The 72,089-nt window shown below is 37.6% G+C and overlaps 1 protein-coding gene across 1 annotated transcript; it reads left to right on the top strand.

Moving 5' to 3' along the window:
• The first annotated feature begins 41,588 nt into the window (after positions 1-41,588).
• On the top strand, positions 41,589-43,223 carry TCIM (transcriptional and immune response regulator). The gene has a single exon (XM_019742039.2). The coding sequence runs from the start codon at positions 41,969-41,971 to the stop codon at positions 42,287-42,289; it is 321 nt and encodes a 106-aa protein (XP_019597598.1). The 5' UTR covers positions 41,589-41,968; the 3' UTR covers positions 42,290-43,223.
• The last annotated feature ends 28,866 nt before the right edge of the window (positions 43,224-72,089 follow it).

The following is a 72,089-nucleotide window of genomic DNA, read 5'->3' as shown; positions in this document are numbered from 1 at the left end:
AAAAATGCCATTGGAATCTTGATAGGTATTGCATTGCATCTATAGATGGCTTTTGGTAGCTGGACATTTTAACAATAGTAATTATTCCAATCCATGAGCACAGGATACCTTCCATTTATTTGTATCTTTTTTTTATTTCTTTCATCAATGTCAAGTTACTTTTCTCTCCTCCCACCCCCACTTTCTATACTGTATTCCTTGGAAAGAAGTCACACTGTGAAGCCCACTCTTAAGGGTAGGGGAGTTATATGATACAGTTCCTTAAGAGCAGAGTATCTATATAAATTATTTGGAATTCTTTTGCATGGAAAATTTCTCTATTCTTTTGATTTATTTATTTATTTATTCAATCGTTTATTTATATAAGTGTGAATTCATGGAAAGTTATTTTATATTTGGAAGTACAATTCAATACTACTTTATTTTGTTGCTCAAATTGTTCTAGCTTTGACTATTGGGACTCCTATGTCCCCTCAATATACCCCCATTAGTGTGGGTATTTTTATTTTTTGAGCTGTCCCTTACTTTCTGGGAATACAAGATGATCCTGGGTCATCTTGTATATTTCCTGTCACAACCCAAGAATCGGCCAATTCTCCAAACAGCCCTGGTTTCTCTTACTGGAGATTTGATATTAGAAACCAAGATCTGGCTGCTAGATGTTCTTGTGGCTGTCATGGTGTTCACATAAACACTTAAAATCTGAGTTTCATCTGGAATGTCTATGCTAATCTATTAAAAATTAAAACTTCTTTAACAAGTACTTTTCAGAAGTCTACCAACTCTGGAAGTGAAATACTATGAGCACTTTATTAACCTCAATTTCTAAAATTATTGAAATAGCATGAAAATCTAGTCTAGTCTTAGGAATGAATGAGAATAAGAGGGAATTTGAGGTAGTAGTATGGGAAATATGGGAATTACTGTTTTGTGTCAACAAGCTGACTTCCTTCCTCTATTATAAGGTTAAAAAAAAAAAAAAAGAAAAGAAAAGAAAGGGAACCAAACTACTCTGTATAATGGAATTTGCTTTCTGAACTGTTTCTGGATGGTTTCTTCATCCTAAGGCCAATATGATGCAAAGTTAGGGAGTAAACGGAGTATATCACTGGTATCCTGTCACCACCTTCTCCATTTAATTCCTCTGCATTTATTCTTTTATTCAATAAATATTATTTGAGCACCTGCTATGAGAACAAATAAAAAATTATGGTGTTCTGGTTACCACTGCTGCACAAGAAGTTACCCCAAAACTTAGTGGTATAAAACAATAGCTGTTTAGTTGTGCTCACTATTTTGTGGATTTATTATTGAGGAAGAACTCAGCTGAAGCAGATGCTGTGAATGCTAAGAGCATTGACAGGCTAGAACCAACCATTTCTTTCTGCTTGAGAAAAAAGCTGATGGGCACTGGAAACCATGAAGGAGTGCCTTCTTCCTTCCTCCATTCTGTCTCCCATTGTCAGATGCTAATCAGAAGCAAGATAAGGGAGACTCTAGCCCCAGCATCACATACCAGAGGACAGAGTATGGGCTTGGAAAGGTGAGTTAATAATTAGCACAGTAAACTTTGTGAGTTGCTGAAGACTTTTTTAAATACCAAAACTTGATTTCTATCCATTTTAAATAAAAATGTCCACTCTCCTTCACAAAAGATTTTGAATTTATTTTTTCTTGGTGTCTTAGGATCTTTTTGTTGTTTATAATATACTGTTTCCTTAGGACCTATGTGCTGTATAAGATTCCCCGCCCCTCCCCCAAGATCACATGTTTGGTATTCTTTGAGATATTACTAATTTACTTAATTTTTCTTTCTACTCTCTGTCAAATAGGTTTGAATGATTTATATAATTGCTGAAACTAAGGCTTGCCTATTTCTATGTTCTAATTTCCATATTTTAAACTGATACCAAAAATAACCATAAGTGAGCTTGAATAAATACTGGAAGCATTTGTCTACAAGTCAAGTGAGTAAATCTCATTGTAGTCATCAGTGGTTACTTGGAGGCGTTGCTTCCAAGTTCTGGGGTTGTAAGCCTGTTGGACAACTGATTTCTGTTTTGATATAGTGTTGGTATGGAAAATGTTTCTGGTTTTTCTCTTTTTTTGTTTCCTTCTATTGCTTTTTTTTTTTTTTTTAAGTTAGGCTTTAACTTTGAAGGCAACTGCTTTTGTAGTATATCTTTGAGTTATGACTTTAGCTGGGTATTTAGAAGAGCCACAATGAAACTTTTATCTTCTTATTTACCTAGTCTCCAGCTATCTCCAAGCAACGAATGATTCCAGAGATGACATGAGAAATTTATTGAGCAAAAGTATCTTGGAGAGTAAGTCTCAGTGCCTAAGGTCTGTCCAGTTGTAACTGCCTTTTTTGCTATCTAGGGCTACAGAGTAGCTTAAAAATATATTATCCATAACTTGTGGATCACTCAAAAGCTCATAATGTGAACCTCAAAATGTAACTAATTCACTTTATTTTTATCAAATAAAATGCCTTAACTTAGCAGAGGCAACTTAAACACAAAGAAAATCATTTTTTCTTTGATGAATGGCAGGTTTGATATTCATTATCAGTCAAAACTTTATCCTCCCTACTAAGGAAGGACCTTCTATTTCTGATTGTTTTAGTACGTTTGAGGATGGGTTTCTTAACACAGAAATATGTCTGAACCTTCCTTTGTAATTGTTTTTAGAGTACATATCTTCCTCCATATGGATTTCATTGCCCTGAGAAATTGTCTCAACATCTGATTGAAGAGTACTGTATTTAAACTCATAACATCCTATAGTTGGACTAGAAGGGATACAGAATAGAACTCTAGGGACAAAGGAAACTACAGCAGTATTCAGAGATTAGAAGGAGAATCATAAGACAATGATACCACAAAGTCAAGGGAACACTGTCAAGTAAAAGTGAAATTTCCATTGAAAGATCAGAGAAGATGAGACTGAACATTAGTAGCTGGTATCCCTTTTATTTGAATCTAGACAAATAAAATATAACAGCTCAGTTTAAACTTAGGTGTGTCTAATTCCACAACCTGTTGTTTTTCTACCCTACCATGCTACTTGCTTTGAAAAACAAACATACAAACAAACTCGAGGTGCTAAAAAGATAAGTTGAATACCTACATAGAAATATATGCATTAATTAAATATATATTGGTTCCATGGTTGCTTAGATCCAGCACTGTTCTAGATACTGGGTGTAGAGAGGCAAATAGAGTAGATATGATGTCTGCCCTCTGTGGAGCTTCGTAGTCTTGTGAAGTTACTAGAAATTAATCAAATAGTTACCGTATGTTTAACAAATGTTATGAAGGAAAAATAAGATGGGGTTCTAAAAGCATATAATCAGGAGGACCCAATTTTGAATTTCAACGAGTGGCATTCTGAGATCTCCAGATGGTAGAAGTGAATGAGATGGCATGGGCTGAGGTGGGCTACATAGGTGATCAGAGGAGAATCATTGCAGAGTGCTAACAAGCTAGGCTTGTCCAGGAGAGGTCAGCGTAGGCCAGAATATGCAACAAAAAAGAAAAGGTCTTTGTTTCAAGGATTAGGAGAAGGCTTTACAAGGTATTAATTTTATATTTAATTCCCAGACTGTCTTTCTGACCCGTGCTTTCCTGAGGCCCTTACCAGTGAACAACACTGCTTCAAACAGGAGAATCAACATTATGGCTTCACGTGGTAGCAAGGTGCAAACATCGGTGGCTTTTTCCTTCCTCTTCACTAAACCAATTTAGGGCTCATTGGATTTACCTTTGTAACATGAGCATCAAAATAGCCATGATTTGGCACAAGTCCTTGAGTTAGTTGCTGTGAGAACATTACTGGTATAATTAAACCATATGGACCCAAGCATAGCAATGCAGAGCTAGTGTAGAGAGGAAAGTAAAAGATGTGAAAATTGAAGAAACAGTGAGCTTCCTTTGGTTTTAAGATGCCGCAAACCCACATGGGAGCACAAATTTGTCTTTGGAGAAAGTAGTGTCAGTCTTACCCCCACAAAAAATAGGGTGACAGTCACAAACCTAAAATTTCTTGTTTAGTCAGGAAACTCATCAAATCTGTTTGCCACATCAGTCTTTGCCTGGGGCCCAATAGTGCCGATCTCCTGAGTTAATATCCTAAAGCACACTTAGTGGGAGTGGAGGTTGGGAGTTTCTTTGATAGGCACTGTTTGGATTGCGATCCTAGCGTGCACTGATTTAGCTCCATTCTCTTTATAATTTCCTGGACCCACCTAGATTCAGTCACTCCCAAAATATTATCTGAGAAACTCCCATGTTTGTTCATATTTGTTTTTCTTCCTTATTTGGAGCAAGTTGCTATGCAAGACTATATGTATAGTCATGGCTCCATCTCCTCTAGTTCTTCAGATCACGCCGTTTAGCTTGGTCCTCTTACTCATGGTATAATCTTAAATTTCCAGTTGCTTGTGGGATACACAGCTGAATAACCATCTATTATAAGTTGAATTGTGTCCCCCTCTAAATTTATATGCCGTGTTTTCCAGAAAATAAGACCTAGCCAGACCATCAGCTCCTAATGCATCTTTTGGAGTAAAAATTAATATAATATAATATAATAAATTAATAATATTATATATTATAATATAAAAATTTTAATATAATATAAGACCGGGTCTTATAATATAATATAATGTAATATAATATAATACCCGGTCTTATATTAATTTTTGCTCCAAAAGACACATTAGAGCTGATTCTCTGGCTAGGTCTTATTTTCGGGGAAACACGGTGTTAAAGTCCTAACACCAAGTACCTTCAGAATGTAACTGCATTTGGAGATAGCACATTTAAAGTGGTGATTAAGGTAAAATAAAGCCATATGGGTGGATCTTAATGTGATATGACTGGTGTCCTTAGGATATAGATACACACAAATGGAAGACCCTGTGAAGACATAGGGAGAAGAAGACCATCTGCTACAAGCCAAGGAGAGAGGCCCCAGAAGAAAAGAATTCTGCCAAAACCTTGATCTCGACTTTCTAGTCTCCACACTGTGGGGAAATAGATTTCTGTTGTTAAAGCCACCAAGTCTGCAGTTCTTCCTTATGGGAGCCCGAGCAAACTAATACACCATTCTTGCCTCAACGTTAGTATATCACCTTCCTCTGAAAGTGATTCCTCTTTCCCAAAAATGTAGATCTCAAGTTTATTCACATATTCAGCATTCACTGAGACCTTATTAGGTGACAGGCACTGGAGGTACTAAGATGAATTTGTCATAGTTCCTGCCCTCACAGTTTTCACATTCCATTATACCCCATGCCAGCTCATTTCTGTCACTGACTCTTACCTTATTGCTACCTTCTTGGCCACAAACTTTGGAGTCATTTTCCATTTCTTCATCTTTTAACGTTCACTTCTGGTCATAGAGTTACAAGGAATCTTTCGTGGTAACATTTTTGGCATATATTCTGACAGCCAAGTCATCCCAGAAGTACTGGGCATGGTCTCCTAATGGGCTTCTCCTTCTCCAGTTCTTTGCTCTCACTCATCTCCTATCCATTCTCTGTGCCAGTTCTCTGAAAACACAACTTTCATCCTGTTATATCTCATAGGAAAAGTCTGCACTTTTCCTAAACGTGAGTAGTCTGGGTCACCTGAGTAGATTTTATACTTGATATTTCTATGTAGGTGGGGTGTCACCTCTAAATGAGCATCTCAGGCCTTTTCCATTCATGAATATTATATCTTTCCAAAAAGTTCTTATACTCTCTACTTAAGCAAGCAAAGAGTATTCTAATTTTGATTTGGGTAAATGTTTCAACTCTGAATTGATTTGACAACTGAATTTCTTTTCCACAAGCTCTCTAAAGCTGTGTATACATACATGACCAATCCAGATCCCAGAAACAATTTAAATCAGTAATAGGTGTGTGAATCTACCACTTTATGCTTCACCGATTTGAACTTCTCCTATATCTTAAACTTATATTTAAATTAATTTAATTCTAATTTAATTATCTCCTTTGAGAAGCACTATAGTGGAGTAGATCTGGATCTGGACCTCTCGAGTTCAAAAACTGGTACTCACACCTACTAAGATGGCTTACTTGGGCAAGTTATAACCTGACTGAGCCCCAGTTTCTAACTGTAAAGGTACCCATCTTTTAGGATTGTTATGATGATTCAATGAGTTAATAAATATAGGTTGCATAGACCAATGCTGCTATTCTTCTAAAGAGAATGAGAACTGAATTAAGAAGTCCCCCCTATTTCACCTGCCCTCTCAAGTTATGCTCTAGCATCCATAAGTGTCATTTCCCCTCTCCAGCACTCCTATTTCTTTCAACTCTCACCCTTCACCAACCTCTCAAATAACATCGCACTGAATAAAGGAGGCTTGACACACCTGAACAAACAAATTCAGGGTGATGTAAGAATTGTGGAGAAGATTGTAAAGAAAACTTCAGAGGTTTGGTGTGGAGTTTGTGGTTTTGCATGCGAATGGGTAGAATTCTAAAACTAAACCCATGCTAAAAATGAAGGCCAAACTGGTGCTTGGTATAGATGAGGGAAATTACAAGAATGCAGTGCCTCCTGCTTTCAGGAAATACCAGACCTATTTCAGATCAGCATGGAAGATTTCCAGAGGCCAGAATAAAAAACCAATGAAACAATCTTTTCCATTAGACAAAATTCCTTATTTCTGACCTAGTCTATGTGCCACAGGCTACAGTGTCAGTCACTATGTCTCTCCCCTAATTGCCAGAGGGCTTTATATAGAACTAATCTCTAACAGAACCAAAAAGAGAAAGGCTCAATGAAAATCACTCTTCTGTGTTATCCTTCAGGTTTTCTCATTGTTTCCTCTCATTTTTCTATTCATTGGTCATTTTTCTACTTTTGGTCTCTATTTTCTTACCTTTAAAATGGGAAATCCAGAGTCAGTGATCTCTAAAATGCTGTCAATGTATTATAATCTATGTTACTATGTGCTTGACACTGTGTAAGGAGTTATGAAGAATATGAAAAGTCTTTCCTTAGTCTAGGGATGTTCAGTCTAGGTTGGTAAGACAATAAAAAAAATAAAAAACTGTATATTTTATAATGATACAGTGTATTTTGCCATTAATGGTAAACAACATGAAAGAAAATACAGATGTGGTAGAGAGGAGAGAATCACCCAGGCATTGGACAGTCAGAGAGTTTACTGGTCCTGAACTTTAAAAACCAGAAGCAAAGGAGAAGCAGAGTCAACGGAACATCCTAGGAGGGAGGGCTGGTTGAGACATTGTGTGGAGCTTCGCATGCCTGAGGGATAATGGGAGGGTAGACTTGCCAGCTGGTGTTCAGATTTCAGATAGAAGGGTAGTGGAAACAGTTCCAGGAGGAATATTGAGACCACATTATGAAGGGTTTGAACACCATGCTGGTCGTATGTGCTCTACCCTAAGGTTAATGCCTCTCAAAGTTTTCCACAGAACTATCCCTAAGGTTGATAATAATATTTCAATGCTCCTATTCTTGTTTGACTGTAAAGGAGAAAGTTTTGATGATTTTTGGACAATTTATACAGATAATTTTTTTAATTAAAGTTTATTAGGGTGACAATTGTTAGTAAAGTTACATAGATTTCAGATGTACAATTCTGTATCATCTATAAATCCCATTGTGTGTTTACCACCCAGAGTCAGTTCTCCTTCCATCACCATATATTTGATCTCCTTTACCCTCATCTACCACCCCATCTCCCCTAACCCTCCGGTAACCACTAAACTATTGTCTTATACAGATAAGTTTAAAAATAAAATATTGTATATCAATGTCACATTCTACTCCATAATATCTATTTTCACTTGATTTTAATAATTCTAACTTTGTTACCAAAATTTCTAGAAAATCCAATTTGTAGGCATATCTTTTATCTTAGATCTTTAAGTACCTCATACTTACAAATAAACCTTGAGGTAAGGATATGCCAACTAAAAAGCACCAGCCACACACTATGGAAAACCATTCTAAATATTTTGAAGAGAAGAGACTTGCACACTGTTTCAGGATATGGCATAATTTTAAAAAGAAACAAGAACTGCAGGCAAATGTTAACCCTTTTAGTCCTAGGGAACCCTTCTTTTCCTAAACTCTTCCTTACAACCTGAGAACTTTACAGGACAGAGAAGATAAAGGTCATAGCCATCATTGTTAAACACTGATAGTATTTACCTCTTCAAAGCATTTGCACACACATCAGTTCTTTTCTATTTCAGCATATTCTTCCAAGAATGGCTCAGAGACCAATAACGGTCTACAAAGTGTTGACCTCTGGGAAAGTGTATGCATTTTGCTGCTTGTTTGAGGATACTATTTCTTTTATTAAAAAGTCAAAAGTTTTCTTGAGAAAGTTTCTACTTTGGGAGATACTAGATTCCCAAGTACATATCTTCACTCTGCAATAATACAACCCTTCTTTCTTGGTGGGATAATACTACTTTCCATGTAATTTATTTGTATGAACATGGCTAGGAACATTGTAATCAAGATTCTGTGCATGCATACAGGCTGTGTCTGATTCCTAGAAGCTGGGTAGGGATGCTTTCCTGGAATGACAGCAGTTCTGGAGGCTGTTGTGAGAAATGCACCATCGAAACACAGTGTCTGTGTTGGCCCTGACACCCATGGTTGTGTTGACAACCTCAATTTACATGTGCTTTGATATCTAGTATAGCCTATCTTTTCATGATTTTTAACTGCAAATATAATGGAATGTTGGAATGTACATTTTTTGTTCCTATTGCTATGTCTTCTTATTTATCCAATGACTCCCTCGCAAACCAGAAAATTTTATGGGCTGAAATTCTGGATATGTGATATGTGGTGGTGGTGGGGTGTTAGTACCATTTGAGACCCATGAAATCTGAATTGGAAAGTTATAAATAGATATTAAAAAAGTTACAATTTAAATACGCACTCTGAAAGACTTCCCTGACTCCAAATATCCCCCTCTGCCTACCTGCCAAGAATATGCCAATATTATCGTGTTCAGAAGTCCCTTATTAAAACATAAATACCTTTGGGAAGGGGAAGGATTTAAGGAGTTGGTGGTGGTGAGGTTAAAGCCCAATTCAATATTAGCTCCACTTTGGAATCTTAGAAACTTATTGGAAAGCGATGCCTATAAGAAGTCATCTCACTCAAATTTTCACCTTAAAGTAATTTGTGTTGTAATTGCTGAAAATTATTCATCTGACTTCTGTACAAACATAGTAAAGAACTAGTAATTCACTACTTAATGAAAAAATTCCTTTCATTATTACATCATAATAATGGTATTTGTTTTAACAAGTATTGGGCTATACAACTTTTAGTACACATTTACATCTATATTATTTCATGTATTTAATTTGGTTCTTTCAAGACATACTTCTGAGTACTGAACCACAATCTGCCTGCATACCACTTGCATCCTTTCATCTCATCTCTGCCCAGAGCAGCACATAAAATGTGGATTCCATGAAAGCTGATCATATTAAAAATCACTCACTCAAGGCCTCTGGCGTAGGAAGAGAAAGCATCAGGGGAAGAGAATTGCTGACCTACTGACAAACAGTAAGTGCTAAGAGAAAAGAAAATGTATATTTAACATTGCTTTTTGAAATTTGAATAGAAAAAAATATATAGTAACTTAGGTAACCACCACTGGAAGATGAGTTAAGAAAATGCAGTGTATGTATATTGTGTGATATGATGCAACTATTAAAAATGATAATTTAGTGGTACATTTTGACTAGGAAAGATATTCATGGCATATTGAGTGAAAGATATTATAGGCTACTTGGAAAGAGATCCAAAATGGAGGAGTAAACACTGTGTCTGCATCTTTCCATGAACACATTGCAATTACAACTAAATTATACAACAATCAACCTGGAGAACCATCAGCAGTCTAGCTGAACAGACGTCCTATAACTAAAAATATGAAGAAGCCACGTTGAGACCAATAGAAGGAACAGACACACAGAACAGTCCCCAAACCTTCGTGTGGCAGTTAAAAATTAGGAGGGATAGCTCAGCTGCGGAGTTCCCCACCCCACCCCTCCCAGGAGCAGCTCAGGACACCAGCCTCACACCAGGCTCCGCATCCCAGAATACTGGTGCCAGGAAGAGGAGCCCCCACAACATCTGGCTGTGAAAAACAGAGGGGATTCCGACAATCCATTTGGGATGGAAGGCTGCGGGAAATCCAGACATCCTCTTAAATGGCGCACACACAGACTCACTTGCTTTCAGGCACTCACCTTGGGCTCCAATGGAGGGTCAGTAACTTGGGGTGTGTTAGAGACACACAAGCATCAGACTGAGGTGTGTGGCTTCGATGTGAGGGCTAGAGGACAGTCATCATTTTCCCTATGAAGGGTGCTTCTCCCATGCAGCCAGCAGCAAATGCCATCTTTCCTGTGTTAAGCCCTCCCACACAGGGCCAAATCTGAATGTGATTGGTCTGGTGAGTTCCACTGGGACCCTGTACAACCCAATGCTGGAGGCACTTTTTCCATGAACAGCCAGCCCCACACTCACTGCACTCTTTCTTGGAAAACTAGTAGAGTCTGGCAGGCCCTACGCAGGTGGCAACTGGCCTTAATGTACTCTGAGACTTTTGCTGAGTAGCAACAGGCTTAGCACTGGCACCAAACCAGAATTTATATTAACCTGGTGACCACAACTCTTCCCACTCTAGTGACCCTCCCTGAGACCCTGCCTCACCCAACATGCATACCACATGAGGTTCTATCAGCAGCTGAATCTTAAGGGAGCTGGCAGGTGGTAGCAGGCCTCAGCATGTCTTGACTTTTTGCAGAGCTACCTCAGGCCAAGTACTGGTGGTAGATGTCCTCAGTTTGCAGTATGGCCTCTCCCATATGCCTCTAGCTTTAGCACAAGAAGGAAACAACTGCAGATTTCTTTGTAGCTCCTATCAGATACTCCCCAATAAGTCACAGACAGTGAATGATCTGGGCCTCCACCACAGCCCCTCCCAAGAAGCCCTACAACCAAAACACATGGAGGTTGGCTTCAGATCATAGAAGAGGACCGCCCAATTAGCCCCACAAGCAGCACACACAAAGGGCGATCTCAACAAGCACCAGAGCCTGCTGGGGCTAATCTCACCCAGTAGACTAAGCCCCCCACACCGCAGCCCATAAGCTGTGGAAGTGGCCAAACCCCACAGCCAATCAGACTGAGGGGCAATCCCACTCGCTGTCATGTCAATATAAATCAAGGCTGAACTATAATAGGAGGGCACACACAACCTGCACAAGAAACACTTCTGGAGCATCTGGCACAAGTGACCAGGGAGACTGTGTCAGGGCCTCACAGAGCACCTACTTCCTAAGTGCTCTGTGGCCAAGACTGGGAGACATAGCAGATCACTAATACATAGAAACAAACACAGAGAGGCAACCAGAGATGAGGAAATAAAGAAATGCATCGCAGATGAAAGAATAGGACAAAACTCCAGAAAAAGAACTAAACAAAATAGTATCAGATGGGTCCTAGATTTGTTGGAGTGATAGATGGGAGTGGGTTGGGAAGCAGAGTGAAAAAGGTGAAGGGATTAAGAAATACAAATTGGCAGTTACAAAACAGTCATGAGGATATAAAGTAAAGCAAAGGGAATATAGTCAATGATACGGTAATAACTATGTATAGTGCTAGGTGGGTGCTAAAGTAGTCAGCAGGACCACTTCCTAAATTATTCAAATGTCTAACCATATGCTGTACACCTGAAATTAATATAAAATAGTATTGCACGTCAACTGTAACTGAAAAATTTTAAATGGGAGGGGGGGAGGTGAAGGGCAATAAGTGGTGCAAATTTCCAGGTATAAAATAAATAAGTCATGGTAATGTAATGTACAGCATAGGGAATATAGTCAATAATATTGTGATAGCATAGTATGGTGTCAGATAGTTGCTGGACTTATCATGGTGACCACTTCTTTAGGTGTATAAATGTTGAATAACTATGGTGTAACCCTGAAACTAATATAATATTGTACGTTAGCTATATTTTTAAGTCTTTTAAAAAAATAAAACCTTCCAAAGGGATGGAGGAGTAAATAAGTAAATAAATAAAATATAATTATATATAATCATATACATAATTCCATTTTGTGAATTATAAGCATATATATTTATAAATTTGCATGAAGAGATAGGCAATAGATGGTTAATATTAGTTATGTTTGGATGGTGGGATCTGAAATATTTTCTTATATTTTTCTTCTTTATATTTTTCAATATAAAAACTTCCCCTAAAATTTTATCATTTTCCCCAAAAGCAAGAGTTGCTTTCAAAGTAAAATAAGAATAAGTGGTTGATTAATGCACAGTTGGTATTTAGTACATTTATTGAATTGAATCTTTAAAGTGAAAAATGAAACATTGCCTAAGTCCTTTAAAATTAGAGAGATTTTGTGTGTGTGTGTGTGTGTGTGTGTGTGTGTGTAAGAAGAGATACAATAAAGTATATTCAGGGTGGTCTGAAAGAAGCAATGGAAACAAATTAAGAAAAATGCCAAAGCTGAATATTAAAAATATTTCCAATGAGAGATACACTGGATGGCGGAACTGAACCACAAAGGAAGTAGCAGGAGTCTATTCCTTGAGTCATGTTGAAAAAAACCTAAAGAGCAACAAAAGATGCCCACTATTTTATTTGTCTTTTCCAGTTTCTAAAAGTTGACCTTTCAAGGACCTATGTCCAGTTCTTCTTTTCATTATGAGAAAATTAAGAAAGGTTAAAATTATATGTCAGATTTCTCCTGGTGGCTTAAGCTTTAAGGTAAAAGAAACATCTCAAAGTTGAAGGGTGACCACTCCATGACTCATCTGTCCACGGCCCAGGCTTTTCTCTCAGGGGAACATGTTCTTTGCAAAATACTAGCCTGGGGCCTTTGCAGCTGGCTGAGCCCCAGGCCCGTAGGTACATCATGGAAAATGAGGGCCTGTGTTAGTGAAATGTGGGCTGTATTTAAACAGTATGTTATGGCCTCCTGCCTGTGTGTAGGTTTTGATAAGGTCACAACACATCTGGTTTTAGTCTATCCTCACAGTGTGAGCAGGAAATAGTAGGCTCTGAAGTTGCTGGTTTCTAACCAGTTAGAAGGAGGTTGTGAGGCTGTCTTTTACAATGAAATTGACTACAAAGAGTAATTTAGCACTTCTTCTTTCTCTCTGTTATTAATGTGAGCTGATTTTTGAAACTTGTCAGTTTAAGACATGAACATAAAACAGAATTCAAGTGACAGCACTGGAGCCATTATCAAGCAGGCTCATCAGTCCACCTTACAAGGCTGTATATCAACATGTACAGCCTCTCCACCGCAGCTTCAACAGTTTTTTCCATGCCCCCCCTACCAAAACCCTAAGTCCTAACATAAACCCTTTCAGCTGACCCTGCTATTTCTGTATCTTCAATCTACTTCATACCTTCTTGCTTCTTCTTGTCCACGCTCACTTCTTACTGTGATCTATAGTCGGCACCTTCGTGTAGATATCGTCCACTCTACTCCCAACTGCTACGTTCTGACTTTCACCCTAACCACTCCGTGGAATTCAACTGCTCCATCCACGGTAACGTCTCAAATTTCATGTCCTTGACATAGGTGAAAAGTTTGACTCTAGTATCGATCTACTTCCTAAAACTCTTCTATTTCTGTTTCCATAGCATTGCACTGTTCTGTTTCTCCTCCTTCTCTTCTTATTCCTTCACTCAGCTTTCATGGCACTTTTTTTTTCTTTCACTAAAAATCTTCCTTGCGGGCGGGCCCGGTGGCTCAGGTGGTTAGAGCTCCGTGCTCCTAACTCCGAAGGCTGCTGGTTGGATTCCCACATGGGCCAGTGGGCTCTCAACCACAAGGTTGTCAGTTCAATTCCTTGACTCCCGCAAGGGATGGTGGGCAGCGCCCCCTGCAACTAACAACGGCAACTGGACCTGGAGCTGAGCTGCGCCCTCCACAACTAAGACTGAAAGAACAACAACTTGAAGCTGAACAGAACCCTCCACAACTAAGATTGAAAGGACAACAACTTGACTTGGAGAAAAGTCCTGGAAGTGCACACTGTTCCCCAATAAAGTCCTGTTCCCCTTACAAAAAAAAAAAAAAAATCTTCCTTGCTTCCTCTGCTATTATTTCTCAGTCTAAGTCCCTTGGAGAATTAGCCACCATCACTATTTTTAAATAGTTCACTACCATACCATTCACACTACCTACTGAATACTTCTAATTGGATGTCCCATGGTCATCATAAACGCCACATGCCCCAGTCAAACTGGTCTTCCTCACCAAAATCTAAATGCAAATGATAAACACACCCCCAGTGGTCTTGATCTGTCCACTACCTTCTCAACCTTGGATGCTGGAAGTTTTGCAATTATTCCTTATTCTTCTGTCTCCTTATATGTACATATTCCCATCAAAATCTTCCTCTTTTATTTTGTTGAACTTCTGAATTACCTTTCAAGCTTATCTCCCTATCCATTCCTCCTCCTAACTACACAGGCCTTTATTGTTGCTGTTGTAGGTTACTCTAAATGTGTCCTCTCTACACACAATTCAATTGGTACACTGCTATCAGACTAACTCTCTGAAGCACTACATGTATTGGATTATTCTATTTCTCAAGAACATATTAATGATTTACTATTGATAAGTGAAAAAGTTAATTTTTTTAGCATTAAAGAATGCTAAATGATAGTTTTTAAAGCTTCCAAAATCCAATTCTGTCCAATTGTTCCCACCTTTTAACCCACCACAAAAATCAACTGAAAGTATCTACTATGTGTCTCTTGTTCTAGCCATCTTGGTTGGTTTTCTATATCCTCTTTTGTCTCTAAGACTCCAAAGCGTCTGTCTAAGCAACTTCTGTGGGAGAATGGGACTGAGTCCAAGCAGAGAGTACCTCTTCGATGATTTTTTTCAAGGACTTTAAGTGGCTTTAAACTCAATAACCATAGTGAGAAAGAATTTTACTTTTGAACTATGGAAAAGAATTCTAAGTAGGAAATAAAGTGCTTTCATCTTACTTTTTGCCTGAAGAGTTTATGTATAAATCACTGCAGAAATTTCACATGAATAAAGCATCTGAATTCCTCACATCTGAATTCACATTGACTTTAAAATGAAACTAACAGTAGTAAATGTGAGTTGTTGGAGAAAAAAAAAAATCCAATTCAAAGGGGTTTAATAATAATGTCTTTACTCATTCATATTCTCAGTAGGGAATGAGTATAATAAACATTTTTCTGTTTTTATCCTTGAAACTATTCTCCGTTGCTAGGTCAATATCAAGGGGACTTTATGCACATATGTACCGGGGGTCTTTCTGTTTAGAAACCAAATTTTATCCTGCTTAGGTTTTTATAAGCATTCTACATTATTGTGATAACTGAGGGAAAACTGGAAATTTTCTTAGCTTTGGAAAGCCAGACAGATAAAAATACAGTAAATATTTTAAAGCCGGACATTTTAAGATTATTTCAAAAGTTGGCAATGGTTTTGATTTTGCATTCATTGAACACTAAAATTTCCTGTAAATGATTAAAAACTCTTTTTAGAAGATAATAATTACTTATAAAAACACTCCTGGCTCACAAATTGATCTGAGATATCAAGAAAGGATGTTTTGCAAAGCAAGGCACCATAGTCCAGGTAACCTTTCACAACTTTTTTCCTGGTTAAATGGTTTTATAAAATATTGCCAACTAACATATACCACTTTCCCACACACCTGAGAATATCTGAAATAAAGGACAAAAATGTCTACCTCACAATCCTAGAATGAAGATTAGATAGCAGAAAATAGTACATAAAACATTTAAACATTATACTGACAGAAATCATGAGTGATGTTCTTCACCATACCCTTATTCACACTTCCTCCTCCCCATGTATTTAATTATGAAATACATAAACATACAGGAGTGTATGAAATATATATGTACAGTTACAAGAATAAATAACAAAGTGAACACCTATAAATCACCACCAAACCAAGACATTAAGCACTGCCAGAACCTAGAAGTAGCCTACGTGACCTTCTCATTCTTTGTTCTTTTCCTCAGCTGGAATGAGATACTGTAGATTGAGTGCCCCTGCTTTCTTAAGACACTTCTCCATATGATTATTTTTGGAAATGGTCTGATAAAGCTTTTACTTGCATCCCCCAAACCTGCATCTCTCTTCCTGCGCTGCACAGCCTCCAAGTGCTCAGACTATACATAGTTGTCCACATTCGGCCTTCTAGAAACGCAACACCACCTGTTTTTCACCTACGTCAGTCAGGATCCTAGGACATAGATAACACACTCAAATTGGGAAATTTGAGGACAGTTTAATGATGGAACTTTTTTTCTTCTTTTTTGACAAAGATAGGAGCAGGATTTAGGAGAACCAATAGAGAATAATGTACTATTGCCAGGCTAGCAATAGAGGAGAACCCCTACCTTTCAGGTCTGAAGAGGCTAGGGTAGCTTCTAGAACCCAGAACTAAAGAGCATAGTGCAGCCTGAAATAACGTGTAGCCTTTTGCAAGACACAAAGCCAGCATAGGTACATACTCCAAACTCACCCTCTCTTTTTCCTCTGATCCTCTGATCTTGCCACCCCTCACTCCAGTGAAGAATCCAGGAGAAAACAGGGTCAGGAAATTCATTCATGCAGCTGTGGATTGGCCTCCTGGGTCATTAACCAGGTGGAGATGAGTGGAGAATAAATCTGGATGAGTAAATGAAGGCACCCACCACAGATCCTAAGGTACCAGCACAAGAGCTTCAGAAAGTACCCATAGTGCCCTAGCCCTATAAACGAAGGAGAACTTTCTAATCTCCCCCACACACACGTATTCTTATGTGGTTTGTCTAAATTTAAGATTTGATTGCCATCTCTTTTGGGATTCTCCAAGGTCCCCTCTGCCCATTATCCTGTAACTTGATCCTCTGAACACCAAACTTCCACATGACATCTTTTACACATATGTTTGGTCAAATATAATCCCTATTTCAGGCTCAAATCAAATAATATCCTTTTCTAGGGAACTTTCCTAACTAGATACTCCCAGAAATCTCTTCTCTTCTCAACTCTTTTTGTACATATGCATATAAACCATATCCTATTCTCCAAACTTAATCACAGAGCCTTAACAAGGAAAAAGAAAATGTGTTTATTTATAAGTCTGTTTATGTATATATTATATATGTGTGTGTAGTAGTAATATAAGTGTTATAAGTCACATAAATAGGAATTAAAATAAAGAAATATGAATAAAATTTCAAACTTTTGTTTACTCACTTCAATGTGTGAAATCCTACTTTGGAGATTCTGGATCTTTCCTCTACCTTTAGTGCTTATTTCAATTTTTTTGTGTGTTCATGATATGTTGAGTTCTCTTCACAATATAGAGTTCTATGCTATTATACCCAGCTCTTTTTTTTTTATAATGAAATAGTATCAATACGTGATAAGGGTGGTAAGTTTTTGTGTATGATTGAAACTTTTGTTCCATTTGTGTGTGTGTGTGTGTGTGTGTGTGTGTGTGTGTGTGTTTGCACATGCAATCATCTTTACTTGTATGTGCTGGTTTGCTTTGTAAAACTTACTTATTACTGTGGTTTTAAAAATTGGAGAAGTGCCGTACTAGGCAATGCCAGTCAGAATTCTGCACTCAGAGTTTGAAAGGAACAATGAAAAAGGTGTCTCTTCTTCCACTGTAGACCCACCTCTAGGCCATTAGTTAATCTGTGCTCTCCTTCAGTAAGGCTGCAATGCCTCAGAAATTTTTGAACTCCATTTTCTCCCAAATAAAAATGTATGAAGGTCTGACAATTAAATTCATGAACTAATCCTAGAAAAAGTGCTACATACCTCATTGCTGAATATCACTATAGTCACCTTTGAAGTACTCCCCTTGGGAAGCTATGCACCGATGCCAGTGCTTAGTCTACCCTTCAAAGCAATTTTGGAACTCTTTCTGGAATGGTCATCAGAGGTACCATCATATTACCCTTGATGTCCTGAATGTCATCAAAATGTCTTCCTTTCAACATTTCCTTTATCTTCAGGTAAAGAAAGAAGTCATTGGGGGCCAGATCAGGTGAGTAGGGAAGGTGTTCCAATAGTTATTTGTTTACTGGCTAAAAACTCCCTCACAGACAGTGCTATGTGAGCTGGTGCATTGTCGTGATGCAAGAACCATGCTTTTGGCAAAAAGTTCAGGTCATCTAACTTTTTCATGCAGCCTTTTCAGCACTTCCAAATGGTAAACTTGGTTAACTGTTTGTCCAGTTGGTACAAATTAATAATGAATAATCCATCTGACATCAAAGAAGGTTAGCAACAGCATTGCAACAAGTTCCTGAAATTAATTGTCAGATCTTGTATATTTCCTCACTTCTATTTAGTTTAAAGGTATGCCACACAGGACTAGCTAATATGCACATCAAACCCCCATCAACTGATTAGTGGGTGACAAATGTGTTAACACGCTCTTTCACTCCAAAGAATCATGACGTTTTGATGAGGAAAGGCTGTTAGAGATCATTCTAATCTATCCCACTTCTTTCAGGAAAATAACATTCATTGTCTTCTCTGACTGTAAAAGTAATTCATGTTTCATTTAAAAAAATAAAATAAAGATTTATGAAAAAACACAAAACTAAATGTATTTTCATACCTAAAGACACCTGGTATTAAAATTTTAACATACATACGCTTCCAGTTTTTTTCCAAGCATATCATCTTCTGTAACAAAATTGACATCATACTTCTTTTTTGAAGTCTACCTTTTGCATTGAATATATCATGAACATATTTCTACATTCTAATTACACTTTGAGACTATGATGTTAATTACTGTATGGTAAATATTTCATCACAAAGATATCATTTAAGAAGGCCTGTAGTTTACATTGTTTCCAAATTATCATTGCAATGAATACTCATTTTCAAGAGCATCTTTGTAATCTCTTACATAATATAAATTCTAAAAATGGGAATCTGTTTCAAAAATATAAAATTTTGAAAGATGACTCATACTTATTATCATATTGCTGTTTAGTCACTATGGTAAGGTAAGAAAGATCTGAACATTCATTAGGTAAGTGGAGATTATATTATTTTTACACATTTCCCAATTGGTAAATAAAAATTGCTAACTATTTTAATAATCACACTTGTTTAATTGCTAGTTGAGCTAATCAGTTCAAAAGGTTGAATACTTTTCCAAAATATTTAATGGCTATTAGCGTACATCATTTTGCATACTGCCTATTATACACCATTTACCCATTTTTTTTGTTGGGTATTCGTCTTTTTATAAGAGTTGTTTATACATGAAAAACATGAATCATTTGTCCATCTTATACATTCCAATATAAACTCCTGAGCTTTACAGATAGGAACTTTAGTCACAAACAGACATTATGAACTGTATATGGTAAAATAACTAGTTGGTGTTAGGGAAAAATTCCACAGAAACCAGATCCTACCCAAAGGGACTTTTTAGGAACTCTGTATTTATACCACAAAGGCAACCAATTATATTGCTTGTGGTTGAACTTCACCTTACCTTGCCCTTTACCCGTAAATGGAAGCATTCTGGTGACTTTGTACTGGTTTGCATCTCACTCTGTTCTTAGATCCAACCTCTCTCTCTTTAGTCTTTTCTTCAAGAAACAACAGAAGACAATCAGGTTGAGCTTCTTGGTATATTTAAAAAACAAACAAACAAACAAACAAAAAAACCCTTTTCTGCTAGAAAGAAAGAAAGAAAAAAGAAAAAGAGAGAGAGAGAAAAAGAGAGATAGGAAGAGAGATAGAAAGAGAGAAAGAAAGAGAAAGAAAGAAAGAAAGAAAGAAAGAAAGAAAGAAAGAAAGAAAGAAAGAAAGAAAGAAAGAAAGAAAGAAAGAAGGAAAGGAAGGAAGGAAGGAAGGAAAGAAGGAAGGAAGGAAGAAATAAAGAAAGAAAGGAACAAAGAAAGGAACAAAGAAAGAAGGGAAAGAAGAAAGTAATTTCTCTTGGAGCTATATGGTAACCAAACAGTCCTCTTTGATGGCTTATGATCCTGACACATCATATTAACACAGAGTTTCCAACACCACAGAAGAACCAGTGTCTATTAAAACTTTAAGATAATCATCTAAGTAAATCATGTTAAACTGACACAAGTAACCTAAAAGCAAAGGGTCTACTTAAATGGGATACAAAATAGGTGACTTATAAGACAACAGTTTCTTTTTGAAGAGGTCTCAGTTTCCTAATAAACACTTTCTTAGTAGTGTCTATCACTTCAGAGGTCTGACAATTAAGTTCAAGAGCTTGTTGCAACAATGTTGCTAACCTGTTTTGATATCAGAGGGATTATTCATTATGAATTTGTACCAACTGACAGTTAACCAAGTTTACAATTTGGAAGTGCTGAAAAGGCTGAGTGAAAAAGTTAGACCACCTGAACTTTTCACCAACAATTCATGCTCTTGCTTCACAACAATGCACCAGCTCACATGGCTCTGTCTGTGAGGAAGTTTTTAGCCAATAATCAAATAACTATATTGGAACACCCTCCGTACTCATCTGATCTGGGCCCCAATGACATCTTTCTTTACTCAAAGAGAAAGGATATATCGAAAGGAAGACATTGTGATGACATTCAGGACATCAAGGGTAATACGACTACAGCTCTGATGGCCATTCCAGAAAAAGAGTTCCAAAATTGCTTTGAAGGGTGGACTAGGCCCTGGCATCAGTGCTTACTTTCCCAAGGGCAGTACTTCGAAGGTGACCATAGTGATATTCAGCAATGAGGTATGTAGCACTTTTTCTAGGACAAGTTTGCGAACTTAATTGTCTGACCTCATATACTTTCATATAAAGTAAATGGGTTGCTGAAAAATGTTTTAAACTCATGGACTTTGGGGCTTATGCTGTTTTGTAGCATTCTTATTTAAAGATCTACTATAAAGCCTTGATCTAATTACATGGTTTGTTTTTTTTTTATCTTAGTTTTCTCAAATGTAAAATGTTACTGAATTGTCTAACTGTCTAAAGGAAGGAGGACTGAAGAGATACTCTCTTCAGATTCCTTCTCAAATGCCTATTAAACTAGCGTCCCCTCCCCCTTTGCACTGTTCTGTGGTGAAGCAGGTCCCATTTACTGCGTCTCCTACCTGCAGAGTCAGGCTCCAGCTGGGGTAAATAAGTGAACTACAAGACTCCTTACATCTTATAATTATAGCAGAACACTTTTCAAATATCTTAATTTTTGTTTAATAGGATGCAAAGCCATAATCTAACCCACTGTGACAGAGGGATAAAAATGCTAATGTAATCTTTTAAATCTGTTATTGCTTCTCTGGGAGGAATATGAGGTAAATCAAACCTATAGCGATGCTGTGAAATTCAAGACATTTTGACAGGAGTTCATTTTCTTTGGTTGCCACCAAGGATAATGGTTGTAAACAACATATGCCCAACATCTGTATCTTGTATTTTGGAGGCTCTGGCTTACATTCCATTTCTATTTTTGATTCCAAAAGTGAGTTAATCAGCTTTCCCAAAGACATTATTTCTTAATAGTTGTTATACATAATTAGCACAGAATTCACGTACACATTTTAAAATTTGACGTAATTTATAGAAATATGTAATAGTTAGCCCTTTTATTCTTTTGCTTGCAAATCTGAAAATTGAAACTATGGGAAGTGCCTAGCAATGTTCTTTACTTTCTTAAATTGTTTGGTTTCTCAGAGTCTCAGAAGTTTTATCTTGAACTGAACACACACTCACATCTGCACTCTTTTCTCATCTCTAAACATCACAGTATGAAAATTTATATGGAAAACTCTCCTTGCCTCATGAAGTTATTATGACATTCAATGCTATAATAATATTAATAAATGTAGCTAAATTTATTGAACACTGTTGTATAACAAAGAATTCGATTGGTCTTTGTCCCTGGTTCCTGGGAGGAGACTCTAAATTCTTGAAATTTTCCAAGAAGAGTGCCTTTGTTATTCATAATTAAGCCCTAGGGGCACATGTGAGATTATGCTAATGAGGTGACCCAAGGGAAGCCCTACATAGTTTCAATATGGAGGCTAGCCATGCTGGAAAGATCAACCTTGTGATTAGAGGTTTGCAGGTTTGAGCCATGTGAGGTCAGCCCAACCTCCAGACTTTTGGGGAGGGAAGAAGAATAGAGATTGAGTTAAGTCACATGGCCGATAATTCAATCAATTTTGTCTGTGTAATGAAACCCAATAAAACTCTAAGCATTGAAACTCAGCGGCACTTCCTGATGGGTAAAATGAAAATCAAATCAGATCTCATTGTGAACTACAACAGAGAAATTGCTCTTCTAATTCAAGAAGATAAAAAAATATATTAAAAAGTTTGAAATAGGACAAGCTGTAATTTTTTTCAGCATGAGAACGTCATTCTTCTCTGTGTGTCCCAGATCCTTTTTCCTGAGCTGTGATGCACTTTGTCTTAGCATTGGCAATTCATATCATGTCAATGAGAGAGACTTAATGACAATGAAACTTTTAATCTTAAAACTTACTTTGATGTGAAAACAAGACTCTGCAATATATAAATGATATGCAAATGATAAAGAGGACATGGAAATTGAAAATTTGGAAACTGAAAGGTCACATACAGCCAAAACATTCTCTAAGTTAATAATAAAATCACCATTTCTTTTCTACACTGAGAGAAATTATATCCTGTGATTCCACCCGGTTATTACTCAGATGACTGTGTTTTACATTTAAAGCCCTTGAATAAAATTTTGTATAAAATTGAATAAAATTTTATTGTAATTGAACCTGCTGGCTATTACTTTGCATGCCAGAAGCTTTGACAGATAAACCTGAGTAACATCCACAAGACCCAACAGGGAGATATTTGAAGATTTTGTAATAGCAGACTACTCTCAAAATGACAGATGAGAGTCAAATTTCACTCAGGAGCAGGGCCACAAAAAATAACAAAGATACCATATAAGAAAGATTAAATCCATTAAATTTTATGAGATTGGAAGGTTTGCTCATTGAACCCGAAGCAATAAGCAATGATATACTATTCAAAAAATAAACTGCATGTAAAGGACAGAGAGAGACAGTAACTTAAATTAAAAAAAAAAAAAAATTCAGAGTTATCAAATAACTGGACTTTCAAGAAAAATAATTGCCAAGTGTTCCAGCTGAACTGGAAATCAAATTATGCAATGGATGATGGACCTGAGCACAAGCTCACTTTATTGCTATGGCCCTTTTTAATGACATCCTTATCCGCACAGCTTTGTCAACTACCTATACCCTAGAGCAGGGGTGTCCAAACATTTTCCAACGTTTTTCACCAAAGGCCATATGCGGTAAAATACACAAACAGCCAGGCCACTCACTTGAGGTGAAGTACGTATTGCCTCACCTGGTTTATTTAAGTAAACTAAATATATTTTTGGAATTTGCTGCGGGCCAATTAAAAATGGATTGCAGGCCGCAGTTGGCCCACGGGCCGCAGTTTGGACACCCCTGGTCTAGAGCATAAAACCAGAGTTTGCTTACTATGATTGTTAAAAATGTCACGGATCCAGAACAACTAATAGAGAGACCTAGCTTAAGTTTAAATTACAGAATGTTTTATTTTAAAAAGAAAGCAAATTGTATGACCTGCATCTGACTGTCTACGCCAGTGTGCTTTTATTTTAAGATGATGGGAGCATGCTATAGCTGAGGGGAAATGCTTTGTCAAAATTGTTGTAGGATTGAAAGAACTAATTTCTTTTTATCCTACCAGTTTCATCATTCTGCACTTTGGACATAGCATCTCTGCTGTCCATAAACAGATTCTTTAAAGTTAGTAATCAGCTCATTCTTTTAAGTAATTTTAAACATTTCCACATTACATTTTAAGTTTATTACTTATTTGCTTTGTGAGAATTATATTAATAACTAATGAACACTTGCCAAATTTTCTTCTTAAACATCGTTTCACTGTGCCGCTGAGCATTTCTAAAGGTTCTCCGTTTCCTAGTGGATCAAGCTCAAACACTTTCCATAATGTAGCATCACCTAAATAACAGACTTAATATGCTGCTAATTCTCATTGTAAATCCTCTTTCTTTCAGACAGTGTTTTAATTTACTCTACTCTGCCGACATGTAGTTAGTTTTGATTCCAAGCTTTTGCACACCCTGATTCTTCCTGGAATTGCCTCCCCCACCCCCACCCCCAATTTAGAACCTACATAAACTTTAACCCCTATGTCATTCATCACCTTCTCGGTTAATTCTTCACTGACTATAGTCCTGCACCTTCTCATTGAACCCTTCGTGGCTTTCAGTTGCAATTATATGACTGAGGAAATATGTTAGTTCTAGGCCATGTTATTTTCAAGTTCATTGCGTGACTCTTTTCATCCATTTAAGGCAGACACCTTATCTTAAACTTTTTTTTTTGTTTCCTCCCTATAAATTGATGAGAATAGTGTTGAGTACATAATATTGTAAATGATTGACAATTTATATATTATTTCCTTAATATGATGAAATAAATAATTGACAATTAACACAGAGTTTTCCTAATATGATGGAGATGCTGAGACTGAGTCTTCTTGAGAATTCAGGTGAACATGGGAGATGTTCCCATGAAGACCTCACTGAATTGTCCCAGGTGAGTAGAAAGATGTATATGCATGCAAATAAAATGCAACCCAGTGTCCAAACAATGGACGAGGAAAAAGTTACGTTCCCAAATTCCAATGACGTGATTTACAGAGGCCACCTGAAACCTGACACAAGTGTGTCTGGAATAGCAGTTGCACCAAGGCTCCAGTAGAACAATAAAGTGCCTGCCGTTCTTAAGCAAAATTAAACCATAAGCTCCAGAGAGGGAAATACAGGATTTCCCGCAGCGTCAGGACAGTGAGTCAGCGTCGCCTGCACTAAACAATGGATGGATACACAGCCAGCCACTTAGAAATCCCTCATCTTTATCCTTTTTTAGCAAAGTCTGTGCCATGTTTTCGTAAGTAGGGATCATTGACGCCTCACCCTCTACCACTCCTCACCATCATTTGTTAAACAGGAAATCTGTAACATTCTTTTCAGTAACAGGGAGGGGTCTGCGAACATCCAAAGTTAAGGTGAAGAAGCAAAAACTTTTAACTCAGGCTGGTCTTTCAGAAGCTAGGTAGAATTGATTGGGATACGTAAAGTAATAGCTGAAAGAATTGGTGATTAACTCCAAAAAGAGACACAGTTTATTCATCTAATTGATCTGAATTTTATTAGGGACCATAGATTGCCCTAGATTGCCTAAATATGTATTTACAAAGGACATTTTAGACAAGATTATTCAGAATCAATATCTGCCCCTAAAACCTGGACACTCATTTCTCTGAAAGAAGTAATGTGTGCCATAGTTTTTAACATGAATTGTTCTATGTTAAACCTAAGATACAGAAGAGAAAACTGTTTCTTAAATTCATCCTTGTATTGACTCGATGCCATTATCCATTACCACCCAACACCGATTATATAAGCCCACAAATGAGAGCAGTGTAAAGTCCCACCTTCTATGTTACAAATTGCCATTTTTATTTCCTAAGAAGGTTGAAAGTCTTGACTATATTCCACACAGGGACCCACAAGATACTCCTAAGTTCCCATATGGGGTATCATCTCTGAGCCTGTTAGTTAGGAATTGAATTTGACTGCTAGCAACAGAAATGCCAAACTCAATGGCTTAAACAACTTAGGGTTTATTTATTTTTCCCATGGGAGGCAGGTAGCCCAGTGTTGGTAAAGAGGCTTCACAATTTCAGCACGGTGTCTGTCTCCTTTTAGCTTTGTGCTCCTCCATTCTTAGGGTGTAACCCTTATCCTCACACTCTCAAACTGTCCTCCAGAGCCATCACATAGGGGAAATAGAAGGAAAACAGTATGCCAATTGTGTTAATTCCCTTTAAAGAGCTTTCCCAGAAGTCCCGCTTAGTGACTTTCACTTATACTAATTTGCAGCAGTCAGTCACATGGCCCCATTGTACTGTAAGCAATGCATAGAGTGTACTGTTTTACCTTAGAATAGACATTTGGCAGGTCTGCCACAATGGAGAAGTCCCCTGCAATGCCTATAATAGGTCAGAAGCCTGCCTAGACAAAGTTGTCTCAAAAGGTCCTGTTTCCCTATGAATTACTGCTTAGCTCATAAGTGTGGTAAAAATATTAGTAACTGCCACGTATTGAACATCGTGTACTACTTTATGGGTCCTATTCTTAATTTTTGCAATAATTCTTCATTTGTATAACACTATAGTAATCCTTGAAACAACAAAATCTTTTTGATAGCAAATGGGTATGAAAATATCTGCATTATAGTGCTTCTATGTTGTTTTATGTTTATAGTTTTCTATTGCATTGTTTAGGATTTCCAGCAACATTTGGTTACAAGCTGGTTGGCCTAGCTATAATAAGCTTTTTCAAAGAAAGTTCTGCACTGAAATTCACCAGGACTCTTCAAGATGTTAGTCTGGGGACAGTTCTATCTCTTTGGATTTGTTGGGCCTTATCTAAAAGCAAAATTCAGATTTCCTGTAGTTCTGCCCAGTTAGATGATTATTATCTCTCATCTAGAAGTGGCATCTAAGGATTCACACTAGCCCAGCAACACTTCAAATGTTACTAAAATAGCATTGGGCATAACGTTCTTCAAGAGACCCCATTGCTGTTGTCACTTGTCCAATAACCATTTTATATTCTCCACTTATGCCATTGGGTTTTGAAAAGTATAGGCTTCCCCCCGCCCCTCCGAAAATTCTCATTGTTTTGTCAAGTGGTTAAACCTCTCACCCATCACACACTAAATGGGAAACACGTTTACTAGGCAGCATGTCTTAGTCCCATTTGTTTCTGCTTCCACTTGAACCCACACTGATGCATAATAGGCCTGATTAGAAACGTGGAGCATTCAATTGGATTCAATTTAAGGGGTCTCAACTTTTCCCCTATTGTGTATTCTGTTAGTCCTTATTATTCATGGATTCTGCATTTGTGAATTCCCCTACTTGCTAAAATGTATCAGTATTCATGGTGGCACTTTCACAGTCATTTGCAGACAGGTACAAGTGGCAGAAAATGTGTTTCACCCGATACACAGGTTCCTAGCTGAAGTCGACAAGGAGACAGCTTATGCTTTTTTGTTCCAACTCATGCTTTTTTGCTCCAACTTCTTTAAGCAAGTGTCTTTTTGTGTGGTCTATTTAGTGCCATATTGTTGTGCTTTTGGTTGGCGATTTTGCTGTTTACAATGGCCCCCAGACGTAGTGTTAAGTACTGTCTGGTGTGATTTCCCTTGGGAAGAAAACATGTGTTACATACACTTCCTTCTGGCATAAGGTATAACGTTGTTGGGTGTGAGTTCAATGTTAATGAGTCAACAATGCATGTTAAAGATGTCATTGAGCAGAAACACACATAAAACAAGGTATGTGTTGATTGGTTGGAGACAATGTCGTGAGCAGAGGCTCTCAGGAAACTAACAGTATATTTCCCCTAGAAGCCATGGCTCAGCATTCACTAATTCAGCATTCACAGCGACTTTAGAGAACACAACTACCACAAATAATGAGAATCAACTGTATTCTGTTCCAGTTGGCCTTTATGACAGATCTTTCTCTCCACAATAAAACCAGAGTATTTAGGCCTTTATTATTCTTGCTTTCCTGCCTCCATGGTCTAACTACCCATGGTATTGAAGCCTAAAGGTCATTATTCTCAGCTATAGAAAGAGAGCTGAGAAAATGGAAAGAGATTTTTCTAATATCTCTCTTTCGAATAAGTAGGAAAAAATTGAAAGTATGTGATTTTGTGCTCCACTAGTCAGTCTTAGACTCTGCATTTTTTTCATCACTTCAGTTTCCCAGCCGTTATCTGCATGGAGCTGATTTTCAGAGAAAAACCAAGTCATTTTCTAACGCATGCCTAGATTCACTCTGGTGGCCAAGGACCTCCAGTAGCTCTAGTTTGTGGTATCGTTCGGAGCAGGTAACCGTTCTAAATTTCTTCCTGTTTCTCTCTCTATTATACACACACACACAGACACACACACACAGGGTTCTGTCCGTTTAAGACAATTTCAATTCAACATCATTAATTCATTTAATGAACATTTACCTAGTATCAGTTGTGGATTATGTAAATTATTTAAATAGATGACTGAGATTCAGATAAAGTCCTCAGGCAACTTAGGGTCTAATGGAGCAGTAACTAAGAGGGATAGGGACAAACTAAAAGAAGAGAGAGAGCGACAGTGGTGTGTACTTATTATTGACCCCCCTTTGCATTACCACTTCTTGGCTAGATTAAAGCTAGATGCGTGTAAGGCAGAAATGTGTGCAAAATGACAAAAGAGAGGGGTGTTTGTTTGCATATGTCGAAGCATGAACTGTGTTTAGGTTCACGGTTGTCATTTTCTTCTAATTGGGAGTTCTTTCATGTTGCCTTGTGAACACTTTCAAAATATCACAAGTTTCAGCTTTGCTCCTAAGATTGGTAAAACTCTGTAATTTCCTTAAAGTCACTAGCAATTTATCTTGTCGTATACTGCACTATTAGGAACTCAAAAGATGGCACTGAATTTATGGGAAGTATCAGACTATTAATTCTCAATGAAAATCCAAAATTCATCATATTCTTTTCTTCCTGATTTTGCATAATATGATTAACTTACACTCGTATAAGATAAGGAAAAGCTGAAGACTGGTTGGAAAAACAGAAGCCTCTGGCTTATGCTGTTCACTGGGTATCTTGTTTCTTCTGGGAGTGTTCCACTGTCTTCCTCATTGTATTTAGCAGTTAAATGAAAATGAGCCCTTAATCTTTGTTCCCTTGAAAAATAATCTGAGAACACCTGCATTTAATCCAAGATTTTCTTCTCAATTATAAGAACTAAGATTTTCACAGGAGAGGGAGAGAGAGAGAGAGAGAGAGAGAGAGCGAGTTAACTAGACATAGATAGGGAGACAGAGAGAAGAAAAAAGCCTGGCAGCAGCTGTACAACTACCACAAACACATTATGTTTGCACTCAACCTACTTTCAGAAGTTATTTCAGATGGCTTACACAATTAAATATTTAATAAAATTAAAATAATGATCAAAATTTTCAGAAAGCAATAATGAAGGGAAAATCATTATTAAGCCAGAAGACTATTAGGAACTCAAGAGATGGCACTGAATTCATGGAAAGTACCAGAGTATTAATTCTCAATGAAAATCTAAAATTCATCATATTCTTTTCGTCCTGGTTAAAGATAATAAAGAAAACTGAACATCACAGTTCAACTCTAAACCTGCTAAACAAAACAAAAGTTGAAAAATCCACAAAATGCAAATCCTTCATTATCTTATTAATGGAGAGAAAGCCAAGGCGTTAAGAGATCCCACTTCCTCTTGGACTTTGGTCCCACAATAAAAGGTGCATTGTGTGAATTATGATAACAGAAATCAGATTTAAACCAAGGTGAGTACTCCTGTTGCCTTCAGGTATATGAACAGAGAACAATCACTTTTCGCTTAAGCATTTTCGTGTGTTTGTTTTTTGCAAAGTAGAAAAGACACAGTGGCCATTACACTCTAAAGGTGCAGGGTGCCAGGTGCCAAGACAACTCACACTCATGATCTCTGTCTGCTGACTTACCTTGTGGGCATGGGCAGCAACTGGGCCTGCAGCTCCTCTAGCTTCCACTGGATCTTGTTTTTCAGCTTCTTGAGTCCTCATGTGTGTAACTCTGTGGCAAAGGACACTAGTTTTAATTGCATGTCAATAGTGTCGTCAAAGTCAGAACTGGTGAAAGACATGGGTTGCAGTATATTTTTGTGGGTTCCAACTTGTCCCCCATATTTTCCAGTTTGTCTTCCCTCTTCCCCAATTCACATGTAGTTTTTCTTCCTGACTGTTGGTCTTACTGTTTTGCAGGAGCTTCATTCCTACCACCAGAGTCAGAGTAAATTGTCTTCCATTGACTTCTTCACCAGCTCCCATAAATGAATAAGGTCTAATTTCTATAATACATTCCTTACTCCATATCATTTTTAGTTTTGTTTGCCTAATCAAACCCTACCTGACACTTAAAGAGGTGCTTGGAATTGGGGTACTGTCAAAAGGTAAAAATAAAACATGTGCCATTCTCTTTGAGACTATGTGATGGGCAAAAACTAGAATGTCCTTGGTGGCTAAAAGCCTTAGAGACAGTGAAAAAATTGTTGTTGGATGCTGCAGAAAAATAAATTTCTATTACAAAATGCCAGAAATTTTGACAACATGATAGTCTATAGTAACATGGAAAATAGAAAATATACCTAAGGAAGTACAGTTCAGCTAAGGAGATTTCTAGACAGAAATTTGAAAATGCCAATTAATTTATTGTTGTCAAATAAGGTTTCAATAGAGAGAGAGAAGTTAAATAAAGTAGTATGTGTGTTTGTAAGCAGAATTTTGAACTTATCACAAAATAACAATTTATTTAGTTTACTGTTTGTGTTGTTTATTGTGAATTTAGCATCATCAGGTTGTAAACTCAGTGAGGGTCTCTATCGTTTTTACAACACCAGTACCTAGGCCAAGGTCTGCTATGAAGTAAGTATTCAATAGAAATGTCCTGAATCATTTCATGGTGAGGATATTCTTTCTAACATACAAGTTGAAGAAAACATAATCAAACAACAACAATTTAAAAAATACAAAACATAGTAATAAAATCAACACAAGACTAGATTAACAGGAGAAAAACCAATTTAATATGTGCGCAATATGATGCTCAGATAGTAAAATGAGGCTCACAGAAATAATCAAGCCAGGCATCTTTTTATACTTTTTAGAGAATATCAATAAATTTGTGAAGAATCCACAGGACAAAGAAAGTTAGTGCTCATCAGAAAGGAATCTAAACCAGGTTTGGGCTTAGGTAGTAAATCAGTAAAGGTGCTACAAGATTGTTGATACAGGCTTTTTCGACTTTGGATTTTTTTTTTTTTTTAACTGTTGTAATAAGGGCACCTATCACATGGAGAGTTATTTCCTGCATTTAGAAAGACAGAGGAGGGTCAGAGAGCTCCACCCACTCCTGCTGCTTCTGGAATGAGTTTCATTCGAAAAAATCAATATGCCATTGTGAGAAATCTTGGGGCAGCCTAGCCTGAGCCCCCCAACAGGTCCACTGCAGCCACAGAGGCTTCAGAGAAACAATAGCAGACTTGCAGAGAGAGGATGGATTTAGCCCTGCAGCCCAATACTCGGCCTTATTCCACATCTGTTTTTTAAAAGACTCTGCAGCTCCTCTCATCTCTAAAACTCAATGATTATGGTAGTGTGTGTGTGTGTGTGTGTGTGTGTGTGTGTAAGGTGTTCAACAACAAGGCCATTCTCAAAATGCCTGTTAAATAGATGATGTGATCTGATGTCATCTTTCACAGTTTTACTGGCTTCTCGACAAGTAGAAAACTGTGAACTAAGCTTGAGGATTAGGCAGTATTGCTTTTTTTTTTTTTTTTTTTTTTAAGTGTCATCTTATATCAGTGACTTCCTGCCGGGAGTACAAAGAGGAAGGAAGGTGAGGACACCAGAAGAGCCAGATTCCATTTCTTTGCGCAGCCTGAACCTCTGCTCCAACCCTAGGGATTTGGGATTCAGTGAGAAGCAGGAAGGGCCAGTGACTGGTTAACCTCACAGCTGCTCAGGGTGCAGCCTCCGGCTGTGCTTCCCTGCTTCCTTCTGGATTAGGAGCCGGGGTGAATAAACAGGCCAAGAACTGCAGGACACGCTGGGACACAGAGCCCGATTGGACCAGAGGAATGTCCAGGAACTTGGCGTTCTGCAGTGACTTAAGGTTAGACAAACAGCATGCTGGAAATGAGCTGGGAATTGGAGATAGAGAACCAGCAGAGGTCAACTGAGCCTAACTCACCATCGGGCTATGCATGTTTCTGTTGAAAGTCAAAACCAAGCGGGCCTCATGCTAGACACTTCACAGGCCCTCAACATGTACTTTGTGATTCATTAATAACTACACTTGGTCAGGTGTATAGTTCTGTAAAGATCAATAATTAAGCAACTTGAGTAGACATTACGTCCAGGAAGGAGAGCGGGCTGTGTGTTTTTATTCACTGCAGGAAGCTGAAGGTCTGCCTTAGGCCAGGAGAGAAACCCGGTGTAAAAGCAAATACTGTCTCTAATAGGTACCACAGAAAGTTGTTCTTACCTGCCTTAAAGTGTAAAGTGCTGTTTCTCAATCCTGTTGGAAAGTAAGTGTGAATGGAAGGGAAGGCATTTGTTACCCGGGAAGAAACAAGAGGAAGAGTCTGAGACACTCCAGACAAACTCTGCCCACCACCCACATTTGCTGGAGAGCTGCCATTGGTTTGCTTTAACCCTTGCTGAGCCACCTGAAAACAAGCTTATGCCCCTCAGAAAATTTCCTCACCTTTCCGAGTCTAATCTGATAACTAAATATGGTGACACCATTCTGGTCATAAAATCTGTGGGATAGAACAGATGCCCTGACTCTGCCAACATTTCAATTGAATTCATTTTTTATCACTAGAGGAATTATTTAATGCACAGTAAATTTAAGACTGTAATTAACTAGAAATAACATTTAACAAGATTTGAGAGCATGTGTAGAATACTATACCTTGAAAAAAAGGATAATATAGTAAGTTGGTATCAGGGACTATTTAAAAAGAAAAACTATAGGAAAGTTAATATACTCTAAGGGGTTCAGTAAACATTTAGTCAGTATTTTTCAATGACCATTGACCAATTTATCAATGTTAAAAACAGACGAAGTTTAGGGACCATGATCCATTTCCTCTTCATCTGAGACATAAAATCCATAAACTCTAATTCAGTGCTAATCTCTGAATGATCTTGAAACACTCAAATATACTAAATACTATTAATATAATAAATGCTTTCCCCTTTCTTTCAGGATGTCTAAAACCTTAGGTGTGACATGCTTGAGTAGAAAAGCAGGTTTATCTATAGAAATACAAGCTTAGATTTTATAACAGTTGTGCAATTTTCCCAACATTTGAGGGACTTTCATATTTGTGTGTCAACAAATAGTAAATTAGCTGAAGGTCAGTATTTCATCCCATACATTCAGAAACAGGTGCCTGCTGAGTGTCCTGAGAGTCTGTTTGGATCTACCTTGTCACCTTTCACCCACGGCTATTCATGACCTCCACCCCAAACCCTGTATCACCATCATTGCCCTCTATCATGGCTCGCTCCCTTCTTGCTACCTTGGCCCTCCATCTCCTGTCTCATTTTCTCTGCATAAATGCAAGAGGAAGCACTTTGGGATGTCTGGCGGAGTGGAAAACAGCCACTAATAAGTATATGTAGCATTTGGTTCTTTAGGACATAGCAAAGTGGATGTGAGATTTTCAAAATAATTTTTATTGAATAAATGAACAAAGGAATGAATGAATAAGGGCCTGTATAGTCTAAACAACTGCGATATTTTTATGTGGGTCTACAATCTAGTTCCAGAGACATTTTAAAAAAGTAATTCCCCAAATGATTATAGGCCGCAGTACTGGGTTTTCTGTCATTCCAGGGAGCTTACATATTACGTTGTCTTTTTTCTATCCCATACGCACTTTCAGACAAGCCTAATTTTTCTTGCATATACTAACCCTTCAATTAATATTTAAACTGAGATGTGGTGTCCCTGCTAAGGGTTTGCTTTACCTTATGAAGAATTCCAAGGCTCTAATTGACCCTCAGTGGCTTTGAGAACCTTCACTGACCAGAGTTCTCTATGTCCCTCACAAGTCTGAGCTGCATATAGTTCGTGGAAAGTCATAAAGAGTTAGATTGTTCTTCAGAGAGAGGAGCCAGATGTGAATGTATCCTGCTCAGTAAAAGACAATAGAGGAGGAACTTTAGGAGTGGCCACATGTGTCATTTGCAACACCGCTTACACAATCTGGGATGCGCATGCAAGAAGTCCCTTTTTCTCCCAGTAGTTCTACTTTGGGAATGACTGAAATATGCCAACGTCACAACTCTCAGCCAGAAGCACGCACTGAGTGGGTGGGAGCTGGGAGTGGGAAGAGATGGTTCACGAAGACTTATTTTGGCTTTAGTCATAGATTACAGAAGCACACGTGCTACTATAAATACATATAAATATCTCATGCTCACTTCCTTCGAAAAACATGTTAGTTTATGTTCACAACTGTTTTCTTTTTAAAGAAGCTATAAATACCAGGGGCGCAATATCTGAATCTGAACAGCTAATTGAAATTTAAAAAAAGAAAAGCTTATCTTCAGTTTCTTTTTTAGGAAACATTGCAAATACAGACTGATGGTTTAAGCAAAGACAGCTGTTTCATTTCACATGCAAAAGCGTGTTTTAAAAAGAAGCACTTTGAAAAAAAATGGTCTTGGCTATAGTTCTTTTCGGTAAAGTTGTGGATTTTTCCCATATTTCAAGTAAAAGGCTTTCAAAATGCATTTTCTCAAATTTTTTTTTTTAAATCTGTATTGCTTCAGAGTTTGTAATTAGTTCTTCTAATTACATTTATTATGATCAAAAATAAATGTCAGATGGGGGAGAGGGGTTATCACTTTGTGAGGGGTATAAATGTCTAACTATTACATTGTTTTGTACACCTGAAACTAATAAACAAATGTCAGAATCAAAGCTTCTAAGTAAAACTGCCATTCTTTCTCATCAGCAATAATCAAAGATTGAAAATACATTTAATAAAACTTACTAAAAGAAAAATGTTTGCTGATTAGTTTTAAAAAGAGATTAACCATGAGTATAGAAGGAATGGAATCTAGAATAGGATTTATATATAAATATGGAATATGATAAAGATCTTCAAAACAATTACTGAAGTGAACGATTACCATATCAGTTGTTAAGTACAAAAAAATGGAGATTTTAATATCAGATATAAAGAAACAACATGGCCACTGACCATCTGTTTCATCTTTGTATGTTACTTAGCCCTCTCTAGGCTTCAGTATTTTTCTTATGTAAAATAATTCTAAAACTACTTATTTAAAGTCTACTTTGTGCCAGGCATTGTTCTGGGTTCTGGATTTATGTACAAGTAGGGTAAAGAAAGCTGCAGTCAATGTTGATTTCTTGCCAATTATTACTGAGAAAGGATAAAGAATTAAAATTACATGTTAGACTTCTCTGAGCTCCAGATTCATATGTTTAACTATCTTCTTGGCTGTTTCCCAGGCATTTCAGATATATTGTGTACATAACTGAATTTTTGATCATTTTCCCAAATTCTCTTCACTTTCACCTTCCCGTCTCAACCTTCCCCACTAAGGAGCCCAAGATTTAATCTGGAAGCAACCTTTAACCCTCACCTTATCCCCTTTTCAATTCATCACCAAGTCCTTTTGAGTTTATTTCTAAAATACACTTAGAATAATCTGCTTGCTATCTGAAACCATAATTGTTCTCTTCAGTGGTTGTCTTTGAGGCCCAACAGCTGAAGTAATTAAAAAAAATAAAGTTTGAAAACCTCAGCAGTTTCCCCTCCATGCTTATAAACTTTACGACTGCCCATTGCAATTAGGATAAAAATTTAAATCTTTAACATGGCCTTCAACACTCTGCATCATTTGACCCCTGCCTAACAGATCAGCACGGTCTTCCTCTACTCTCCTTGATTTCTGTTTCCCACCTACATTGTCCTTGCGTCTGTTTTCTTGCGGTTCAAACTCATTCTCACCTTCGGGACTTTGCACAGGATTTCCTTCTGCATCTAAGGCTCCTTGCCATGCTCTTCTGGTTAATTTCAATATTTACCTCAAGTCTCAGCTTAAATGTTTCTTGTTCAGAAAGACTTTTCATAGCTCAAACAATTTAAACAAAGCCTCACCTTGTTTCCTCCTTTATATGACTTGGTGCTTTTCATTTTCTAGCACTTATAAAAATTTTCTTCATATATTTATATGCATACTTATTTGTGTAAAGTCTCTTCTCTTCTCTAGATCTCACATTGCACAAACACAAGAGTCATGTCTATTTTGCCTAAGATATTCCTCAAGCATGGATTATAGCATTGTACCTGGCATATAGTAAGCATTCAAAATTTCTTTGCAAATGTATTTATAAATCACTAAAGAAATACATGAAAAGGAAAATGAAGGATAGTAGTGGTAAAATTTTCAAACTATAAGAGATAAGTACATAATGAACAAAATCAACAGGTTATACAATGGTAAACAAAAAGCACAGGATTTAGGATCAGAAAATGAGAGTTACAGGGCCAGCTGTCAATTAATTAGCTTTGATTTTGGGAAACTTATTTACCTTCCGTAATACTCAGTTTTCTCATCTGTAAAATACCAATGATGTGAAAGTCAAATAAGATAATATATGTGAGAGCACTTTGTAAATTGTAATGCAGTATGAAATTTTTGTTGTTAAATCAAAAATGTTTAGGGGTAATTCAGTTCAAGTTTAGGTACAAATTTCTGGTTGCTGGCGTCTATGTTCTTCCAATTCAGGAAATTACCAGGGAGATAAATTGGTATACAAAGACAGCATTGAAGTAAATTCTGCCTGCTTACTTTCTTTCACTTATTCATGTAATAATTCAATAAATATTCACTGGATACATTCCATGTAACAGCCACTATGCCTTTCTATCTTTAGTGCCTTAAAGATATAAATAAATCATAACTTTTCATCTAGAAAAGTCAGCCTAGAGTCCTGATGATGGAAACAGGGAAGCAAGCGGCCCAGCAAAAGTCAGGAAAACCTCCTGAGAAGATATTTTGGGAATAAAAAAATATCTGGAAAGGAATTCATTTTTCACCACTTATCTTGGGCCGATTGTTTATCCCAATTCCTTGTTTGTGGTGAAAATATATGTCAATAATATCTCCCTCCAGTATGGTTATAAAGAGTAATTTAGGTAGTGTTAGGTGTACAAGTCACTTAATAAATGTTAGTTTTCTTATTTCCCTTTGTTTCTTCAAATCCTTTATCAAACACAAAACTAAGCAAGCATCTTTACTACTGGCAAATACACATTCAATCTCTTTGTATGATGAAACAATACTGGAAAACTGGTGCCCAGAAGAAACTACACCAGCCCAGAAGCTGCTTCTTTTGAACAGTTTTCATTATCTCATGTCTTAACTGCAGAAAGCAAAATGTCTGCAAGGTGCCTATTTGATATGATCCTGTCCACACGCAATTTTTGAATCCTTGCTAGCAATTTTTTAGATCCCGTTGTCCACATCAGTCACTGAAAATATTTATACAAAAAGGGAAAGAACACAGTGGCAGCAGTTAAAGGCTTTTCAAACACGTATGGAGTTACCTTTGGCAAAGAGTATCAGCAAATCATAACCTTAAGGCTTATGTCGCATTTCTGGGAAACAGAAACAAACATTGTTTCCTTGTGGATGGTCTTGCTCTCTAAACAATTTTGAAACTCCTTAATCTCTCAAATTCATCTGAATGCTTTTAGGCAGTATTCAAGGAGAGCTGCTCAATGTCATGTAGAAACAGTATTCAGGCCTTTTGAAGATAGAGTTTGCAGTTGTTTTGAGAGCAATACAGTGTAGAGTCTTAAATCATGGGCTTTGGAGTCAGATAGCCCTCGGTTCAAGTTGTCTTGTTATAGCTGAAGGATTTGTGGAATGTGTTATATAGATTCCTATTGCCAGTGTAACAAATTGTCACAAATTTAGTGGCTTAAAGCCACACAAATTTATGATCTTATAGTTCAGGAGGCCAGAAATCTAAAATGGGCCTGCAGTAATATGTTTCTTCTCAAGGATCTACAGAACAATCTGTTTTTTTGTTTTGTTTGTTTTTTGCCTTTTCTAGCTCCTAGAGGCTAGGATGCCTGCATTCCTTTATTCTTGGCCTCTTCCGCAGTCTTCAAAGCCAGCAGCTTAGCATCTCTCCCCTCTGACTTCATGTCTCCCTCTTATAAAGACTCTTATGATTACCTAGGCCAACCCAGAAAATCCAAAATAATCTCCACAGCTCAAGATTTTTAACTTGTTCACACCTGCAAGATTCCTTTTGCCACATAAATCCCTTTTGCAACATAAGTTTCCTTTCTGCCTATGTTAATAGTTCCAGGGATCAAAACATGGGCATTTGGGGTGGGGGGTAATTATTTAGACAATAATAGGGAGTAAATTGTCATTGCCTCAGATCTCTTATCAAAACATGAGGATTACAATAGCTCAATCTCATAGGGTTGTTATGAGAATTAAATAGAATTGCATATGGTGTTATTTAATACTACCAGGAAAATATATGAGTGATCCAGGAGCTTCAGGCACATTAATGAGAATGGTAGGTCAAATCCCTACTCTTGGTGGAGAAAGACATTAAATAAGCAATTGCAAAAATAAGTGTATGTTTGAAAACTGTAAAAGGGCTACTAAGGAATAGTAAAGGGTGCATTGGCTAGAAGACCCAGTCTAGTCTAAAAGGACTCTCTGAGCAAATAGCTTTTATTTGACATTTTATGAATGAATAAGAGTTATCTAGCTAAGACAAAACGTAGAAAAGAACATTCCAGAAAGAAGAAAAATATGTGCAAAGACCCACAACAGGAATGAGCATGGTGCATTCAAGGAATTGGAAGGCATAAAAGCATGGAGGAAGAGGGACAAATTAGAAAGCTACAGAAGCAGTCAGGAACCAGAGCAGGTTAGGCTCAAAAAGGTTATCTTAAGATTTGGGAGCTTATCCTAAGAGTAATAGCAATAGTGGCCTGATCAGATTGCTTATTAGAAAATATTGTTCTGGGCACTGTGTAGAGAAAGGAGGGCACAAGTGGAAGCAGGAATACCAGGAAAGGGGTTTTCTCTTGGTCTAAGTGAGAGGAGATGGGATGTCACAGACTGGGCTCCTCAGGATGCAAATTCCGAGATGGAGATCAGCAGACAGGTGAATTATTATGGAGTGCTCCTGGGATCAATTCCTGCAGACGTGAAAGAAACAAGATTGGGCAGAGAGGGGTCTCAACTGACCCTAAAGATGTTATGAAGTATAGATGACCCCTCTGAAGTATGGCAAGGGAGTAGGATTTCATACCTTCACGCTGATCAGTCACTAGACACTTCTACACCAGGAAGGGGGGTAACCTTGTTTACTGGTGGCAATCCCTGAAGGAGGCTGACAGCTGAGCATCTGGGGAAATCTTCTAAGGTGTTGTTGGTTGTGCATCATGGTATCCACCCTATGGGGACTTGCCTAAATAGTGGTAGTGAAAATGGAGAGAAAGTGGGTAGATTTGCAAAGTAGTTTGTGGATAGAATTGACAGAATTTATATGTATATATAACTGATATTGATAAGGGGAGAAAAAAAAGGAAGATATGAAAGGTTATAGGTGAGCTTCTGACTTTTATAACTGAACAGATATTAGTATTATATTTGCATACATTTGTATTGATTAGTTAGATAAATGAATGATCCTATACCCCAGGGAACAGGAGTAGGCTGGGAATCAAAATTTGGGGTAATCAATGAATAGGGGATAAACAGCATAAGTTTACATAAGAATCACCTCGAGAAAGAGGAGAGCATGAGGCCAGCAAAGCCTTGAGTATGACAGCAATTAAGATGGGCTATGTAAATTTTTGGTACTGTTCTTGGCATGTAATAAAAGCAAAATCCTTGTTGCCACAATATAATTATTTTTTGTATTAGTGAGGGAGATGCGCTACCCCAAAGGTGTGCTACATATGCCAGTAAATCCATCACCACAGGCAGAACCTAGGCTTCTGCCATGGAAAACTTGGAACAAGCTGCCATGGTTGGTGAGTTGAACACCACCTCACCTAGAAACGTCTTTCAAGGAAGTTTCCTTCAGGAAGAGAGCATCCTGGGCTCCTATCTCTGTTTCATTCCTCACATCAGAGCCTTCAGCAACCCTTTTGACTTAACCTTCACAATATGCCCAGGATCTGATCAATTCTCACCACCTGCACAATGACTTCCCTAGAGCATGCCTTCATCACCTCTTGCCTTGAGTATTTTGGAAAAGTCCAAAATACTAGTCTTTTTACTCCCCATCCCCTGCTCATCTCCTGAAAATCTATTCTCAACAAAGAAATGACAGTTGTTTTTTAAAATTATAAGTAAAGTCATATCATTTCTCTGCTCCAAATTCTATAAACGCTGCCTATCTCTCACAGAGTAAATGCTAAGTCCATGAAAAAGCCTACACGTTTGTACTCAATCTGCCTCTACCCTCTTCCCACTGCCTTCTCAACCTGACCTCACCTCCTCACACTCCTTTGGCCACTCTGCTCTGACCACACTGGTCTCTTGGCTATTCTTCATACATTCCACATGTACTCTTATCTTTAGGCCTCTGTATTTGCCGTTCCTTGTGCCAACAACACCCTTCTACCAACAATACCTTTCCACCAGATGTCTACACAACTTTCTCCCTTACCTCCTTCAGGTTTTTGGACAATGTCACATTAAGAGAAGCTGCCTCTGAATATCCTAGGCAAATTTCAACCTTTTCCTTCCTCTACTGTACAATTTTGCTTCATTTGATACTTTCTGATAGCATGCATATTACAAATGTAAATTTTTATATTGTCTATTTCCCAGGAGAATGTAAACTTCATTAAGGTAAAATAGAGATTTTTTAAATTTTGTTTTGTTTATTTGGTTTAGTTTGGTTTACTGTTATATTTCCAATGCCTAGAAAGTTCTAGCTAAAAGTAGACTTTCAATAAATACTGATTAAATAAACGAGTGAGTGAATGAATGAATGAATAAATGAATATACAAAAAGAGTCTCTAACTCAGTTTTCTAGCGTGGTGCCTTCCCCACACTCTTTTTCTTGTGTATTTTCTAGATCTGAGTCAACTAGATAAAAGGAAAAAAATCAGTCTAGCTTCTTGGAGTCCTAGAAAGTGGACCAGGCAGAAGGTTCACGAAAAGAAGTTTCTGGAGCCCTTTGAAGTTAATGTATGTCATTTGGTTGAATTAGGTGATCCATACATCAGTGAAGATGACACTAACTGGATGAATAACGTGAAAGTGGGAAGAACAAATTAAAATTCTTTCAAAGAAGCTATTGCTCTGACTATGTCGGGGTGATGCCAACATAAATATTAAAGGAAAAAGTCCACTCATTTTTTTTTAGTGCTGTGTACCTTTTCCTCTCTGCTTTTCTGATCGCGGTTGCTTTGATAATATATACAAACCTATATAAGGAGACATTGTCTATTATTATTAAATTACACTTTGATTCAGTGATTACAGATTCACACTTGTACACTGTCTCTGAGAGGTCACAGTTTCAGGCTGTGTCATGTCAGCGTTTTGTAGTTAACCTCCCATTCTACAATCAGACACACTCCAAATTGACATCCTTAACTGCTAAGCTATCTCTCAACCACTCAGGTATTGCCCTGGATAGAGAAGTCCAAAGGGCACTTGTGTGGGCTGTCAAGTGTTTGCAGTACACCTTTATAACTTCTCTGGAAAGGAAAACTTTCCTGTGTTTGCAAACCCTTTGTTTTAGTTGTCTGGAAAGATTTTGGCTTACATGCTGTTTGTGTCTTATCTTTACACTTCTCTAGTTTCAGCTATTTTTTAAAAGAAGGGCTCAAATCTGTACAATCCTACTGCCACAGAGATGATAAATAGAAATCCCCACATCCCTCACCCAACACTGAACAAAGCTATTAGTAACATTTTGCACAAGAACAGGATATTGGCAACTCAACTGTTAAACCTGTCTGTGATTATTCTTCCTTGAGATCACTCTGATGTCAGCAGTGTAATTTGAGCCTGGAGCTTTTGTTCACACTTTAAATAGCAGTCCCGGAATGATTTTGCTACAGACTCTCTGGAGAGCCCGGGAGCTGAATTCCGGAAGATCCCCACATCGATGAAAGCAAAGCCAAGAGACCAAGCTGTCACCATGTCCACGTCGCTGAGAGTAAGCCCATCCATCCATGGCTACCACTTTGACACAGCCTCGCGTAAGAAAGCTGTGGGCAACATCTTTGAAAACATCGACCAAGAATCACTACAGAGGCTCTTCAAAAACTCTGGGGACAAGAAAGCAGAGGAGAGGGCTAAGATCATTTTTGCCATAGATCAAGATTTGGAGGAGAAAACACGAGCCCTGATGGCCCTGAAGAAGAGGACGAAAGACAAGCTTTTCCAGTTTCTGAAACTGCGGAAATATTCCATCAAAGTTCACTGAGGACAACAGAATGGATAAAGACATTATCCAAGAATGGACATTTAAAGACGAAATGAGTTTGTGAGAACCTAACGTGCAGCACTGTGTTGCTGCCTTGTAAGCTTCTCCTCCGTCAGGACGCCGGAGTCTGGAAAGGAACAGAACAAACTGGTTACAAAGACTCCTGCCAATTTCACACCTGTGCTATGACAGTGGAGAACAAATGCTTTCAGCAAGGATTTGAAAACTCTCCCGGCGGGAAAGGACTGATGCTGGTGTCAGGAGAAGAGTCTGGACGGTTGTAATGAGAACTGAAATTGAAGAAAACAGATGGCAGAGACAGAATTCCAGTCAGGGTCTCTTTGTCAGGCCCTAGGACTTAAATTTCAACCTGAACTGCTTTTCTTCCTGAACCAAACTGGGTAAGGGGAGGGAGGAGGGAGAGGGGAAACAGGGAGAGAGAATACTGTGCTCCAATTGTTTACTGATTTTCTTTTATTTGAATGTTCAAAATGTTGCCAAGCTTCACTGTTGTCTATTGGTGTAGATGTTTGGAGATCAGTAATTGATTATTTATTTGCATTTATTACAATGCCTGGAAAGTGCACCACATGGGTGTTACGTACAAAGGGAAGGAGCAGCAGTACCTTCAGCAACTCAATAAAACCATACGCCACCTTCTGGTTTCTAAAGGGGTTTTATGCATTTCAAATTGGTTGCACAAAAGTTGCAATAATGGGGTCCTTCAGAAATCCGAAGTACTGTGAAAAATTTTTATAATTTTTTTATCTTCTAATTAATGCTAAAGTATAACCTGATTGAATTTCTTACAGTGACTGCAGTGAGCATTAGGAAGTGAATATGATATACTAAATAGTTTATAAAGATGTTACGGTATCTATAATTTATTATACATGCAAATGATATGCAACCTTAATAAATTATTATACACTTAGCTGCTCTTGGTCTGTGATGATTGGTGTCAAAGAAGAAAAAGATAGATACTAAATTATTACTATAAACTTCTATAAACTATTATATACTGTTCCAAGGTTTTTACTCTAAGAATAAAAGGTGCTTTTAGACTAGCTTTACATTAATTGCCAAACTTGTTCAAAAAAATTCTTGCATTAAATATTCAGGAAGTTTCTGTGTCCCAATTTTAAAATATAAGATACAGCCATTGAAATTTATACACTGACTCATCAACATTGTTGTTTATGTATCCATTGAGGGTGAGTTTTAAAAAGCTTTTTTCTCCATATTTTTGAAAAATCTCCTCTGTAGCTGTGTACATTTGTACATTTATTTCTCCCAAAACAATATATTTTGGGGTTAGAGTCTGAATTACGATCAAGACTCTGTGGGTTATCCGTTTATTTAATATAAACCAATACGAGAATAACATTACAGTCTTTGCTTATATCCTCATAAAATTATAATAAAATATTTCTAAGAAGGCATTACCAATGCCTACTGTGCTTTTCTAGCAGAAAGAAATAAAAATTCCCTAGAAATTAAGTGTTTCAGAAACATCTACAAAGGTTTTTGAAACTGCTGATCATAGTAAAATAAAACAAGAGAATACCTAAAATCTGTTGGGAGAGTTACATGTCAGGATTTTAAATAATACAGTTTTAAAAAGGAAATTCCATTACAAAATCCATTTCAAATGTTAATTGATTTGTTTACTGAAGATAACATAAAACCGCTTTATTTACAAGGCATTTTTTACATGAGAGCATCTACGAAAACCACAAATTAATATGCAGAAGTGTGTGTGTGTGTGTGTGTGTGTGTGTGTGTGTGTGTGTGTACTCTTCTGGGAGGAGTATTTATAATTTCCATCAGATTTGCAAAGACATCCGTGACACCAAAATAAGTTAAGAACAAACGAGGAGGAGCATGCCAGGTGGGAGGCTCAGCTGGCCATGGTATTTTGGGATTATCAAAGTGAAGGCTGGATAGAGGTCCTCTGCTCCATGACCCTCTGTTCCCATTCTTGCCAACTGAGCTTGCTTAATGACTTCACCTGAAGTCTTCTTCCGCAGATGCCAGGAATAAACTTCCTACCTCTGATAGGGCCTCTCAGTGACACATTTTCTCTGTCTACTTGGAATCCCCAAAAGGCACTGGGAAACCACTTGGGAAGGAAACATAGCAACTTACTCCTCCAGTATACCTATTATACTCTATGCTTCCAATGAAAATATTTAACTTATTTTCTATTGAAAGATTTTAAACACATCTTGGATGCTGAACATAGTTCAAAGGTTGAACTAGTTTTCAAAAGAATATGATGTAAGTCGTATTTACTTTTCACATTAGCATATACCAACTTAGTTTTCTTGCAGTATGTTATTATTTTCTGATTGCAAGGGCCATGACATGGGAAACAAATTAAAAACCAATTGGGATGTGATCAACAACAGTGTGGAGAATAATAATTCTTCAGGAGATCTTTACACAAACATGCATGTAAAAGTCCCTTCATGGAGAAGAGAAATTGGAATCAGTGATTACACAAGGATCATTTTTAACTTCATAATACTTTTATTATTTAATGTGAGGTGAAAGTAAGCATCATTAGAACAGTTAGAATTAGTTCAGTTCAGAAACCCTCCTGTGGCACAGGGATGGCCAAATATATCTCAAGACATCTCACTGTAATAGAAATAAAAGCAGCAAAGGTGAACTAGCTCATTAATAGTATTTGTATTATTAGGATGATAGTAACTTTCATTGAGTATTTACTATTCACTAGACAATTTCCTAAGTGTCTTTATGCATTAAATCATTTAAATAGCACTGTGACATAAGAGCAGATGTGTGCATGCGTGTGCATATGTACATAATATAAAGAAACTGAATCACAGAGAGATGAAGTAACGTGCCCAACAACACACAGCTAATGAGGTCAGGAATCAAATCCAGGAGGGCTTGCTCAAAAGCCTTCATTTCCAGCCACTAGATTAGGCTGCTTCTCCAAGAGAAACTAAGCTTTTCTTTCTTCCTTTAACATGACAATTGCTTATATGCCAGTAAGTCAGAACTGACAGGAAGGCATGCCTCTGAGAAATCCCTTTTATCTGATCTATGCCTGTCTATTTATTTGGCACTTGCATTGCATGAGGGGAAGCTTCTTAGCTTAGTTATTTTAATTGTATCAAGTGTTTCTTAGATGTAGCCTTTCAAGTCTGCAGTTAAAATAACACCTGGGTTAACACCTTGGAACAAAAGACCACATCTAAGTTTTCTTCCAGTTGTCAGTCAACACTTTGGGTCTCTCTTTGCTCATTGGGAGAGGTCAGAAACTATAGGTTAATTATTTAATTTCACTCAGTGTTTAACTCCTTAGTTCACCTCCTTGGTCCACAGAAAAGGAGGGTTTGTATCTGTAGGAGTCTCCAACAAATACGAATTACTGAGAAAGGGGCCCAGGACATAGGACTGCCTAATATTTTTTCCCACTGTCAGAGGGTAATCAGAGGATGTATTTGATATTCCCTTGGAAAACTTTACTAATAAACAAATGATTAAGCCATGGTTTAGGAATTGTGTGGCCTTTCAGGGTTCATCATCTTCCCTTCTAAACCTTATATAAGGGTTTCCCAGAATGGCATATAATTTAGTTAGCTCCCTTTCTCATACAGGAGGAGTTGTGGAGTGGAATCAGGGTTTGTACCTTATTCATTCATGCAACCAAAATATAGTAAGCACCCACATCTGTGGGCCACCATAGTCAGAATGGTTCTCTGTTCTTGTCGGAGGAGCCAGAAAATGTTTTAAAATGAATATAATACACACACACACACACACACACACACACACGCTAAGACACACATGCTCACACACACACACTGCACATTTACAGTCCTTGAAAGAGCACAGCAGTTCATTTTAGAGACCCTTTGTTTCCTCATCTGTGGGCAGCAACATTCTGTTAAGCAAATTCCACCAGACTGAGTCTGAAGTTCTGGGGTTTTTCCCAACTCTGGCTTAAGCAAATTCCTTTTTTATCTCTGGATTTCATTTATTAGGGGAAAAAAAAAAAAAAAAAAACATTATAGATTTGACTGGATGGTGTCTGTGACCTCTTCTTGATCTCATATTCTACATAAATGGCAAATAATAACTATACCAACTTACATGATAGGATTGTTTTTTTCTGGATCAGTTGGTATTCCATATATGATAGGTATTTCTCTCAAATAAGAAAAAAGCATAATTTAAAAGTTTTGATCACTAATCATGGTTGGTGAAGGAAGACTGTGAGGAAAATAACTTCCTGTGGATCCATCTATGTTTTTTAATAGCCTGTCTCTTTTCTGCTGGGTTCCTATGGCAGGGCTAACTGTTAATATTTTGACTATCTCTTCCATATCAAAGCAATAACAGTCACTGAGAAAATCTCCACTGTGAATTAGAATCATAATCACCTGTGATGTTTTAAAAAGTCTGAATTCCCTTTTCTGACTTATTTCACTTACCAGAATACCCTCTAAGTCCTTATATGTTGTTGCAAATTGTGAGATTTTATTATTTTTTATGACCAAGTACTACTCCATTGTGTATATGTGCACCTCTTCTTTATTCATTCATCCTTTAATGGGAGCATTTCATCCAGTTACATTTCAAGTAATCATTGAGGGATTTCTGGGTCAGGATGGCGGAGTAGGTAAATGCTGTGCTTAACTCCTCTCATGACCACATCAAAATTACAACTAAACTACAGAACACCCATCGTTGAGAATTGCCTGAAGTCTGGTTGAACCAAAGCCCTCTAATTAAACTAAGGACATACAGAAGAAGCCAACTTAAGACTGGTAAGAGGGGCAGAGACATGGAACAGGCTGGTCCTACACCTGCCCATGACCATTAAAAAATGTGAAGGATATCTCAGCTGCAGTGGTCCCCACCAGCAGGAATGAGAGGTCCAAGCTCCACACCAGGCTCCCAGGCCAAGGTTTAAGTGCTGGGAAGAGAAGTCTCCATAATTTATGGCTGTGAAAACTAGCAGAGAGATTGTGGCTGAGTAAGATGAGGGCAGCTGTAGTCCCAGGCACTGCTCTTAAAGGGCACACACATGAACTTACTCACTGATTGACTCACTAGCTCTCAACTCCAGTGCTGGGGCATCACCTCAAAAGGAGCTAAGGATGTATGGGGAGAAACTGAGTTGTCTGGCTACAGAGCAGGGCTGGAGGGGCAGCTTTCCCTGGTCGGAGGAGTTGGTGGAAGCCATTTTTTGTTTGTTGAGCCCTCTCCATTTCTGGCATACAGACACATGTTGTGGCCATATCTAAATCTCCATCAATTTAGCTAACACCTTTCATTACACCCTGCCCTGGTGATTCTCTGAGACCCCCACCTCACCCAACTTGTGGACCCACACAAGCTGCTTTTTGTCCAAACCACCTGTCTTAGCTTATACTGCAGACTTTCCTAAAAGCTTTCAAAGGTTTACAAAACCCAAACCAGCAGCATCTGGCTTCAGCGTGTTCCAAACCGCTGGTTGAGCAGCTTAAGTCCAGCACTAGTGGCAGCCAGCCTTGACTTATCGCTTGACCTCTTGAGGTAACTCCAAGCCCAATATGGGCTATGCCCATCTGAGGATTGCTTGTGGCTCATGCCTGGTGGCCCCAGGCAGGGCACAGACTGCTGCTGAACTTGGCTTGCAGTGGGTCTCCTCCCAGGGGGCTCTGGGGCTGGCATGCTCAATGACCAACTTTGGACTGAAAAGGAACATCACACAGCCACCTCCAAGGACAATACACACAAAGGGCAGACTGAGCAGTGACCGTAGCCCTACTGAAGTGAAGAATCCTGCTCTATAGGGTCAGTCCCTGTGCCACAGCTCCTCCACTGAAGTCACAGCCAGTCTTCACAAAACCAATTAGTCAAAGGGTCAGTCCCTCCCACTGACATGTAAACAACAAATAGGCTTAACTACAACAGGAGAGCAAACACAACCCCCAAAAGGGACACACCTGGAGCACCCGGCTCTGGTGAGCAGGGAGACTGTACACTGGGCCCCACAAAACACCTACTATATAAGGCAAATCTGCTAAACCCGGGAGGCGTATCAGCCCTACCTAATACATAGAAACAAACACAGGGAGGCAGCAAAAATGGGGAAACAAAGAAGCATGTCCCAAATAAAGAACAGAACAAAGCTCCAGAAAAAGTACTAAACAAAATGGATATAAACAATCTACCAGAAGCAGAATTTAAAAAACTTGTTAAATTGGTCACTGGCTCAATGATCTCAGGGAGAACTTCAACAAAGACATAGGAAACATAATAATAGAGATAGAAAACATAAAAAAGAACCAGTCAGAAATAAAGAATACAACAACTGAAATGAATAATATGTTAGAGGAATTCAACAGTAGATTCAATGAAACAGGATCAAATCAGAGACTTAGAAGATAAGGTAGCATAAAATACCGAATCAGAACAGCAAAAAGAAAAAAGAATCCCAAAAAATGAGGAGAATTTAAGGGGCCTCTGGGACAACATCAAGTGTAACAACATTGGCATCATAAGTGTACCAGAAGGAGAAGAGAGAGAGCAAGGAATTGAAAACCTGTTTGAAGAAATAACGACAGAAAACTTCCCTAACCTGGCAAAAGAAATAGACATACAAGCCCAGGAAGCACAGAGAGTCCCAAACAAGATGAACTCAGAGGCCCATCCCAAGATACATCATAATTAAAATGCCAAAGGTTAAAGACAAAGAGAAAATCTTAAAAGCAACAAGAGAAAAGAAGTTAGTTACCTACAAGGGATCTCCCATAAGACTGTCAATTGATTTCTCAACAGAAATATTGCTGGCCAGAAGGGATTGGCACAAAATATTCAAAGTGACAAAAAAGCAAGGACCAATACTACTCTACCCATGAAAGCTATAATTTAAAATTGAAAGAGAGATAAAGAGCTTTCCAGAGAAGAAAAAGCTAAAGAAATTCATTACCACTAAACTACTGTTATAAAAAATGGTAAAGAGACTTCTTTAAGACAAAAAAAAAAAAAATTAATAACATAATGTCAATAACTACATATCTATCAATAATTAGTTTAAATATATATGGGTTAAATACTCTTATCAAAAGATAGGGTGGATGAATAGATAAGAAAACAAGACCCTTACATATGCTGCCTACAAGAGACTTACTTCAGATCATAAGACACACACATACTGAAAGTAAAGGCATGGGAAAAATATATTTCATGAAAATGGAACAAAATAACAACAAAAAAAGAAAGGAAGGAAGGAAGGAAGGAAGGAAGGAAGGAAGGAAGGAAGGAAGAAAGAAAGAAAGAAAGAAAGAAAGAAAGAAAGAAAGAAAGAAAGAAAGAAAGAAAGAAAGAAAGAAAAAGAAAGAAGGAAAGAAAAGCATTTGGAGTAGCAATATTTATACTGGACAAAATAGACTCAAAAAAAAAAAAAAAGACTATAACAAGAGACAAAGGACCCAGTAACCCCACCTCTGGGTATTTATCCAAAGAAACTCAAAATGCTACTTCGAGGAGACATGTGCATCCATATGTTCATTGCAGCATAGTTTACAATTGCCAAGATGTGGAGACAGTCTTGGTGTCTGTCAATGCAAGAATAGATAAAGAGCAGGTGGTATATACTTGTATGTACAATGGAATATTGCTTAGCCATGGAGGGGAATGGGTTCTTGCCATCTGCAGCATGGATGGACCTGGAGGCCGTTGTGCTGAGTGGAGTGTCAGACAGAGAAAGGCAGATGAAATATGATTTCACTTATATGTGGAATCTAAACAACAAAATAAACAAACAAAACAGAAAAAAAATAATTATTGATAGGTATATAGTTATTGCCATTTTATTATCTTTTTATTGTTTTTGTAGTTCTATGTTCCTTTCTTATTCCCTTTTTCTCTTCTCTTGTAGGCTGATGATTTTCTGAAGTGCTGTGTTTGGATTCCTTTCTCTTTATTCCTTGTATATCCCTTGTATATTTTTGGTTTGTGGTTACCATGTGCTTCATATGTAATAAATACCATATGATTTCACTTATATGTGGAATCTAAAAAACAAAATAAATGAACAAACAAAACAGAAACAAACTTATAGATACAGAGAACAAATTGATGGTTGTGAGATGTGAAGGGGGTTTGGGGGCTGGATGAAAAAGGTGAAAGGATTAAGAAGTACAAATTGATACTTGCAAAATAGTCGTGGAGATGTAAAGTACAGCATAAGGACTATAGTAAATAATATTGTAATACCAATCTATGGTGTCAGGTGGGTGGAAGACTTACAGGGGGGATTACTTCATAAGTTATATAATTGTCTAACCACTATGCTATACACTGGGAACTAATATAATATTGAATGCCAACTATAACTGAATTTTTTTTAATGTTTAATAAATAAATAATAAATATAAATATAAATTTATATATATACATATTATATATGTGTATGTGTGTGTGTATATATATATTTATTGATGGTCCCGAACTCTCTGGGCTTTGGGCCCAGTATACAGTATTTTTACAAAGTTCCACAGTTAACTTTGAAAAACACTGGATGTAGGGGACTGTTTCTTATGTTATAGTTGCATCTTCTGTTGATGGCTCTTCATAAGACTAAGAAGAATTTAATTTTATGGCATTAGCTGAAGTTTTTCTTACCATATTAATTCTGTCATTAATTAAAAATCATACCCCAAAAAGGACATATTTTGAGAATATAATTTTTTTGAATTTTAATAATTACAGTGTGGGTAAATTAATGTTTTCATTACTTTGGGGGGATTTATTTTTCTTGAATGTCAGTCTGATATTTGCCTACTTTGATACATGTATGTTTTTACCAAGAGAAAAGCATCTGCTTCCTAACCACTACCTTTGCTTCTTATTCTCCTAGAAGTTGTCCATGTTTAGTATTTATGTCTAATTTTCATCACCTGAAAAATTTTAGAAATTCCCCGATTCCAGAGAGTCAAAGGAGTCACAGTATATGACATGCTATCTATAAGATAATCTTCCCCTACTGCTATTGCAGAACACCTCTGGCAGTGTAGTTGTCCCCAAGCTCACTCTTATCAGAAGCTCCCGAGGGACACTTTAGAATCCAGCCCCTGGATTTAACGATTCAGAATTTCTGGGGTGGTCACCTGCTATCTGTGTTTTTAAACCACTCCCCTGGTGATATTGCTGCAAAGTCAGATTGAAAACCACTGGCCTTGATTAAAGTCACAAACTGTGATAATATGAGTACGTGGTACATTTTAACTCACTCACGTCTCCCCAGGCACATCACAGGCCTCAATACACTTTTGACTACACAAACAGTTGACCCAAGATGTGACTAGTACCTCTTTCTGGAATACGTCCTTCCTATTATCTCTCATCTAAACCATACCATTACTTTGATATTGCTCATAAATTCTATTTATTCTAATAATAATCTTATCTGATCACCACTAGCTAAACTTCCATAAGGCACATAGTCTTAGCAATTAAAATACATTTTTCAAATGAATGGAAGTCTTTTCTACTGGTCCTAGAGAATTCATTTCTTGGTATAGACAAGTTATTCTTTTAGTTTTTTGAAAAGGAAGGCTTAGCATTCATTGCTAACAATCATTTATATAAATAGCACTTAATAAAATAAATTTCTTCCTAACAGCAAATATCCTCCACTGAGATAATGAGGTTTTACTTTTAAAGCAGAAGAACAGCAAGATTAAAATCAGGGATAAGAGAACACTTGAAATGGGTAAAGGAAAAAAAACAACTGAAGGTGATAGTGCCCTGAAGAAAAACATCTGCTCCCCAATTTTTCTTAGGACTGGTCTTTGCTGTTGGATAACTAGATAGTTGGATGTGCCCTGTGGTAGATGGTAGAAAGATAAACAGAGCAGTGTGCAGGGTGTATGAAGAACTAAACTAATCCTGCCTAGGCCATTTACTAGTTATATGTAAATTTTGAGTAAATAATTTAATCTCTCTCAGCCTTGCTTTATCAGCTATAAAATAAGATAATAATACCTCTTGAATTAGTCTGTTAGGACTGCCACAACAAAGTACCACAGATTGGATGGTTTAAACAACAGAAATTTTTTTTCTCACAGTTCTAGAAACTAGAAGTTGAAGCTTGAGATGATGGCAAGTTTGGTGTCTTCTGAGACTTTTCTTCTTACCTTGGAGGTGGCCATCTTTTCTCTGTATCCTCACATGGTCTTCCCTCTCTGTGTCTTAATCTCCTCATCTTATAAGGACACTAGTCATACTGGATTAGAGCCCACCTTAGTGACCTTATTTTCCCTTAATAATTTCATTGAAAGCCCTATCTCCAAATACAGTCACATTCTGATGTACTGGGGGTTACGTTTTTAACATATGAATATGAATCTGACTATTCAGCTCATAACACCTCCACATTTCTCTTGATTTTTGTAAGCATAAAATAAGGTAATGCATGTGAAAAAGGTCAGAAGTTAAGTACCGATAAGGATAAGATTCTTGGGGACAGGGATGGTAGCTTTGCTCATGGTAGAACATTCCAAAGCTTCTAGCACAGAACCAAATATGAGGCAGGTACTTAATAAGTGTTTGTTGAATATGAACATATGTGCTTCACATAAACATAAGGTATTGATTTGATGTATTAATTTATTAATCTCTGAAATCAACATGCCATCACCTACATGCTTTTTGTCTCCGAGGAGAGCTCAGTCAACAGTGGCCCATTAGTGTCACATAACTGAACTAAGGCATGAGCCATAGTTCATGTGAAAAGAGTCATGTCAGGAATGCATTCCACCATGGTGCAGTTCCACCACTAAGCACTTTGTTTTTCATTACACATGACTGGCTTCAAAATGTTCAGTGGACATGAACAAGTTCTCTGAATATCTGTGAACTGAGTTGCTGATAGCTTCTAGTTCTGTTGCTCTTGACATAATTTTTGTGTCTCTGGTTATGGATCTAAGACAGGAAAGTATTGTTTTTCTCCTATTCTCCTTCCAACTTCATAGTCATGGTATAATCAGTCACTCCACAACTTTGGCATTTCATGTGGGTGAAGAAGGAAGGGGATGACACTGGGAAGGTTTAAAAACTCCTAGTGATATACAAACTGAACAATGGTTACGCTGATCACAAAAGCAATTCTATACATCTTACCTTACTACGAAGCAAGAATTTCAGAAAGAATGGCACAGGCTTAGAGAGTTCCATAATCTGTGCTTGAGAAGTTTGGGAACTTTTGTAGAATAAAGCATTGCAACATGTTTTTAGGAACTAAATGTCATTGGCTGTTGTCTGATTTCAATTAGAAAAAGCAAACAAACAAACTACATGTGTAGCATACCAACGATTAAGATCGTATTAACGTGACATTGAAAAAAATCATTTATGGAAACAAAGTGGCTGAAATAAGTCAGTCAAACGAGCATGAGGTAATATGTAGGCAAAATAACAATCTGGTTTTTAACTTTAAATTGATTATGCTCACATTGAGTAGGCAGAACTAGTATTGTCTTTTTATTCTACATACATTTGGATGTTGATGATATCTACATCATCACCTTTCTTATGGGATCAAAAGGGCATGTGATTTTTCCAGGATTATCTAGCCTGGCATAAGGATCGTCCATCATCCTCAAAAGATGTCAAAACCGGGACCCTCTATATCATTGATTACATTTCACACCTATTTCAGTGAACCTATATTATTTTATAGCTTTTTTGAAAATGATATAAGAAACAAATTAGTTTTTCTCTTTCAATTTTTAAAGCTCAATGTAGCTGTTAGACAGGTTTGCAAAAATTCTGGATAAATGAGACAGAGCTGGTTGCTTGGGCAGGACAGGGACGTGCTGGAGGCATCACCACTCAAAACTCTGCTCCTTGCTGAGAAAGACCAGAAACTCAACATTCTGAGCATCAAGGTTGAGAGACTTAGAAAGACTCGCTTACCTTAATCAAACTCAGTCTGCAATATAAACAAGGATCACTCATTTATTCATGGGAAAAATTTAACTGCCAAGCAGGAGAACAAAGTATAAGTGAAAGCAAAGGAAAAGGCAGTGTCTTGAGGACAGTCATCCTGGCTTTGGTGAAGTTTGAAGACCTAGCCTCACAGCAGAACCTCTTATCTACTGGCCACTACAACATTTAGCTTTTGCTGCTTAAGAAACCCTTCTAATACTTAGTGATTTAAAATGACAACTGCTTTATTTAGCTCATGTTTTTGTGGGGCAGCTTGGGGTTCTTCTGCCCTGGGCCAATTCATTTGTCCTCTGTTGGGTTCTCTCATACAGCTGGCAGGCCACCTGTTTCTAGATGACGTAGGATGGCCTCATGCACATGCCTGGTGATTGGCAGGCTGTTGACCAGGACATCTTGATTATTCTCTACTATTTTTGCATTCTATCATATTAGAACTTAGGGACTCTCACCATGACACTGCCAGATAGCATTTGTCAAACTCTGCCTTCTTGTCTCCTTTACCCCTTACATGTACACACCATGCTCACCATCCACCTTCTTTGGAACTTTATTCTATCTGGAACAGGGGTACAGTACAAGAAACTATACTTTGTCTTATTAATGATAGTTGCACTCCAGGAATGCTTCCTTGAGATCAAATCCAGCTTCGTTCATAAAACTCAGTTACTCATTTAGGAATCTTTTTTTTCTGTCTTTTTTTTTTTTTTTTTGCTTACTCCCTTGGCGAGTTAATTTGGTTCACAAGACTCAGACATTCATTTAGAACTCTGGTTCACAAAATTAATCCTTCATTTAGGAATACTTTTTCACTGACTTCCATGGCTAGCTAATTTCTTCCATAAAGTATGAATTTAACCAATGTCACACTCAGAGAATATTTATTGTTGTTTTTCTGTAATTCCTTGATGGTACAGGAAGGGCAGAGTCTTCATACTGTCATGTACCAATCCCAGTGCCAAAGTAGTTCATGGATATAAGCAGAGTTCTAAAAAATCAGAACTACCCTAACCACAATCTTTTACTCCTTATGAAATATATAAGTACGTGTCACTGAACATCTGAACTAGTTCCTCTCATTAAAAGCCACACTGTTTAGACAGGGCGTCAATTTAACTGCTAAAAATGCCTGTTCTGTTCTCTGGGATAGTAGACATAGAGAGACATTAGCCTGAGGGAGACAGACTGACTCAGGGAAAAGAATTAATGGAAGCACATGGCTCCTGCGAGCAGGAAATGCTTTGATAGCCTTTTTCCTCTTTTTGTTACCAGGAGAGCCTTGACAATAGACTCCACCTTGGAGCAGCTGCTCTCTCCCTGTGTGATGATCACAGCACATTTTCCTTGTCAGACTTGGAGTCTGCACCAGGGAGTGCTCAGGAAGGGACACGCACAAGGTTGGGGAGCTGCCCTTGAGCCTCCGAGCTGCGTGATGGGTGGAGACATCACCCCTAAGACACACACGAATCCCTTTGGCACACGCTTCAGGAAGGCCATCTGCTTCTGTTGTTCCTCTGACCTTTTGTTAGAACCCACCCAAAATTGGAAAGAAATTGCCAGAAAAAAAAACTAAGCCTAAGGCAGTTTTAGATCCTGTTGCTTGTCAAAGCAAATCAAATTAGCAAGCTTTGGTTTAGCTCCTCACATGTGCCCACCATTACACTCAATATTAGTGGTGGAGAAAAAATTAATATTTTTTTCAGTGCCTCCACAGTGGCAGGCACTATGTACAATGCTGAACAATTTCATGTAATCTTTTCAGTATTTTTGTGAGGCAAGTTTCATTATCCCCATGTTTTACATGAGGAAACTGAGGCTCCAGGAGGTTCATCAACTTTGCCAAGGCTGCTCTAGCCTTATAAGAATGTAGGGAAGAACAAAATAAGAATTCTGCCTCGACCTCTCGTTTGATTTGACTTCAGCCCTGACGTATCCCCTACTCTGATGCTCAACAGTTTTTAATCCCCATCCTTGTATTCAATGTCCAAGAGGCTCCAGCTCCATGAAACATTGGAAAGCAGGAGACCTGGTTCTAGCTCCATTATGATGTGTGCCAGGGAAAGTCACTTTACTTGCTGGGTTTTATCCTTCTTGATAACATTAAGGAATTGGGACAAAATGAGACTACAGCCCTTTCAATTCCTAAATTTATACTACGTTATAAAATGTGGTAGGGACTTTACACCTATTAGGATGTCTACTATAATAAAACAAAACAGAAACAGAAAATAAATATTCACCAGGATGTGGAGAAATTGGAACCCTTATGCAATTCTGGTGGGAATGTCAAATGGTGCAGCCACTGTGGACAGTTCCTCAGAAAAGTATGACAGTTCTTCAGAAAATTAGCATAGAATTGCCATATGATCCATCAATTCTACTTCTGGGTATACCCAAAAGAATTGCAAGTAGGAACTTCAACACATATGTGTACAATCATGTTCATAGTAATATTATCCACAACAGCCAAAAGGTAGAAATACTCAAACGTCCATCAGTGAATAAATGGATAAACAAAATGTGATATACACATACAGTTGAATATTATTCAGCCTTAAAAAGAAAGGGAATTCTGACACATGCTACAGCATGAATGAACCTTGAGGACATTATGCTAAGTGAAATAAGCCAGTCACCAAGAGACAAATACTGTATGATTCCTCTTACATGAGCTACCGAGAGTAGTCAAATTCACAGAGACTGGGGCTGAGGGGAGGGAGGAATGGGGAGTTATTGTTTAATGAATAGATACAGAGTTTCAGTTTGGGAAGATGAAAATGCTTTAGAGATGGATGGTGGTAATGGCTGCTCAACGATGTAACTATACTTTATGCTACCAAGCTGTACTCTTAAAAATTGTTAAAATGATAAATTTTATATGATTGACATTTTACTACAATACAAGAAATAAATGAAAAAATAAAATGGGGTATGGATTTTGTAACAAAACACAGGAATATTCCCTTCTTGAAATATTAGAATTACTTATTCAATTTTCTAATTATTTTTAGGGACTTGCAAAATATTACCGACTTTATAGGCACAATAAGGGGCTCAGTTGCAATATAAGCCACAATGCACAGGATGAGTAGAAGTTTTTCTGACAATTTATGGAGAAGAGTGAATTGCAAAGAATGGGACTATTTTATAACAAAATTCTGTTTTGGGGAAAGTATAACTTGTCCAAGAAAATGGAAACAAGTCGATGTTGCTGGATCCCACAGTAGGGGAAAGAACACCACGTGCTGGAAATGGAAACTGAGGCAGGGCTGAATCACCTGGTGCCAGGTTCCAAAATTTGTGTTCTAATGCAAATTGAGCCATTGAAGAATTTCAGGCTGGAGGATGGCAATATTCTGGTTTATGGTTTTAAAAGGTTGATCTGGCAGCATTTTATAGACAGGACCAGGGTGGCAGTAGCATAAGTATGTCTATCTTTTTGGTAGCTATTTTAGTTGTTCAAATTAGAGTACATGTGAGTGGAGATGTACAGAAATAGTTGGATTTTAGAGGTAATTTGGGAGGAACTAGCAACAGGATTTGGAGATGCATTGGCTTAAGCCTCTGTGTTATTTCTTGAATCATTTTTCCCAGTGCCACAGTCCCCCTACCTGGATCTCTAGCACTGTCCACTAAAATATTGTTGCTGTTGATGGAGCTCATTGACTTGAGCTCTTGTCCCTCAGTGTGTCCTATGCATTATAGCTAGATTTAGCCATTTAAAATGCCACTTTGCACACACAACTTCCATGTACAAAACTTCCCACGTCTACCCACTTCCTACGGCATCATGTCCAACGTCCTTAGCCGGGCATAGAAAGCACCTTATGGTTCAGTCTCTCTTACCATATTTACTTCATCCTCTTAACATGGACTCAATCAAAAACAATTTCTTCAGCATCCATTTCAAGCCAGATTCATTACTACCAGCAACTTGTTATAAAGCATGCCTTTCACTATACTTTCAACTCATTTTGTCTTCATGAAATGCCTTCACCCTTATCGCTGCTTTTATAAATGTGACTCTTCCTTGTCCTGGATCAGAACTCATTTCTTAGGAAGCTTTTGGTGAGCCTCTAACTTGTACTAAGCACAGCTAGCCATTGTTTCCACCACCCATGGGCATGTTCTGCCATCAATTGCTAGTAACCTTTTTATATGTCAGTGGAAGTGGAAATCTCATTTCTTATTGAGAAGGTGCACAGCATGGAGAGTTTGTTGCTCATGGTGCAACCAATAACCACATGCTCTGTTCAGAGTGTCTGATGGACTTGCGGACTCAGGATGCTGGGAGGCAGTGAATGGGAAAACATGCTCAGGCACCAGAAAGGGAAGGTAGAAAATGCAAATAATTATCGAATAAATAAATTATTGATAACTTCGTCTAGATACAATATTGCACTTTAAGTAAGTTGGGAATAAGCTGTGGCCTCACTCTTAATGTTTGCGTAGCTATCACTTAGATATCTCAGTTCAATCATTTCTTGAATACTTGGTTCAGGAGGTGTAAAGACAAATAGGTTCTGCTTTAAAATAGTATTAGTGATGGGTTTGGGAGAGGGTGGGAGAACGGCAGACACATAAACAAATAATTATAACATAGAGCAGTAAGAACAACAATAGAAAAACACATTCACAAGAGTAAGTGGTTAATTCTGCCTAGGGAAGTATTGATTGACTAGAATTTGCTCATGTCCCTGTTTGATTGAAAATTACTATCTTGATTCCATTCAACCTTTTTATGCCCTCTGTCCCATTCCCACCCTGATCTGTACTCCAGCCACAGTGGCCCAAATTGCTGTCATCAAACAGACCCACAGTCCTTATCCTCTGTATTCTAGTCCTGAGCTACTTGAACTTTAACGTGCATACAAATCACCTGGGAATCTTGTTAAAATGCAGGAGACTTAGGAGGTCTGCTGCAGGCCTGAGATTCTGCATTACCAACAAGCTCCCAGATGATGCCAAAGCTGCTGATCTGAGAACCCAAGTGAGAGCAGCAAAATCAGTCTCCTCCCTGAAACACCCTTTCTCCCCGCTTATTTGAACCCTCTACGTTTATTATGGGTCAAGTCAAATGTCTGCCCTATGAAGGCAATTCCCAAACTTAGGATTGTGCATCAATGTTGTTGTTGTTTTTCTGTACTTCCTGTCAGTATTTCTCTCCAACTCTTTTCCCCCGGTATTCCCTAATTGTTAGCTCCTTGAGGGAATGAAATTGGTCTAATTCATTCAAATCCCAGGATTGTGTGCTACGGAATTAGCCTTTAATAAATATTTGCCAAGTCTGAATATAATTTGAACTTAAAAATGTAGTTGCATATGGAATAGATGTGTGTGAGTGAGTGTATGTGTGTACCCGATTTGATATAAGTAGACCAAATCATAGGACATGGGCAATCAAATCATTTTAGTACCATGTCACCATGAATTATAATAAAACATGGATTATAGTTATGAGGATGGGAGCAGTCACCTAGAATATAAGCTTAATGAAGGCAAGACTTTTTTCCTTGTAGGTCACTGAGCCTCAGAGCTTCAGCCTGTGCCTCGCACATGGTAAATAATCAATAAATATTTGTTGAATGATAAATGAATGAAGAAAGAAGGTATTAAATTTCATTTCTGTGAATAATTACAATGTTAACCCCTAGAAAATAAAGTAATTAAAGCCACGTTAACATCTTCATTTTTCTGGAATAATGTAAAAACAAATAAACAATATTCTAGGCCCTTGTAATTAAAAAAAAAAAGAGGGCCAAATATAATATGAAAATCTTCTCCTATAGTGAATACACAGTAATTTTTTTTTCACTAAATGTACCTTCATACGTAGCAGCAAAACAAAATCTAAGACATTTTCCATATGAATTGTCCTTTTCCCTAAAATACCAAATTGTTTTAGGTCAACAAAAGGCTTTGTTTTTTTTTTTTTTTACTATTAAATATCAAAAGAGACCCACTTAATTGCAAACATAAAAGCTTTTTCCTTGCCTCTCCCTTCAATTTTGCTGATTAGGAAGACTGTGCAGCCTTACTTGGTACCAAAATAGCTCTGTTTTGCTGACGATTATCATCTTCACAGGGCGGAGCAATGATAATGAACTTAGAACACAGGAAGTTTACCATTTCACAGGGTGAAAATAGAATTTCTTATTACAAAGATACTCTTGCACAGAGGAAAGCAACGAGAATTTTTATTTTCTTAAAATTTTTGACATTATTATACCGTATAAGTACATTAAGATATTCATGCAATTCATACTTGGGAAATATTGCTTCTTGTGTATGTTTACTTGAATGATAATTTTTTAACTAAATTAAAAATTAAAAAAAAAAATTCCAGTGCCTATTAAGCATTTTAGTCGCTATGGCTTAGCTAAAGCTAGTGTTACGAACAAGAAACTTTTAAGACTCCATGTTACTCTCTCAAGAATTAAGTCCTAACAATTATTTTTTAATACTGATTTAAGAGTAGAGGTCTGAGTTGGGAAGAGTATTTGCTGAGTACCTGCTATAAGAGTGGCTCAGTAGAAACAGAATTTCATTTGATCCTCATAGCAATCTTTGGAGGTATCTACTGCCATTCCCATCTTACAAATGAGAAAACTCAAGACCCGAGTGGACAGGTAACTTGTCCAAGGACTCACATACAGAGCTGTGGAGGTGAAAAATCTCACTTGTCTTCCTATCTCCAAAGCCCACATACTTTCCTCTCTACCAAGATGCCTTTAGAAAGCTACCCTCTATTTTATTAAAATGGTATGTCTCTGTGTAACATACAAGGATGCCTGTAACTTAGATAACATAACTTTATTTTGTTCATACTTTCAATAAACCTTTACTGGGTCTCTACTATGTCATTGCAATGTGCATAGTGCTAAAAATAGAGATCAAATACAGTGGTGTCAGCAGGGAGAGGCAATTCAAAGACAAATGTAATTTGAAATTGCCAACATTCCACTGTTTTTGAGTTACAAAAATGTCAATTTCTTGTGATTTATACTAAAACCTGTTACTCAATAAAGAGCATGACATACTTCATTCAAATTGTTTTCACTCAATATTTTAAAAAGGAAAACACTGCCATATTATTTCTCAATATTTTCATTATACTGGTTATGTAAACAGTTTCTTTTGGTTAAACAGAAGCCTGTATTCTCCTGAGAACACAGCACTCAGAGCAGAACTGGACCCTCTATGAGCCTGTGCTCTGAGTTTCCATCTTGGCTGTGTCACTCACTAATTCTGTGACATTGGAAGACTCATTTAACCTCTCAGCTTCATTGTCCTTATTTGAATAATGGAGAGAATTTTACCTATCTCAGAGGCTTGTTCTTCAATAAATGAGCTAACGAGGAATTGTTCAATGATTTCCACTACTTTTGCTCCCAATCTCTTCATTCTGACTTATAGTTGAAAATATTGGAACAGAAACAATCAACATTTTAGGTTCCAAATATTTCAGTTTTCATCTTTTATTATGATGAAAATGTCTTCTAGATGAATTTTACCATTGCTCTAGGGGGGAAAAAAGGCAGTTGATCACATGCGAAGTATTTTTCAGAGAACCTCTCTTCGGCACACTGTTTTAGTCAGTCTCGAACTGACTCACCAATTTGAACTCCCAGGGCTTCCCTGAGAAATGCACTTGGATCATGAAGGTCCTCTCTGCAATGTAGGACGGACATCACAGAGCCAAACCAACCAGCTGAAGACAGAGATCTTTCCCAACAAGTCTGGTACTGCACTCAAAGCACCTCCAGAGCTAACAGGAATGATTCAAGACCAGCGTTAGCCAAAACAAGTGTAGTTGTTTCCCCTGGGCATAAGATATAAAATGCTTGCATCATAAACCTACCCTGAGTAACCTACTCCATGATTCAACAGGTTCCAAATACTGTGAGATAAGGGATATCTTTGGCATGATGTGCTTTTGAAGTTTCTATCTGAAGACAAGTAGTACCTAGGAGTATAAATACTCCACTTTCCTCCCCTGTTCTGTTTAAATGAGATGGGCTAAATTCAATTTAATATGTATGTAATTCCTACATATTAATATATATGTAGTCAGATATTGTGCTAGGCCATGTGTACAAAGTGACACAAAATAGATTTGTGTTATACTGCAGTTGCATTTGCAGGAACAAATATTAGTCACAAAAAATAAATATATTATTTTAGACGATGGTAATATTAGTAGGTCTGAAGTACAGGGTGCTATGAGAGAGACTATCAGGGAAGACCTAATTTATACCGGTTTTTACTGAGACTGGAACTTTTAAAGGAAAATCTAAAGTATGTCTCAGGCAGGTGAAGAATGGGGAGGAAGAGGCAGAACAGTCTGGGTGTGCGAAGAGTCTGGGTATTCAAAGGCCCTGAGATAAGAGAGATAGCTTGAAGGCTTGGAGGAGTAGAAGGCAAGCCTGGTGTCTGAGGTGGGGCTCATGCTACTTGGTTTTACTCTTAGATCAATGGAAAGTCAGTGAAGTATTACAAACAGGAGGATCCACATTTTTAGAAGCTCACTGTGGTTGTTGTGTGGAAAGTAGATAGGGTAAGGGACAAGGGTGGATGTGGATAGAATGAGGGAAAGGTGGTGGCAATGAGCATTTATGGAAGCCTGCATCAATGATGTGGAAAAGACAAAAAAAAAAAAAAAAAAAAGAAGAAGAAATGGCTAGAAGTGCAGAATGAGAGAAGAATTTGTCACAGAGAAGCTGTGCACAGAATCCTTGGGATATAACAATGAAGGTCAGCAAGGCACAAAGCCAGAGAGGAAGCCTGGGTAATAAAGGCTTGTAGCAGTTGTAGGATAGGGGTGGCGAGGATGTGATTTGCAGGTTGTCTGTGGGCCTTAGACTTCCATTTAAGATCTGGAACAGATCCCCACATTCTCTTCCTTAATATCCCCTGCCACGCTGATGCAAAAGTGAATCTGGCTCATGCAACAAGGATGACGCCCACCCAAAATTGCCGTCCAGTTCCTGTGGACCTGACCCCAATTAGTTACCATGTACAATGTGGTCCAGCAGTAACACTGCCATTTTCCAATGCCTAGAAATACAGCCTCTGAGAGTGGGGCCTTTGGAAGGAGTAGCCATATTTGAATAATAGAGACACCCCATTGTTCCCCACAGATGAATGAATATGCCATTTTGGTTGCTCATGGAGAGAGTCACTCTTTCTGAGGAACACTATGCCCTTTGAATATAATTAGTAAAACACAGATGACTCCTTTTTTTAAAGGTCTACCAGTAACCAAATTTGGCCTCTGGGAACTGGATAGAAACATTTTGTATGAGTCAAGCTGGTTTGCCTCATTTTCTGTCATTAGTTGTTATGGAAACTACATGGCCCAGCCCACGGTTTCAGAATTCCTGCAGTTAGCCTCCAAGTTACCCATAGTTTACACAGCAAACAAGTTTGCTTACTTTGTTAATCTTTAGCTACTTCCTGCTCTGCTCAAATTGGAAGCTGAAGAACCCAGAATGGCCTAGAGCTCAATCTGCTCTTTTCAAATGAATCAAAATAATAGACATTCTCTTGTGTTCTGCCCTGCGGATGGTATAGATATTGAGAACAATTTTAAATTACTTCCTGGGTTATCTGATTGTTAGATCAAAGCAGCTCCCTTGCTGACAGAGAAACTATACACATGTGAAAGGAATTTAAGAATTCTTTACACTGTCTTTTGGGTTCATCCCAATCTCTTGGCAAAATCTCCAGTCAAATCTTAACAGCCACTAGGTATATTTTAGGAAACATGCACTTTATAGAGATTCTTGACATATTTTTGCTACTTGAACTTCTTTGATGGTATCTACAAATCTTTGAAACTCAGACACAAGAAAGTTTTATGTTCAGAGTGCCACCTGATTATCAAAGACCAATGGTATGCTTTGTAGCTTCTTTAGCAAGGAATTTTAACCAGAGAGACTTGGTTTACAAAACAGTATTATTAACAGCTATACCACAAATTGTTATAAAGGCTACGCAAGTTAAATCAGCAAATTACTTCGAATAGTTCTTTATACACAGTAGACCCTTAACCAGTGTGAATTACTTTTCCTTTTCATTAGACTACTACCGTGTTTCCCCAAAAATAAGACCTAGCTGGACCATCAGCTCTAATGCATCTTCCGGAGCAAAAATTAATATAAGACCTGGTCTTATTTTACTATAATATAAGACCCCGGTCTAATATAATATAATATAATATAATATAATATAATATAATATAATATAATATAATATAATATAATATAATATAATATATATAGGATCTTATATTAATTTTTGCTTCAAAAGACACATTAGAGCTGATTGTCCGGCTAGGTCTTATTTTCAGGAAAACAGGGTAGCTGTTTTGTGGCCATTTTGCTGTTTAACTTCCAGTTGTATATAGGCAGGACAAACAGTGAGTTAATAGGTAGAGAATGTGAAATAATAGGGAAAAAAAGCTTCGTAATTACGAGAGTCTGAATGTCACTCAGGTGTTCCATTTAACTTTAGCTGTATGATTTAACTTGGGCAAGTGACTTAACTTCTGTTGAGTTGTGACCTTAAACTGAGAAGATTGGAGTAAATAATCCTGAAGCCAGGCATTTGGACCAATATAAAGGAAGCAACATGTATGACTACTATCCCCGATAAATTTATATATATATATTTAAATTACACCAAAGGAAGAGAATAATACAAGGTAGAAAAAAGATAAATCAGAGTAGAGTGACAGGTGCATTTGGTAAAGTGGCTAGAATTCAAATTACAATTAATTACAATTCAATTTTCCCCTGTAATCTAAAGCCCAATGCATGCTATTGAGTCACATTAACAGTAGTAAATTAAATTTGACTGACTTGTGCCCTGTCATATTATAAGAACTTGGTCGCATGCAAAATCTCATCCACATATTTAAGTGAATCAACAGAGGCTGTTTCAGGTGTGCTCCTTATAGTCTCTCAGATCCATAATTTCTTATTTTTGTGAATGTTGGCCACCTGTGAGGTCACTTAGGTGAGGTCACTCATTACCTCTAGTGACATTGGTGTTTGGTGTAGGAACACTAGTGTTCACATCGTTGGTGGGGATTTTCTCCCAATATTTCACATGAAAGCTTCTCGAGGTGAAATGGTGTTGCTGAGTTCCAGCAGGCCTTATTGGGCCCATGCTCATGCTGTGTTATTCACAGTTATGGGGAGAATGTGTCTCTACCTTAGTCCATTTAACAATGTATTGCCTGGGCATTGAAGTAAACTCTTCGGCCCCTGTGTGGTATGATTCCTCAAGAAAAGAACTGTTTCTAGCTTCTGCCTATAGAGCCCAATACCAGTCCATGGGGCCAGAGGGGGACAAATGCTCTCTCAGACCAATCTGCTATGTCTCTTCCTCTCTTTCAACCCCAAATATTATGAAAATTAATCCCTGAAGGCCTTGCCCATCACTTAGCAAACATGTTCAGACAAGTCAGAATATCAACTTAATTCCTAGCTATGACCTTCCACTGAGGACAGATAGAACTTACTTAAATAACCTAGCTGATGAGCAGTAAGAAAATATCATGATGGGGTGAAAATTTATGATCGAAGTCCTGAGAGATAATTAGAAATAGGGCCAGATTAGCAAAAACATCAAGTGCTAGGATGGTGAGTTTATACTGTATCTGACAGGCTACACAGAGAGTCACCGTAGAGATGACAGAAATAGTTGAAACGCAAGTCAATTTCAGTATTCAATTTTTTTTTAAGTTTAATGACTTAGGACAAAATCCAAATCTACCAAGTGATATTGTGTGTCTTTGTGCAAATAATGTACCCTTTGTAAGCATCAGTTTATTCTTCTGTGGGGTAATTCTACCTTTGTTACACATTGTAAGGAGTAAATAAGATATGTGTAAACTCAGTTGACACAGAGCCTAGTGCATAATAAGAGCTTAATACATGTGTCTTTTTTTCTTTCTACTTAATGGATTAAGGATTACCTATGTGTTTTAATTATTCGTCCATCAATGATGTACACACCACCAATTAATGATGAGAACAATTTTACTGTCAGAATTTAAAAGTTAAAAGGGGATATGGCAAAATTAGTTTTCTGACCCTAAGGTGGTCAGAAATTTACTTTTTCTTTTATTATCTGATAAATTATACCTAAATCCTTTACTAAAATGAAAGAAATATAAATATTAACAAAGATAGCCTCTCTTTTAATGGATGTAATGTTATTAGAAAAGGAGTTTATCACATTCAATTCCTCTGAGCTATTATCACATTATTTACCTCAGTGTGTTCTCTAATTTTTTCGTCTAATTTATACACAAAAATCATAGATATTTTAAAAAATAGCAGTGTTATTGAAATATAATTCGCACACCATACAAATCCCTGATGTAAAATATAAATTTGATGAGTTTTAGCTTATTCAGAGTTGTGCAATCATCAGTACAATAAATTTTAGGACATTTTCATCACTTCTAAAAAAAACTATCACACTCTTCATCGGTTGCTTCCATTCTCCATCCCTGTACTTTCCCTAGCCCTTGGCAATCACTATTCCACTTTTCTGTGTCTATAGATTCCCCTGCTCTAGACTTTCATACGAGTGGAAATATATGAGGTCTGACAATTAAGTTTGTGAACTTGTTACAACTATATTGTTAACCTTTTTTGAAATCAGAGGGATTATTCATTATGTTTTGTACCAACTGGACAAACAGTTAATCAAGTTTACTATTTGGAAATGTGTAAAAGTTAGACGATGACCTGGACTTTTTACCAACAATTCATGGCTCTTGCATCATAACAATGCACCAGCTCACACGCCACTCTCTGTGACAGAGTTTTTAGCCAGTAAACAAATAACTTGTTTGTTTACTTGTGAGTAGGGAGCACCCTCCCTACTAACCTGATCTGGACCCCAATAACTTCTTTCTTCACCCTAAGATAAAGGAAATATTGAAACAAAGACATTTTGATGACATTCAGGACATCAAGGGTAATATGATGACAGCTTTGATGGCCATTCCAGAAAGAGTTCCAAAATTGCTTTGAAGGGTAGACTAGGAGCTGGTGTCAGTGAACAGCTTTCCAAGAGGAGTACTTTGAAGGTGACTGTAGTGATATTCAGCAATGAGGTGTGTGGCACTTTTTCTACGATGAGTTCCTGAACTTAATTGTCTGACCTGTGGTCTTTTGTGTCTGTCTTCTTTCACTTAGTATGTTTTCAAGGTTCATCCATGCTATAGCATGTATTACAACTGTATTTCTTTTTATTACCAATAATTCCATTGCATGGATACACCACATTTTATTTAACCATTCATCACTTAATGGACATTTGGGTTGTTTTGAATTTTGGGTTATTATGAATAATGCTGCTATAGAATTGTGGAATTTTAAACCTAAAAAGTATCATATGGCTTATCCACCCCATTTCCTCTGAATTGACAGATGTGCTAAAGAAGCATCAGAAAAGGTAGGGGAATAGGTCATGTTTCACTGTTTTTCAGTAGTAAAACTTTAACTAGAACTCAGGTCTTATAATTATTTTATGACTGCCATTTCTACTTCCATCAACAGTTTGCAAAGTTTTAGAAAGAGAGCTTGTGCTAACTATTATAACGAATGGAATAACAGATAAGATCCAGTCTCTACACCCCCAGCAATAATCAATTTAGTGAAATGGTGATTGTGTCCGATGTTATTCGTCTCTGAAACACTTATCTGAGTGCAGAGCACATAATGAGTATGTAATGGGAAACTGTAATTGGTGCGTAGAAAAAGCTGAACTCGGGATATAAACACATAAGCAACTTTGTTTTGATTTTCATTTTTCCTTTAAGCCTGTTCATTGCAGTAGCTTTTTTATTCCCATACTCCTACATAAAAAATTGGATACGCTCCAAGAAATTAAAAGCCCTAGAGTTTCTTCATGTCACAAAACAATCTCAACTCAGTATACAGAATGCAAAAGCTATGTAATAGTGAAAGGTTCCATCTCCTTTGGAACCCACCTAAGGCCTGCAATAGGCCAGGAATATTCAAGGATCAGGAAGAAAGGGCACAGGGGAGCTAGAGAATTCTCACAGAGCTATAACGGGATGGCCCTGGGCACTCTGCACCTGGCAGGGATTTACACACCTCTTTCTTTTATGGTTGCCTTTGTAGGTTCTTTAGAGACCCTCTCTCTAGCATCTCTGGGTGACTACAGTTCTCTTGACACTACTCTGGATTGTCACTTTCTCCTCTTTCCTTTGCCTCTAGGAATGCAGCAACTCTTCAGCTTCTCTCTGCTGAAGCCAGATGGCCCCTCCTGGTGGCTTTATTGGGAAGTTCCAGATATATATATATATATATATATATATATATATATATATATATATATATATATATTTATGGATGGTCCACATCTGGTTCACTGGAAATTACTCATGTGTCTTTTGCCCCCCCCCCCCAAAAGGTCAAAACCCATTATATCTTCTCTTCAGCTTACTTAGCTGAAGATAGCCAGTTTTTATTTCATCCTTTGTATTTCTCAGACCAATCAATTCTGTCTCTCTCCCCACTCTGCTATATACTGCAGGCTACATATATTTAGTGCTCTGACTAGTTTCCTTGAAATTTCTCTTTTGACCTGAAATGGTAGGAGTATATTCCTCCCACCTGGTGTGTTCATGTGTCTGAGGTAGTCAGGAGAATCTCATCTCATCTCTCTCTAAGATAATACTCCTGATCATTCCTTCCTCAAGCCTTTCACTCTAGATGTAAACAAATGATTCAAGAGTCATCGATCTGCTTTAAAAAAATAAACAATGACAAAAATAAAAAAAGCCTCAAATCTTGGAAATGTTATATCTTGGGGCTGGCCCGGTGGCTCAGGCGATTAGAGCTCCATTTTCCTAACTCCGAAGGCTGCCGGTTCGATTCCCACATTGGCCAGTGGGCTCTCAACCACAAGGTTGCCAGTTCAATTCCTCAAATCCCGCAAGGGATGGTGGGCAGCACCCCCTGCAACTAAGATTGAACACAGCACCTTGAGCTGAGCTGCCGCTGAGCTCCCCGATAGCTCAGTTGGTTGGAGTGCATCCTCTCAACCACAAGGTTGCCGGTTCGACTCCCGCAAGGGACAGTGGGCTGCGTCCCCTGCAACTAGCAACAGCAACTGGACCTGGAGCTGAGCTGCGCCCTCCAACAACTAAGACCAAAAGGACAACAACTTGAAGCTGAACGGCACCCTCCACAACTAAGATTGAAGGGACAACAACTTGACTTGGAAAAAAAGAAGGCCTGGAAGTACACATTGTTCCCCAATAAAGTCCTGTTCCCCTAAAAAAAAAAAAAAAACAAGACACAAAGAAATTTTATATCTTGATTTGTACCTTACCTTGGAATATAATGTCTATTATATCTTGGTGCCTCAAATGTAATTTCCAATTTAACATCTGTTTCCACTTCTAAATTGTCTAGAAGGCAGGATGATATAATAAAAGGAACACGGATCTAGGGTGACACCAGCTATCATGCATGGAACTCTACACCAGACACTATGCTAACTGATTTGTAAGCATTATGTCATTAACATCTTGTAACAGTTCAGTGATATAACTATTATGATCTCCATTTAATAAAGCAGGGAATTAAATCTTTAATGTTTACCATTTAGAATGGCATGCTAAATACATCATATAGTTGGATACTTTGAACAGGAAGAAACAGAACACCCCCCCACACACACATACACTACCACCAAATGGCTTAAACAACAGAAACAAGACTATTTTACATAGCAGTTAATCCACATATCGGGTAACTCCAGTGTTGGTTAACGTAATGGCTCAAAGATGTGCCAAGGATCTGTATTCTTTCCACATTTCTGTTCTGTATCCTTGGTATTTAAGCCCATCTTTGGCTGTACGTGATCACGTGATGGTTGCTACATTTTAGAAATCACATCCAGCTAAGATAATGCTTAGAAGAAGCTGTTTCTCCTCTTTAGGAAAAACAAAAACAAAAAACTTTCCCTAAAATCCCCACCCCAGGAACTAGGCAAAGGGCATTCTGTATCAAGTAAGAAAGGGAAGGTATACTCTAGATGGGGAGTGGACAGCCTCTGCTACAAGGGCTTAAGTAACTTGACTTGGATCCTGAGGTGGGATTTGAACCCAGGTTTGTTTTGATCCAAAGTGTATGTACTGAACAAAAGTTCAGTGCTGTACAATATGCTGTGTGGCCTATACATCCAGAGGGATAGGTAATCTGGGTTGTAGTTCTTGCAGTTATGTAATTTTAAGGGACTGTTAACTTCTCAAAAGCTCAGCTCTCTCATGTGTAAAATCAATGAGGTGTGTCCTGGTGACAATCTATTTGCTTTTTAATTATAGTGGGACTGAGAGTACTTTCGTTGTCATCCTTTAAAAGAAGAAATACCTAATAGTGCATGACTTTAGGTCTTTAACAAGACTGACCATTGTCTTGCAAGTAAAAATACCCATGTTTCAACTATTATTATTTTATTTGTACTTTCTGTGATGAATTATTACATAATGTTACTGAATAGCTACTCTGAACCTTCCAATTTTTATCTCTAGAGACAGATTTGCGGTTGATGAAATAAATCTGCAAAGTAGATAGATTTATCAATCGATCAATACCAGGTATGTAGGGAATGAGGAGAAAGTGGGCTCACAAAGGCTTGCACTGTGCTAATTATCATCACCCAGGCCAGTTGCCAAACCTGAGCTGCAGCTCTTGAGACAATATTCCAAGGAGCGCCTTGTTGTGTAGCCACTGAACTGCTGAGTTCAAATCATCTGGCAATACTGCCTTTTGGTTAGATTGCTGCTAATGCCCAGTTCATACTCATTGGTTTGCCCAATTATAAATGAGGACATGATTGAACCCAACTCTTATTTCCAGCCAGACCTTTCTTCCCAGCTCCTGGCTTTTGTATTAATCTGAAGCATTCACAGTATAACTCTTAAATCCATAAATCAGGGAACAAACCCTCAAACATCCAAAAATGAAGTTCTTAAGTATAACTAGAAGTATATGACATCTGCTTATTATTCATGTCTCATTCATTTTCTCAGAGAAGTCTCCCTCGATGGCCCTAGTCTAAATGAAGTCTCTCCACTGCACACATTCTCTCTCGTGATGTTTATCACACTGTGTAATTGTATGCCCATTTGTAAGATTCCTTGTTTAATGTGAGAAATTTTACATGTCTGCACAAATCAGGAGGGCAGTGAATGTGTGTTTCTTTGGTTCACTATTATATTGCCCGGCATGGCACATAGTGGGCACTCAATAAGTCTTTGTTAAATTAATGAAACAAAATGCATAGCATTGCAGAAGTTTTGAGAAGCAATTTATTATTTCTGAAGAAAACCATATCTTTTGCAAAAAGAAAAAAATTGCTGGGATGTTTTAAAATTTTTCTGCTAAGAGAAATTTGCTTGTCTAATGGATTTAGAAAGAGATAAAGTGTTTGCTAGTGAAGAAACATTACACTACTAAAATAGTATATTTTTAGTATTTAAAATAGTATTTTTGTATAAATAGTATGTCATTTTAAATTTCTGGATATAAATTTTAATATTTTAAGATAAGACCAAAGTAAGAGTGGACAAATATTACTAGATAATTCAAATAAAACTTATTTGATATTCATGTATCATGAAATAGAGGTTTGTGGAATAGATTGTTAGTCCTTTAGGAATATTGGAGATCTTTAATCTCTTTATTTTACAAATTTAAAATTTTCAGTTCAGATAAGTGATTTGATTTGATCTCTACCAAGTATCAGATTGGACAGGAAATACTAA

Source organism: Rhinolophus sinicus, linkage group LG04 (genome assembly GCF_036562045.2).
Source record: "Rhinolophus sinicus isolate RSC01 linkage group LG04, ASM3656204v1, whole genome shotgun sequence".
In the NCBI taxonomy this organism is placed as follows: Eukaryota; Metazoa; Chordata; class Mammalia; order Chiroptera; family Rhinolophidae; genus Rhinolophus; species Rhinolophus sinicus.
Note: the sequence above shows the minus strand (reverse complement) of the source record. Positions and strands in the feature narration are given on the sequence as shown.

Bases quoted from the DNA above. Each gene is read 5' to 3' on its own strand.
- TCIM (XM_019742039.2), top strand. From the start codon at position 41,969: ATGAAAGCAAAGCCAAGAGACCAAGCTGTCACCATGTCCACGTCGCTG.